Here is a 72089-nt window from a genome sequence, read left to right on the forward strand (position 1 = left end):
GAGTTTAGGTTGAAGTGACATGTTGTTGCAGTACAGGGTTCTCTTTAACTCAGCTGTGTGAGGAATTCATTTATTATTTTGAAAGTCAAGTATATGTCAGTGTTCGTCAATGTCTTGTAAGGCTACATATTTTGGATCCATCGTTATTCCTTCCGCGCAACACTTTTAAATAAATACCACCATTTTGCACCTGAATCCTGCCTGACTCCTGATGCTTCCCTTCCCGCGGACATAGATTGTAGGGTCCACTATCTTATATATAAGATAGTATAGTTCTCCTTGTCACTAAGATCTATTGTTTGCCTTAAGTCTCCATCAGCCCAAAATGAAAATACAGGGGCATATTCATTACACTGATTCTGTTGCAAAACGTTTCTTAAACTGAAGCAAACGGAACGAAACGGGGAGGGACCTAGTGACCTACCTGAATTTGTCGAATAGAAACTCTCGTTTTAGTTGTAAAATGTTCCGTTTTGCAACTGTTTGGACTAATGATTACACCCCTGGCAACATAGCCTACACTCTTCTATATTATTTATTTATTGAGCACACAAAGAAAGTAAAGAAACACAAAGTCAAACTTATTTTCATTACATTTTTTAAGATACATTTGTTGCAAATGAACCAAAAGCACAATATCACGCAATAAAAGTCACACATTTCAAACAAGTTTTTTTTAACAAGTTAACATTTATAATCAAACACACAATCATGTATAATATATGGTAATGTAGGTCAATTTACAGCAAGAAAATTGATGTTATCTTCATAATTGCTAAACAGATAATATTTGTTTAAGTAAAATCTATGCTAACATCATAGTCCACAGAAGAAGGATAAAGATGAAAAAACTAAAAGGAATATCACAGGTCTGAGGTATGAAAACATGTTCAAAGGTATATACAGTGCATTCGGAAAGTATTCAGACCCCTTGACTTTTTGTTACGTTACAGCCTTATTCTAAAATTGATACAAATTATTGGTTCCATCAGACCAGACAATCTTGTTTCTCATGATCTGAGAGTCCTTTAGGTACCTTTTGGCAAACTCCAAGCGGGCTGTCATGTGCCTTTTACTGTGGAGAGCTTCCGTCTGGCCACTCAACCATAAAGCCCTGATTGGTGGAATGCTGCAGAGATGGTTGTCCTTCTGGAAGGTTCTCCCATCTCTACAGAGGAACTCTGGAGCTCTGTCAGCGTGACCATCGGGTTCTTGGTCACCTCCCTGACCAAGGCCCCTTCTCCCCGGATTGCTCAGTTTGGCCGGGCGGTCAGCTCTAGGAAGAGTCTTGGTGGTTCCAAACTTCTTCCATTTAAGAACGATGGAGGCCACTGTGTTTTTGGGGACCTTCAATGCTGCAGCAATTTTTTGGTACCCTTCCCCAGATTTGTGCCTCAACACAATCCTGTCTCAGAGCTCTATGGACAATTGCTTCGACCTAATGGCTTGGTAAATGCACTGTAACCTGTTTGCATCTCAGATAGGCTATACGTGTAGATAGAAATCATAATTCAGAAACATGAACCAAAAACAGTCAATATATATATAATTGTTAAAATAAATAGATATTTAAATAAATAGCTACATTTTATATATATATATATATATATATATATATATATATATATATATATATATATATATATATATATACAGTGGGGAAAAAAAGTATTTAGTCAGCCACCAATTGTGCAAGTTCTCCCACTTAAAAAGATGAGAGAGGCCTGTAATTTTCATCATAGGTACACGTCAACTATGACAGACAAAATGAGAAAAAAAAATCCAGAAAATCACATTGTAGGATTTTTAATGAATTTATTGGCAAATGATGGTGGAAAATAAGTATTTGGTCAATAACAAAAGTTTCTCAATAATTTGTTATATACCCTTTGTTGGCAATGACACAGGTCAAACGTTTTCTGTAAGTCTTCACAAGGTTTTCACACACTGTTGCTTGTATTTTGGCCCATTCCTCCATGCAGATCTCCTCTAGAGCAGTGATGTTTTGGGGCTGTCGCTGGGCAACACAGACTTTCAACTCCCTCCAAAGATTTTCTATGGGGTTGAGATCTGGAGACTGGCTAGGCCACTCCAGGACCTTGAAATGCTTCTTACGAAGCCACTCCTTCGTTGCCCGGGCGGTGTGTTTGGGATCATTGTCATGCTGAAAGACCCAGCCACGTTTCATCTTCAATGCCCTTGCTGATGGAAGGAGGTTTTCACTCAAAATCTCACGATACATGGCCCCATTCATTCTTTCCTTTACACGGATCAGTCGTCCTGGTCCCTTTGCAGAAAAACAGCCCAAAAGCATGATGTTTCCACCCCCATGCTTCACAGTAGATATGGTGTTCTTTGGATGCAACTCAGCATTCTTTGTCCTCCAAACATGACGAGTTGAGTTTTTACCAAAAAGTTATATTTTGGTTTCATCTGACCATATGACATTCTCCCAATCCTCTTCTGGATCATCCAAATGCACTTCAGACGGGCCTGGACATGTACTGGCTTAAGCAGGGGGACACGTCTTGCACTGCAGGATTTGAGTCCCTGGCGGCGTAGTGTGTTACTGATGGTAGGCTTTGTTACTTTGGTCCCAGCTCTCTGCAGGTCATTCACTAGGTCCCCCCGTGTGGTTCTGGGATTTTTGCTCACCGTTCTTGTGATCATTTTGACCCCACGGGGTGAGATCTTGCGTGGAGCCCCAGATTGAGGGAGATTATCAGTGGTCTTGTATGTCTTCCATTTCCTAATAATTGCTCCCACAGTTGATTTCTTCAAACCAAGCTGCTTACCTATTGCAGATTCAGTCTTCCCAGCCTGGTGCAAGTCTACAATTTTGTTTCTGGTGTCCTTTTACAGCTCTTTGGTCTTGGCCATTGTGGAGTTTGGAGTGTGACTGTTTGAGGTTGTGGACAGGTGTCTTTTATACTGATAACAAGTTCAAACAGGTGCCATTAATACAGGTAACGAGTGGAGGACAGAGGAGCCTCTTAAAGAAGAAGTTACAGGTCTGTGAGAGCCAGAAATCTTGCTTGTTTGTAGGTGACCAAATACTTATTTTCCACCATAATTTGCAAATAAATTCATTAAAAATCCTACAATGGGATTTTCTGGATATTTTTTTCTCAATTTGTCTGTCATAGTTGACGTGTACCTATGATGAAAATTACAGGCCTCTCTCATCTTTTTAAGTGGGAGAACTTGCACAATTGGTGGCTGACTAAATACTTTTTTCCCCACTGTATATACATAGGCCTATGATGACTCATTTGTAAAAGAGAAAGAATAATTTTCACATTAAAGCCTACTTAATGGACCAGTTTCACAGACCCAGATTGTGATTTAGTATTCTCAGATGAAGATTATTAACCATAGTCCAGGAAAGTTTAGGCCATGTCTATGAAGTCAAGTTATCATCATAGAATTTATTCAATCCAATGTAGTCCTGGGGTAGATAGACTACATCTGTGTCCATGAAGCTGGCCCTTTATCTCCTTATTTATCACAACATGACATGACATCTTAATCTAACAATGTATAAGGGTCAGTGAGGGAAAAAAGTATTTGATCCCCTGCTGATTTTGTACGTTTGCCCACTGACAAAGAAATTATCAGTCTATAATTTTAATGGTAGGTTTATTTGAACAGTGAGAGACAGAATAACAACAAAAAAATCCAGAAAAACGCATGTCAAAAATGTTATAAATTGATTTGCATTTTAATGAGGGAAATAAGTATTTGACCCCCTCTCAATCAGAAAGACTTCTGGCTCCCAGGTGTCTTTTATACAGGTAACGAGCTGAGATTAGGAGCACACTCTTAAAGGGAGTGCTCCTAATCTCAGTTTGTTACCTGTATAAAAGACACCTGTCCACAGAAACAATCAATCAATCAGATTCCAAACTCTCCACCATGGCCAAGACCAAAGAGCTCTCAGAGGATGTCAGGGACAAGATTGTAGACCTACACAAGGCTGGAATGGGCTACAAGACCATCGCCAAGCAGCTTGGTGAGAAGGTGACAACAGTTTGTGCGATTATTCGCAAATGGAAGAAACACAAAAGAACTGTCAATCTCCCTCGGCCTGGGGCTCCATGCAAGATCTCACCTCGTGGAGTTGCAATGATCATGAGAACGGTGAGGAATCAGCCCAGAACTACACAGGAGGATCTTGTCAATGATCTCAAGGCAGCTGGGATCATAGTCACCAAGAAAACAATTGGTAACACACTACGCCGTGAAGGACTGAAATCCTGCAGCGCCCGCAAGGTCCCCCTGCTCAAGAAAGCACATATACAGGCCCGTCTGAAGTTTGCCAATGAACATCTGAATGATTCAGAGGAGAACTGGCTGAAAGTGTTGTGGTCAGATGAGACCAAAATGGAGCTCTTTGGCATCAACTCAACTCGCCGTGTTTGGAGGAGGAGGAATGCTGCCTATGACCCCAAGAACACCATCCCCACCATCAAACATGGAGGTGGAAACATTATGCTTTGGGGGTGTTTTTCTGCTAAGGGGACAGGACAACTTCACCGCCTCAAAGGGACGATGGACAGGGCCATGTACCGTCAAATCTTGGGTGAGAACCTCCTTCCCTCAGCCAGGACATTGAAAATGGGTCGTGGATGGGTATTCCAGCATGACAATGACCCAAAACACACGGCCAAGGCAACAAAGGAGTGGCTCAAGAAGAAGCACATTAAGGTCCTGGAGTGGCCTAGCCAGTCTCCAGACCTTAATCCCATAGAAAATCTGTGGAGGGAGCTGAAGGTTCGAGTTTCCAAACGTCAGCCTCGAAACCTTAATGACTTGGAGAAGATCTGCAAAGAGGAGTGGGACAAAATCCCTCCTGAGATGTGTGCATACCTGGTGGCCAACTACAAGAAACGTCTGACCTCTATGATTGCCAACAAGGGTTTTGCCAACAAGTACTAAGTCATGTTTTGCAGAGGGGTCAAATACTTATTTCCCTCATTAAAATGCAAATCAATTTATAACATTTTTGACATGCGTTTTTCTGGATTTTGTTGTTGTTATTCTGTCTCTCACTGTTCAAATAAACCTACCATTAAAATTATAGACTGATCATGTCTTTGTCAGTGGGCAAACGTACAAAATCAGCAGGGGATCAAATACTTTTTTCCCTCACTGTACATGTGTCTATGCAGTGGCCCAGCTCACCCACCATGACACAGAAACCAGTGTAATACAGTCCATTTGAGCCAGAAGCAGTGCCATTCGTTGAGGTGTAATTATGGCCGCGGGGTTGGGGGTGCTGTCGACGAGGGGGGTCATTAGTAATAAAGGCCTAGTTCAATCATTTTGTGGAAATTGTATTTCATTTTTGTATAGAAAATAAATAATAATCATTAATATTTTTGGGGGGTGATTTATCAGGGGCCGTTGCAGCACCTTCAACAACCCTACAGTGCTGTTAGTGCTGTTATTTCTGGAGACATTGTTGAGAAAAACAACTGAAAGATTAACAGCAGCATCAAACAAAAACTTAATGCCTATGGTAAAATATGGTGGTGGATCTTTGATGTTATGGGGCTATTTTGCTTGCACTGGTCCTGGGGCTCTTGTTAAGGACAACGGCATCATGAACTTTACAAAGTACCAGGACATTTTAGCCAAAAACCTGGTTGCCTCTGTCAGGAGGCTGACACTTGGCCCCAAGTTTATCTTCCAGCAAGACAATAACACCAAGCACTAATCAAAATCCACAAAGAAATTGTTAATTGACCACAAAATCAACATTTTGCGATGGCCATCTCAGTCTCCTGACTTGAACCCCAATGTGGTTTGAATTGAAGAGGGCAGTCCATAATAGCAGACGAAGGATATCAAGGATCTGGAAAGATTCTGTATGGAGGAATGGTCTAAGAGCCCTCCCAATCTCATAAAACATTTTAGAAAAAGGCTCAGTGTCCTTATCCTTGCAAGGGGAGGGTGCTAGAGTTTTGAAAACATGGGTGCCAAAAATTACTTCTTAAACAAAATCTCTTTCTCTGAACAATTGTATTAGTATTAAATAATATAATTTCCCAATTTTAGACCATACAATATAGCTCAGTATTTGCATTATTTATTTTATACAGTCTTTTTTGCTCATCTTTATCAAGGGTGCCAATAATTATGGACAGGCTATAATAATAGTCAAGGCTATAGAGGAGAATTGGTAGCTGAAGAAATCAATGAAGATCCACAGAGCACAAAGGAAGTAGAGAATTCCCTGCAGGATCCCAGTGATGACCCTCATCTGACTGTGCAGTGGATTGGTGGAGGCATGGGCTAGTGGGAATTTTTACACCATATTTCTTATACCAGTCATCCTTTCAAATCAGTGAAGGGAAGTGAACAAGTGCACACGTTGGGAGGAAGTAGCAGATAATTGGGACATAGTCCACATGAAGTCTGTATTCATAAACCGACTCAGAGTAGGATTGCTTATCTAGGATCAGGTCCCAGCTAACCATATAATCGTATTCATTATAATCTAACTCTCAGATGCTTTATAAATATGGGCCCTGAGCTTGAGTGTGATCATGCAAACACAACTTCCCCCAATGATCGCATTTAAAGAGACAAGACAGGCAGTTGTACAGAATGTTATTTTATTTTTTAAATATGCATGTCTGACTAAAACGCCAGAGGTAAAAGACCATTCATATTAGAAGGAAGACAACAAAGATATAAAAGGGTACTCTATCTAAAAATAGCAGGCTTAATTACAAATATAGTACGTCTCTATGCAAACCATCAATGAGATCTGATACTTAGCATGGTTATTGAACTGAATTCATCCTAGATTCACACACACACACACACACACACACACACACAGTCTTGCACAACTAACCATGTGGGGACACACAATTCAGTCCCATTCAAAATCCTATTTTCCCTAACCCCTAACCCTAACCCTAAACCTATCCCGTACCCTAACCCTAACCTGAAAACCTAACCTTAACCCTAACCCTAGCTGCTAACCCTAACCCTAAACCTAATTCTAACCCTAACACTAAACCCCCTAGAAATAGCATTTGACCTAGTGGGGACCAACAAAATATCCCCAGTTGGTCAAATTTTTGTTTGTTTACTATTATTGTGTCCCAACAAGTATAGGTAAACACATCCACACACGCACACGCAGCCTTTTGTGTTCCAAACTTCAGATGTTTGTCCCTACAGAATAGGGTGGGGTATGAGTCCCTCTGACAATGCAACATGTTGAAAATGTCTTCAAACATTTTTTTACCGTTGAAATACATTCAATAAATTACAAAAACTGTTGTACTGTTCCGATCAACAGACCGCAACTTGACCATCATTCAATATGTCATATGAAACCACTTTCGTGCATCTATTCCTCATCTGACAAATACAGCACATTGATTTCTTGACATGTATTCTTTTCCATCTGACATGCCGTTAAATATCTTTACACAATGTAACAATACTTGACACACACAAAACAAGTTTTTGCAGCTTTCTCTTTTCAACCTGTATTTTCAGTACACACACACACACTTCGCAGAACAGACAGACATGCATCCACACATTATGAATACATGGTATACATGGTAACTTTTATAATTTATGGATTGCTTTTATTATTGCTTTTGACATACGATCAAATCATATGATCAAATGTGCACTGATCAAATCAGTGTGATGTATTTTTGGTGCACTTAATCATTGATGTGGTTGGCTGGAGGCCAGGCAGAGGTAGCCTGCGTGCCAGTGTGTTTGTGCTACCATGCCAACTCCTTATCACTCATTGCCATGTTTGTCTTGACAAGGACAGCAATGGAGTACGCAAGAGCACAAACAGATCTGGGACCAGGCTAAAGCCTTATTTACACCTTGCACTTCTGAGCTATCCGCTAGGTCCACTCGAATGAAATGATGCAAAATTGACTCTTGTCCGTACGGACAAATCTCCACGTCCGCAGGCCACTTTTCCAAGGAGGTACGCGGATGCGGACCTTGTATGGACGTTGAAGTGAAGTGGAAGGTGTGTAAATTAGGCTTATGGCAGCGGCAGACGTGGAGTTGGCTGGCTAGACAGGGCCAGTGGTGGAGTTGGCTGGTTAGACAGGGCCAGTGGTGGAGTTGGCTGGCTAGACAGGGCCAGTGGTGGAGTTGGCTGGCTAGACAGGACCAGAGGCGGGGTTGGCTGGCTAGGCAGGGCCAGAGGCGGGGTTGGCTGGCTAGGCAGGGCCAGAGGCGGGGTTGGCTGGCTAGGCAGGGCCAGAGGCGGAGTTGGCTGGCTAGACAGGGCCAGAGGCGGGGTTGGCTGGCTAGGCAGGGCCAGAGGCGGGGTTGGCTGGCTAGGCAGGGCCAGAGGCGGAGTTGGCTGGCTAGACAGGGCCAGAGGCGGGGTAGCTGGGCGTCAGAAGTAGTCCCGACGTCGTGAGTCGTCGTTGATGAATGAAGGGTTCCATTGGGCGGGGTAGATACAGGAGTGACGGGAGCCTGGCAGGCCAGAGAATGGGTAGAGGCCGTTACGCTCTAGGTCAGAGTTACGCAACGCAGGCTGCAACACAGGGAAATGTGATGGGGTGGTCAGTATCAACGGAGGAGGAGGGGGGGAGTGAGGGAAGAGAGAGAGAGAAGTGTATGCTAATCCTTACCTGATGTGGTGGACCAAAAATAACAAACGTAGTGGCCCTTCTGTCTAATTGGTTTGTCTATTGTCTTCTGGAGAAATGTCATATGTTTATGTATTTTGTTAACATTGTGTTGTGTTTCTTTATGTACCGCTAGATGTCTGTGCTTATAGAGAATGGCTGTTTATACATACAGTACATAGAAGTATACTGTATGTACAGAGTAGTAGTTTGTATATGTACAGGTTGGTAGTTTCTATATGTACAGAGTAGTAGTTTCTATATGTACAGAGTAGTAGTTTCTATATGTACAGAGTAGTAGTTTCTATACGTACAGAGTAGTAGTTTCTATACATACAGAGTAGTAGATGTCTGTCATCTGTAGCAGGTTCTTGGTGCTACCGTTTTCCTGCATCTCGATGGTCTCTCTCCCCCACTCCATAGAAACACGGTTACTCTTTGGGAACTCTGCGTACGGCGACATCTGAAAATCGCCACTTTTGAAAATGATCTTGTTGATGTCATTCTTGTCTTTCCTGTAAAGAGATACACAAAGTATTATACGTTCACTCAATGTGGCAGCTCGCTGACTGACAGTGAAAGAATTTGGTTTTATTTTATTACATGGTTATAAACACTTATAACAGTTATTACAAATTGTGTGAACAATAACGTTTTTCAAATATGGCACAACATGGACAGAGAATAAGGAATTAGGGGTTGTCATCTTACTACTGTGTTATTACATGGTTATAACTACAGCAATAGTGTCATGGAGTCTTACTTGCAGCAGGTGACAATGAGTGCGATGATGAGAACAAGGAGTAGGGTACCCCCTACTGGTGATACCACCACAGCTATCAGCTTGTAGACTAGTAGAAAAACAAAACTTTATGATTCAACTGGAGGTCTACATTGTGATTGTGAGTGCTAAAAGAATAACCATGACAACAGCTAATGAGTTAAGTGATTCAAATGTTGTCTTGATTCTCCACTGTATCTATTTCTCACACTTTTTAAATGATCATTTAAGTCATTCAAGTCTATTACTTACAATTTCCACAGTTGAATCCTCCAAATCCAAATGTGCACCTGAAAGATATAAACAAGCAAATATAAGACCAATAAATCATTCATAACATGTATTAATGGAATGGTCCAATGGATTAGATGATTAGAGTTGTCATTGCTTACCTGACACAGGTTCCATTTACCCGTTTCAGACCATCACCGCATTCTGTAAGATGAGGAATGTAATTTTACAATCATTTCAAAGCAATAACATTTTTGTTTTATAATACATTTTCTTTTGAAAAAGCTGCCTGCTCAAATGACATAAAAATAAATAAAGTGAATTTGACATAAGATACGTTTGACCGAGGCTGAGTCATATTCACTAGGCACCAAACGGAAGAAAATGCACTGAAACCGAGAGGGACTACCTGTTATTTGTTTTGCATTGCAAAGCGTTTTGCTATGGTATGCTCTAACACAGGGGTGTCAAACGTCCGGCCCGCGGGCCGGATCAGGCCCGCAAACGGGTTTAATCCGGCCCGCGAGATGATTTTGTAAAGTATAAAAATGAGCTGCAATTTTTCAATAAAAGAAACTGCTGTTCCAATTGTGTCCACTGGATGGCGCAATAGCAATTGTGTTAAGCAAGCAAACTGTTTATACCGGGGCAGAGCAAATAGGTCAAGCAAGTGCAGCCAGTCCGGATGAGCTACTTTGTTTTGCCCGCGATATTTATTACGGCTTCTACTTTTAACATTATGTGCTTTGGCACCCTCATTGCCCCAATATGTCTCTGTCAAAAAAGAGAAAAGTGGACGCAGAGTGCAGAGTGTTCCAAGAAAAATTGTCATCGTTCTATTTATTCACGGAATTGAATGGGAAAGCTGTATGTTTGGTGTGTTCACAGCATGTTGCAGTGCTGAAAGAATATAACCTTCGTCGCCACTATGTGAGTCTTAATGCCGACAAATATGACAACTTTCAAGGACAGCGGAGAAGAGAGAAGGTGAATGAACTGTTGGTGGGTCTGAAGAAACAGCAGTCTGTGTTTACTCACAGCCGAGACATCAGTGACGCTGCAGTGAAAGCTAGCTACCTCATTGCTAATGAAATCGCAGTGGCTTCAAAACCATTTAGTGAGGGTGAATTTGTAAAAACATGCATGATGAAGGCAGCAGAGATTGTGTGCCCTGAAAAGCACCAGGCTTTTGCAAATATCAGCCTGACAAGAAACACAGTTGCAGACAGGATTTCCGATCTTTCAGTGGATTTGGACAGCCAGTTGAAGCAAAAAGTAAAGTCATTTATTGCGTTTTCGGTTGCAATTGATGAAAGCACGGACATTACAGATGTTGCACAACTGGCCATTTTCATCCGCGGAGTTGATGACACATTGACCGTCACCGAGGAGTTCGTGCCGATGACAGATACAACGACAGCAGCTGATATTTTCACTGCACTCGTCGGCGCGCTGGACAGGGTCGGAGTGGACTGGTCCCGCGCTGTCAGCCTGGCTACAGATGGTGCGCCCTCAATTATCGGGAAAAAAGCAGGCGTTGTGACAAAGTTCAGAGAGAAAGTGCAATCTGCAAATTGAGGATGTGATTTTTGGACTTTTCACTGTATTTTGCACCAGGAGGCTTTGTGTTGCAAGTCATTAAAGATGGATAACGTCATGAAGGTGGTCATCCAAACTGTTAATTTCATCCGATCCAGAAGCCTGAATCACCGTCAGTTTGACAGCCTTCTCAGAGAGAAAGACCACATCTATGGCCTGCCATACCACACTGAGGTAAGATGGTTAAGCCGAGGTGCTGTGCTGAGGCGTTTCTTTGATTTACGAGAAGAAATTGAACAGTTCATGGAAGAAAAGGGCAAACCAGTGTTAGAATTTAATTCCGCAGAATGGATGCAGGACCTTCCATTTATGGTGGATGTTACAGAGCACCTGAATAACTTGAACAAACAGCTGCAAGGGCGCAACAAAGTTGCCACGCAGTATTATGACAGCATACGTTCTTTCAAGTTGAAGCTGTCATTGTGGGAGACGCAACTCGCCGGTGGTGATGCAGCTCACTTCCCCTGTCTGAAAAATGTGTGCGCGACCCAACATGTGGCAGACATGAAGCGGTTCAAAGATAAAATAACGGGACTGTTAAGGGAGTTTGAGCAACGCTTTCAGATTTTTGGTGAACTGGAGAAAGACTTAAAAGTTTTTTGTTCGCCATTCACCGTGAATCCCTCTCATCTGCCCGTCAGCATCCAACTTGAAATAATAGACTTGCAGTGTGACTCGGATTTGAAGGGCAAATTTGCCGCAGCTGGCTTGGACACATTTTATCAGAATCTCTTGCCAGGTTACCCCAACTTGACAGCCCTCGCTGCAAAACTGTTGTGTATGTTTGGAACCACATATCTTTGTGAGCAAGTTCTCTGTAATGAGCATAAATAAAACAAAGCTGCGCTCAAGGCTCACGCACAAGCACTTGAATCACATCCTGAAGTTGGCTGCCACTCAGGATGTGACGCCTGATATTGATGCGCTGGTGAAAGCTAAAAGATGCCAGGTATCAGGAGTCAAATAAACTATGCAACCCCACTTAAAGTGCTGCATGAGACACCCTGATATAGTTCTGTGATCTGTGATATACTTCTGTGAATCACTGAGGCATTGTGTGTTTGTGTGTTGTTTGTCCTCAGAATTTAAAATAACTTGAGGTGTTTTATGATTAATAGTGATGTTGTGCTTTTGGACACACTGTCCTCAGGCTCCAGCTTTATGTTTGTATGTTTTTATGTTGATGTGCTATTGTTTTTAATTGCTTTTATTTTATTTGTATATTTAACCTATTCTTGACTCTGTGGTTCTTGCACTTGTTTGGGGAACAGGATTTCATTATTTGTATCTACATTTCTGCCTGAGAAATGACACCCTGATATAGTTCTGTGATCTGTGAAACAGTTATGTGAATCACTGAGGCATTGTGTTTTTGTGTGTTCTTTTTCTTTAGAATTTTCAAATAAACTTCAGGTGTTTTATGATTAATAGTGATGTTGTGCTTGTACTATTTTGGACACACTGTCCTCAGGCTCCAGCTTTATGTTTTATGTTGATAGTATTAAAACAAAGAAAACAATCTGAAGTTGTTGTTTTTAAGTTATATATACCATGATTTTACCGGTCCGGCCCACTTGGGAATAGATTTTCCTCCATGTGGCCCCTGAGCTAAAATGAGTTTGACACCCCTGCTCTAACATCTGCTTGCTCCACCCTTCCAGGCCTCACCTATGCAAGACGGAGGACTACCCTCCACCTTATCACTGTTCCAGGCCTCACCTAGGCAGGACTGGTCCTCAGGGTTGAGTTTGAAGTACCCTGGTTGACACTGGCAGTAGGCTGTCCCATTGGAGTCGGTACAGAAGGAACGCTCTAGGTGACACTGGGTGTTCTGGGCCAGACACAGACTCTCAACTGAGGGGCATAGTTAGGAGAGGGGTAGGTTAGGATGGTTGTAGCAGGGTCAGGTATGAAATGTAAAACATGCTAATGTCATACATTGACTTCCATCATTTTTTGGGCTACAAAATGCTAAAGTTAGCAGATGGTGGCAATGACGGTGTACACAAACCCAAAGCATGGATTGCGTTCTGCCTTTGTCCCCACAGGCTGCTTACAAGTTAACAAAACAAATATGTAATTTTGAAATTAGGATGAACTACTCCTTTAAGACTGGGGTTAGGGGGGAAGAGGTAAGGATGGGTCATGAAGCTGAGGGTGAAAGAGAGGGGAAGACGGAGGATGGAGGAAGTTGAGCGAGAAAGACGGAGGTAGAGAGTGCTGTTACCGTGAGCTGGTGAGTGACCACCACTCTGCCGTGACCAGCGGTGCTGTTATAGTCATTCAGGGTTAGAGTTAGGGTTAGAGTAAAGAGGAGAGGATTGGTCATGAAGACGAGGGAGGAGGACTGAGGATGATGTATGGAGGAGGATGAGAGGGGCGGCAGGTAGCCTAGTGGTTAAGCGTACTGGGCAATTAACCGAAAGGTCGCTGGTTCAAATCCCTGAGTTGACTATATGAAAAATCTGTCGATGTGCCCTTGAGTAAGGCACTTAACCCTAATTGCTACTGTAAGTCGCTCGGGATAAGAGCGTCTGCTAAATGAAAAAAAGAAAAAAAAATGAGAGTGCAAGACGGAGGGAGGTAGAGAGTGCTGTACCTTGATAAGAGAGCTGGTGAGTGACCACCACTCTGCAGTGTCCAGCAGTGCTGTTACAGTTGTTCAGAGATCTCTGTATGCTGTGGTAGACCTCAGAGCTGGTCACGTCAGTAGAGAGGGAGAACATGTTGACAGCAGAGATACGGGCCCCGTCCTCCCCTCTGGAACACACATCACAGCAAACTGGATTTAAAATCCGAAAAGCGTCAGAGTTATAAAGTTGTTGTTATATTGAACATCCATTACAATAAAGACATTTTAAATATATTCCTTGGTCCTGCTTGATTTTTGATTACACTTTACATACAATGTTGTCATGCATTCAGAAATTGGTAAGTGCAAAGCCAATCATACGGGGGAATAAGAAACTCACTTTTTACTCAAAGTAGAGCGCTGGTAACCACGCAGATTTGATAGTGAGGCGTTGAGCTGTAAAAAAAAAAAAAAAAAAATAGAGGGGAGAAAAGGGTGTGGCCTAAATATTACTATATTCTTAATACATCTATTATATTGATTGAAGAGGTTTGCTGCCTCACTACAACAAATACACAATATACAATGTCAGTGATAGAGTCATACCTCTCTCCACACTAGGGTTGCAAAACTCCCGGAAATCTAGCAAACATACCAACATTCTTGAAAGATTCCAAAATTACTGGTTACAGGGAATATTCCCTCCTTTTGCAACTCTACTTCCCACCGTGTCCCTGTCCTTACCAGCTGGTTGATCTCTCTCTGGATCTCATGCAGTGTGGTGCTCCTGGAGAGCAGTGGGTCATAGTAAGAGTTGTTGACACTGAACGTCCCTAAGAAAGTCTTTGCTGCAGAGATAAACAGACACTGTGGTTAACTAAGGTTCAAGACACTGTCTCTAAAGTTTACAGTCGTTTCTTTCAACTAATTAAATATAGCTAACCCTTTATTGTGAATAAATACATCAATACGATCAGTAGTGTCTTATCATTACCTAATAACATAACCCAGGGTCCCCCAACTGGCGGCCCATGCGTCGAATTTGGCCCGCGGGCGGTTTTATTTGCCCCCCCCCCACAAGTTTTCTGAGCACATTTTTAAAAATAAATATTTTGCATTATTTATAATTTTCATTGTTGGACATAAAATACTGTAAAAACACCAGGAAATCAACTCCAAGTGATTTTAATTTAGGAAATCTGTTCCCAAGTATGATTATGTTTTAGTGAAATATTATTTCTGTTTGGGCTTCTTGCGGTCAATTTGCAGTCAACAAATTATTTGTAATTATGTTCCGCCCCCAACCATCTGCTTACGAAAAAAATAGGCCCGTGGCTGAATCTAGTTGATGATCCCGGACATAACCTAAACCATAACCTGATCTAATATAACAATATAAGGCCCTACATATTGTTTATATTGTCATATGATATGAGACTTCTAAATAAAGTATGTATGTTTAGTTGTATGATTAGCAGTGCAACTGTCTTACTTTAAAATCACCCCAAAAATAAATACCTAAATATTGTTTATATTTTTATCGTCATATGAGACTGTAAATAAAGGCTGTATGTACTGTTTGTTTAGCTGTACCTCGCGTGCAGTCTCGTCCGTTCTCAATGTCAAGGCCCAGGGGACACTCACAGCTGAAGGAGCCCCTGGTGTTAACACACGTAGAGTCACTGGGACATGGGCCCGAGGGGCCGGGGCCACTCTCACACTCATCCACATCTGGACACAGCAGAGACAGAGGACAGAGAGGGCAGTGTGAACATAAAGGACAAGATGACTATAGTGAATACCATCAGCAATATACACATATTTTCACATCTGGACAAACAAAGCAACAAAGATACAGAGACAGAGGACAGCTGACAGAGGACATGGACAGAGGACAACTGACAGAGGACAACTGACAGAGGACAACTGACAGAGGCCAGATGACAGAGATCAGGTCAACACAACTGTTTGATTTGAACTGTACAAAACTTTAATCATTAAACCCTCACTAAAACCTCTCTCTGGTCTTGGGACAAGAGACAAACTTCAGGGCTCTCTAGCTGCTGCAATAGGCATCCATCCCCCTATGGGTTGTAAACAGGCTGTTCACACCTCTGTTACTAGGCCAGGTTGCTAGGGTCGCCTTATCTAACTCGCCTGAACAAGTCAGCTGACTGGGGCCAGCCAATCACAGGCCCTTTCTGCTTTTGTCTCTGAACTCAGTCTCCAGAAAGCAGTGGCAGAGTGAGGACCTCTCTCATAAACCTCTGCCCTGCACATCGCACAGCAGGACCTCTGGACCCTCCCTTCTCTCCACTGGACTTTCCCTGTGTTAGCGCATACATGACAGAATAAGTGGACTTCACTGGGTTTGGGTGTATTGAAACCTTCATGTGTAATATATAATAATATATAATATATAATATTTTGCTTATGTTCAGGTCAGGCAGTACAGCATAGGCTCCTTACCTTTATGGGCCTGTTGTTATTGTTTCACGCAACTTAAGATGGCAGCCCCCATGGCCTTATCCAACATGGCTTCTGTTTACATATTAGCCTTGTTTGCCACATAGCATGCTAACCCACTACCGCTAATGGTGTTGTTTATATTGTACCTATTGGCCCGTACCTACTAGCCTAGCTTAGCATATTGTGTAGCCTAGCCTGTCTGCTATGTTAGCCATACTAGTAAATGCTGCTAGCCTTGCTAACGCTAGTTGCCTTGTATTTACTGTGCACTGTGTTAAGCCTATTGGTATGCTATGCTAATACCTGCTACCTGCTATGCCATGTTCAATGGTGCTATACTGTTATATACCTGTGCTATTACCTCTAGCCTATGCTACATGCTACCTCGCTTCTAGCCATCATCGTTATTACTGTTGTGTAATACATTACCCTTTCTGTTCCATTACAGAAATCCACTATCACTGTCTTGTTTTGTATGCTTTGTACAAAATAATAAAATGCAGCACGACAGGATCTTTATAAACGTAGCTCTTTATTAGCTAGCTATAACTGGCATGTTCATGTGTCTCTGGCCATGATCATCTTGAAGATGACCTCACCACCTGGGTGGTCTTAACCAATCATAGCACAGTATGATAAGACAGTATAATGCATCCAAATACAATTCAGTATGCTGACAAATATGAATATTACATCCCCCTGTTCTACATATTTTAAGTGTTTCTTTTGCATACATGCTCTGTAGTTTGAACTCGAGGTAAGTAACCATTTATACTGCACCAACTGCATCAACATAACAGACTGAAACAATGATTCAGCATACTGTTACTTTTAGAACAAATATTTCTCAGCAACTCAGCTTTTCACTGTAGCAATGACATCTCAAGTCAAATACAATACCAAAGCATTTCAAGTTAACTTTTCAATAACAAGTTTACAGTCCGGAACTCTTTTAGTGCAGCGATCCGCCTACACCCTTTTACATTTCACAGGTCTAGGACAGCTCTAGGCTTGACCTCTCTTCCTGACCTTGTGTGATATGAAGCTGAGCAAGCTTCTGTGTCAGTCAACAGTTCTTGTGGTGTTGCAGGTAAGTATGGTGTATGTTGTGTTGTGTCTGGGTTTAGTCCATCCCGTTCTCTTTCAGGGGAACAGTTCATCTCGAAAGTGTGTTGTTCTTTTGTGTTCAGTAGGTGGCGACAATTGCGGCGGTACACCGCTCCTTCTGTGGTGCGAACGTGATATGAACGTTCAGTGTCAGCTGGTTGGATGACGACTGCTGGCTTCCAGTGGCCATGCTCCTGGATTCTAACTGACTCTCCGTCGTTCAGTGGTGGCAGTAGTCTGGCTGACCTGTCATAGTATCGCTTTTGGTGTTGTTGTCTCTGTGCAAGTTTTGCATGCATTTCCTTGTAGCTGACGACCTCAGGTTGCAGCTGCTGGTTGGTGCTGGAAAGGATTGAGCGAAGTCTGCGGCTCATCAACAGCTGGGCTGGTGATTTGAAGTTGTCAACTGGAGTGTTGCGGTATTCAAGGAGACTGAGGTAGGGGTCTCGCTTGTCTGCTTTTACTTTGTCCATGAGTGACTTAGCAATCTGCACAGATTTTTCAGCAAGGCCAATACTTTGAGGGTAATGTGGGCTTGTGGTGACGTGTGTGAACTCCCATGCTTTTGTGAAGGATTCAAACTCATTTGATTTGTAACATGGGCAATTGTCAGATATTAAAATCTCTACAATGCCATGCCTGGCAAAGGCTGCTTTCAGCTTGTGTATCACAGCTGCAGATGTGGTGCTGTGAAGCTTGTTTAGTTTGAAGTACAGTGGGGAAAAAAAGTATTTAGTCAGCCACCAATTGTGCAAGTTCTCCCACTTAAAAAGATGAGAGAGGCCTGTAATTTTCATCATAGGTACACGTCAACTATGACAGACAAATTGAGAAAAAAAAATCCAGAAAATCCCATTGTAGGATTTTTAATGAATTTATTTGCAAATTATGGTGGAAAATAAGTATTTGGTCACCTACAAACAAGCAAGATTTCTGGCTCTCACAGACCTGTAACTTCTTCTTTAAGAGGCTCCTCTGTCCTCTACTCGTTACCTGTATTAATGGCACCTGTTTGAACTTATTATCAGTATAAAAGACACCTGTCCACAACCTCAAACAGTCACACTCCAAACTTCACAATGGCCAAGACCAAAGAGCTGTCAAAGGACACCAAAAACTAAATTGTAGACCTGCACCAGGTTGGGAAGACTGAATCTGCAATAGGTAAGCAGCTTGGTTTGAAGAAATCAACTGTGGGAGCAATTATTAGGAAATGGAAGACATACAAGACCACTGATAATCTCCCTCGATCTGGGGCTCCACGCAAGATCTCACCCCGTGGGGTCAAAATGATCACAAGAACGGTGAGCAAAAATCCCAGAACCACACGGGGGGACCTAGTGAATGACCTGCAGAGAGCTGGGACCAAAGTAACAAAGCCAACCATCAGTAACACACTACGCCGCCAGGGACTCAAATCCTGCAGTGCGAGACGTGTCCCCCTGCTTAAGCCAGTACATGTCCAGGCCCGTCTGAAGTGCATTTGGATGATCCAGAAGAGGATTGGGAGAATGTCATATGGTCAGATGAAACCAAAATATAACTTTTTGGTAAAAACTCAACTCGTCATGTTTGGAGGACAAAGAATGCTGAGTTGCATCCAAAGAACACCATACCTACTGTGAAGCATGGGGTTGGAAACATCATGCTTTGGGCCTGTTTTTCTGCAAAGGGACCAGGACGACTGATCCGTGTAAAGGAAAGAATGAATGGGGCCATGTATCGTGAGATTTTGAGTGAAACCCTCCTTCCATCAGCAAGGGCATTGAAGATGAAACGTGGCTGGGTCTTTCAGCATGACAATGATCCCAAACACACCGCCCGGGCAACGAAGGAGTGGCTTCGTAAGAAGCATTTCAAGGTCCTGGAGTGGCCTAGCCAGTCTCCAGATCTCAACCCCATAGAAAATCTTTGGAGGGAGTTGAAAGTCTGTGTTGCCCAGCGACAGCCCCAAAACATCACTGCTCTAGAGGAGATCTGCATGGAGGAATGGGCCAAAATACCAGCAACAGTGTGTGAAAACCTTGTGAAGACTTACAGAAAACGTTTGACCTGTGTCATTGCCAACAAAGGGTATATAACAAAGTATTGAGAAACTTTTGTTATTGACCAAATACTTATTTTCCACCATCATATGCCAATAAATTCATTAAAAATCCTACAATGTGATTTTCTGGATTATTTTTTCTCATTTTGTCTGTCATAGTTGACGTGTACCTATGATGAACATTACAGGCCTCTCTCATCTTTTTAAGTGGGAGAACTTGCACAATTGGTGGCTGACTAAATACTTTTTTTCCCCACTGTATCTGCTGTAGTAGTCCACTGTTATAATGTAGTCCTCGTTGTTCCAGGTGAACAGATCAGTTGCCACGACCTGCCAGGGTCGGTCTGGGATACAGTGAGGTAACATTGGCTCTTTGGTGTTTGAGGGGCGTCGTTCAAGACAGGTGGGGCATTTACCAACCATGTCCTCTATTTGTTTGCACATTCTGGGCCAAAACAAAATGTCCTGTGCTCTCTGTTTGCACTTTTCCATGCCCATGTGTCCAGCATGGATCTTTGTCAAAATCTCTTCTCTGAGACTGGTAGGAATGATTCTGTGTCTGCTACAGGGATGTCTTTGCCTGGACGGTGAGTGATTGTGAAGTCGTATTTTTGTAGATGAAGGATCATTCTCTGTAGCCTTGGCGGGGCTGCGGCTAACGGTTTCCTCATGATTGACTCAAGGGGCATGTGGTCTGATTCCACAATGACTTGTCGTCCATAGACATACTCATGGAAACGCTTACATCCGAACAGAATGGCATACAGCTCCTTTTCGATTTGAGCGTAGTTGATTTCACAGTCTGTGAGAGATTTGAAAGCGTAGCCGAATGGTTTTCCTTCTTGCAGTAGCACTGCACCTAGTCCATACTTCGACGCGTCCACCTGGAGTCTGAGCTCTTTGATAGGGTCGTAGTAGGCAAGGATTGGTCCTGGTTCTCTCGTGATCAAGTCTTTCACTTTCGGGAAAGCGATGTCGTGTTGCTTGTCCCAGAGGAACTCACTGGACTGCTTTAGTAGCTGACGCAGGGATGCATTAGCATTGGAGAGGCTGGGTGCGAACTTCGCTAAGGTGTTGACCATGCCAAGCACTGTTTCCAGCTCTGCGTGGTTCTTGGGTGCTCCATTTCCTTTATGGCTGAGATATTCTGCGGATCTGCCTTGATTCCATTCGCTGTGAGAAGATGTCCGAAGTAGCTGACCTTTGTAGCGCAGACTGTGCTCTTCTCAGGGTTGAGCCGGACTCCTCTCTCGCGGGACATTTGCAGCATCGCGCTGAGGTTTCTGTCGTGTTCCTCTTTGGTTCGACCATAGACAAGGATGTCGTCCACAATTGCCACAACTCCGTCGAGGCCTTCGTAACACCTCGTCGATCTTTCGCTGAAACTTGTCTTGGGCTGAGATAATCCCAAAAGGCAGGCAACGAAACCTGTAGCGTCCAAACGGTGTGTTGAACGTTGTGAGCTTAGATGACTCTTCTGTGAGCTTGATAGCCCAGTAGCCTGATCTGGCGTCCATGACACTGAAGTAGCGTGCTCCCGCTAGCTTGTGTGTGATGCCATCTAGCGTCGGTAAGGGGTAATGGGGCCGTTTGATAACCTTGTTCAAGTCTCTTGGGCGGAGACATACTCTGAGCTTGCCTGTGCGTGGTTTCTCCACCACCGCTAATGCGTAGACCCAATCTGTCGGTTCTGTTCCAAGATGGCGTAGCAGTGCGGTTGTGTTCTTTGTTGTGTGTCCGTGTAAATAGCCAGTTTTTTGTATTTTTTTGTATTTTTCGAACATATTTCCCTATCACACTTTTCATCCTTCTACTAAATATACTTTCCTGCAACCCGCCTCACTCAATGTGGAACGGATTCTATTATTTACTCACCTTTATCTAGAATCTCCAGTTGAAACTAGCTAGCCAGCCAACTAGCTACTTGCTATTAGCCACTGTTAGCGGTTTTCACCCAGAACATCGGATTTCCTGCCGGAATAACTGAATCACTGGACCCTAACACCGGATCGCAACTAGCTAGCCGCAACCAAATGGATGTTGCTGTAGGCTAATCACCACTGCCCCCGAAGCAAGCACCAGTTAGCCTTGAGCCAGGCCCATATCCCGGCTATCTACCTCTTTGTCTACCGGACGGGAGTAGCCAGCTAACTAGCTACTTGCTATTAGCCACCATTAGCGGTTTTTCACCATTGTCCGTGGCCTGCACTACCTACCAGCCAGCTCTAGCCTGGACTATTATCGGCCAGTCTGCACTGTCTGCACAGCGCGTTATCGACCCAGAACATATCGGATTTTCTGCCAGAATCACTAAATCACTGGACCTTTAACACCTGATCATCGCAACTAGCTAGCCGAAACCAAATGAATGTTGTTGTTGGCTAATCAGCCTGGAGCTAGCCTCGAGTCAGGCATATCTCCCGGCTATCTACCTCTCTATCAACCGGACAGGACCTCCTAGAGTCGACACAGAGCCCCGCCGATCCATCACGACTGGTCTGCCGATGTAATCGTCTGTGGTTTCAACAGGCTTCCCATTGCGACGACCACGAAGATCCATCTGCTAGCCCCGGCCCGCTAGCACACGCAAACAACAGCCGTGCTTCCTGCTCGCTGTGCTTTAGCACCAATTCGAACTGCTCTCAGACTCACATATTGCTGTTCACTGGACCTTATGATCACTCAGCTGCACAGCTGATGCCTGCTGGACTGTTCCTTTACACGGTACCCTGTCCTGTTTATCTGTTTAGCCTCAGCCCAAACTTTCATCGCCATTACCAGTTGTTGTCTTAGCTCTCTCTAATAACACCTGTGATTGCTTTATGCCTCTCTCCCATGTCAATATGCCTTGCCTATTGCTGTTCCAGTTAGTTCTTATTATACAATTTCAATATAGAACCCCAAGTCATTCTCAAACTGCTTCAAATAGCTCCTTTGTTCCACCCCCCATACACGCCGAGACCGGCTCAATTGGTGCCTCCAGTGATGCTATCTCTTTCATTGTTACCCAACGCTTAGGTTTACCTCCACTGTACTCATATCCTTCCATGTACATAATGCCCTGAATCTATTCTACAACGCCCGGAAATCTGCCCCCTTTATTCTCTGTACCCAACGCACTAGAAGACCAGTTCTTAAAGCCTTTAGCCGTATCCTTATTCTAGTCCTCCTCTGTTCCTCTGGTGATGTAGAGGCTAACCCAGGCCCTGTAGTCCCCAGTATCACTCCTACTCCCCAGGAGTTATCATTTGTTGACTTCTGTAACTGTAAAAGCCTTGGTTTTCTGCACGTTAACATCAGAAGCCTCCTCCCTAAGTTTGAGTTATTCACTGGTTAGCACACTCCGCCAACCCTGATGTTTTAGCAGTGTCTGAATCCTGGCTTAGGAAGGCCATCAAAAATTCAGAAATGTCAATCCCCAACTACAACATTTTCCGTCTAGATAGAACTGCCAAAGGGGGTGGAGTTGCAATCTACTATAGAGATAGCCTGCAGAGCTCTATCATACTATGTAGGTCTGTGCCCAAAAAGTTTGAGCTCCTACTTCTAAAAATCCACCTTTCCAGAAATAAGTCTCTCACTGTTGCCGCTTGCTACAGACCCCCCTCAGCCCCCAGCTGTGCCCTGGACACCATATGTGAATTGATTGCCCCCCATCTATCCTCAGAGTTCGTATTGCTTGGTGACCTAAACTGGGATATGCTTAACACCCCGGCCATCCTACAATCCAAACTAGATGCCCTCAATCTCACACATATTATCAAGGAACCTACCAGGTACAACCCTAAAGCCGTAAACATGGGCACCCTCATAGATATCATCCTGACTAACTTACCCTCTAAATACACCTCCGCTGTCTTCAACCAGGATCTCAGCGATCACTGCCTTATTGCCTGCGTCCGTAACGGGTCCACGGTCAAACAACCACCCCTCATCACTGTCAAACGCTCCCTAAAACACTTCAGCGAGCAGGCCTTCCTAATTGACCTGGCCTAGGTATCCTGGATGGATATCGATCTCATTCCGTCAGTAGAGGATGCCTGGTTGTTCTTTAAAAGTGCTTTCCTTTCAATCTTAAATAAGCATGCCCCATGCAAAAAATTCAGAACTAAGAACAGATATAGCCCATGGTTCTCCTCAGACTTGACTGCCCTTGACCAGCACAAAAACATCCTGTGGCATACTGCATTAGCATTGAATAGCCCCCGCGATATGCAACTTTTCAGGGAAGTTAGGAACCAATATACACAAGCAGTTAGGAAAGCAAAGGCTAGCTTTTTCAAACAGAAATGTGCATCCTGTAGCACTGACTCCAAAAAGACTTGGAGAATAAGAGCACCTCCTCCCAGCTGCCCACAGCACTGAGGCTAGGAAACACTATCACCACCGATAAATCTACAATAATCGAGAATTTCAACAAGCATTTTGCTATGGCTGGCCATGCTTTTCACCTGGCTACCACTACCCCGGCCACCAGCTCTGCAACTTGTCTCTCACAGTTGAAGTGTACCTATGATAAAAATTACAGACCTCTACATGCTTTGTAAGTAGGAAAACCTGCAAAATCGGCAGTGTATCAAATACTTGTTCTCCCCACTGTATATCCATCCTGCCCTGCCTTTTGAACGTTTTTGAAATCCAAGTTAACAAACAGATCACCGACCATTTCGAATCCCACCATACCTTCTCCGCTATGCAATCCGGTTTCCGAGCTGGTCATGGGTGCACCTCAGCCACGCTCAATGTCCTAAACGATATTATAACCACGATCGATAATAGACAGTACTGTGCAGCCGTCTTCATCGACCTGGCCAAGGCTTTCGACTCTGTCAACCACCGCATTCTTATTGGCAGACTAAATAGCCTTGGTTTCTCAAATGACTGCCTCGCCTGGTTCACCAACTACTTCTCAGATAGAGTTCAATGTGTCAAATCGGAGGGCCTGTTGTCTAGACCTATTGCAGTCTCTATGGGGGTGCCACAGGGTTAAATTCTTGGACCAACTCTTTTCTCTGTGTATATCAATGATGTCGCTCTTGCTGCTGGTGACTCTCAGATCCACCTCTACGCAGACAACACCATTTTGTATACATCTGGCCCTTCATTGGACACTGTGTTAACAAACCTCCAAACGAGCTTCAATGCCATACAACACTCCTTCCGTAGCATCCAACTGCTCTTAAATGCTAGTAAAACTAAATGCATGCTCTTCAATTGAACGCTGCTGGCACCCGCCCACCCGACTAGAATCACTACTCTCGACAGGTCTGACCTAGAGTATGTGGACAACTACAAATACCTATGTGTCTGGTTAGACTGTAAACTCTCCTTCCAGACTCACATTAAGCATCTCCAATCCAAAGTTAAATCTAGAATCTGCTTCCTATTTCGCAACAAAGCCTCCTTCACTCATGCTGCCAAACATGCCCTCGTAAAACTGACTATCCTACCGATCCTTGACTTCGGCGATGTTATTTACAAAATAGCCTCCAACACTCTACTCAGCAAATTGGATGTAGTCTATCACAGTGCCATCCGTTTTGTCACCAAAGCCGCATATACTACCCACCACTGTGACCTGTACACTCTTGTTGGCTGGTCCTCACTACATATTCGTCGCCAAACCCACAGGCTCCAGGTCATCTATAAATCACTGCTAGGCAAATCTCCGCCTTATCTTAGCTCATTGGTCACCATAGCAACACCCACCCGTAGTATGCGCTCCAGCAGGTATATCTCACTGGTCATCCCCAAAGCCAACACCTCCTTTGGCCGCCATTCCTTCCAGTTCTCTGCTGCCAATGACTAGAACGAACTGCAAAAATCTCTGAAGCTGGAGACTCTTATCTCCCTCACTAACTTTAAGCATCAGTTGTCAGAGCACCTTACCGATCACTGCACCTGTACACAGCCCTTCTGAAATTAGCCCACTCAACTACCTCATCCCCATATTGTTATTTATTTTGCTCATTTGCACCCCAGTATCTCTATTTGCACATCATCTCTTGCACATCTATCATTCCAGTGTTAATACTAATTGTAATTATTTTGCACTATGGCCTATTTATTGCCTTACCTCCATAACTTGCTACATTTGCATACACTGTATATATATTGTATGTGGTATTTTTGACTTCATGTTTTGTTTTACCCCATATGTAACTCTGTGTTGTTGTTTTTATCGCACTGCTTTGCTTTATCTTGGCCAGGTCGCAGTTGTAAATGAGAACTTGTTCTCAACTGGCTTACCTGGTTAAATAAAGGTGAAATAAAAAAATAAAAAACCTTGGTGACGATGTCAGATTGCTCCATGCTCTCCAACTCTTTCTTCAGACAGGCGCGGAGAGCAAGGGGAATCTTTCTCAGTGGGTAGACCACAGGGGTTGTGTCTGGGTCAAGGTGAATGGTACATTCTCCTGGGAATAGTCATATTCCTGTAAAAACATCAGCAAACTCCTCCATGACATTCTCTATCTCTACTGGTGCTGTCACTGATAAAACTAGCTTGATGAGGTCCATGTCTAAACATGCTTTAAGACCTAGCACTGCAGGTGCTCGAGTGTCAACAATGTAAAAGTCCAACATCATGTCACTTTCCTTGTATTTGCATTTGAAAGTGCATGTGCCTTTTACTGGGAGCTGTTCACCACCATAACCAGTCAGTATGCGCTTTGGTACTTATTCAGAGGAATAATGTTTTCTTGTGCACCAGTGTCTAGTTTGAACTTTAGCTCTGTGCCTTGTGTTCCTATCTCAATGTCAACAAAGGCTTGCTCTGTCTCTGACTTTTCTGTGTCACTGAATCAATAAACAGTTCATCAGCATTTGACTCTTTGATTGACATTTCATCTTCACTCACTGTATGTACTGTTTTGCACATTTTTGCGAAGTGATTCCATTTTACACATTTAGTACACTGTTTGCCTTTAGCTGGGCAATTTCCCTGTTCGCCATGCACTTAGCATCCACAATATCCACATGTTTTGGGGCGTTTGGAGTTTGTGTTGCTCTGTTCTGAAACATGCTCTCTGGGCACCGGAGGTGTGCTTTGATGTCTGCCTGACTGCGTGCACTGATTGTTCACGTGATGCGCTCGTGCTGCCGCCCGAAATGGTTTTCATCTGAACCTGTGCTAGCTCGTGAGATCTTAGCTTTGTCCAGCGTTAGCGCAGACCCAACATTCAAAAGTTTCTCTCTCACTCGCGGTGAGTGTATTCCAAATACAATACGGTCCCTGACCCTCTCATCCTTGTTTGCATAATCACAGTCTTTCACAAGCAGACGCAGCTCAGTGACAAAACTGTTCAAACGATTCGCTAGCTCCCTGTACTTTCTCATGGAATTTGTACCTAGCGAAAATTGTATTGGTCTTTGGCACCACATATGCTTCAAAACGATCGTAGTATGTTTTCAGTACCTTTGATTCAACCTCGGTAAGTGTCCATGTGTTGTTAATGTCTCTCCCTTTTTCACCGATCCAGAGGAGCAGGTAGCTGCACTTTTCCTCTTCTCCTCTTTCCTTCAGAGGACCCGTGAACATTAGCTCCACATGCTGTTTGAACTTACGCCATGCATCGGGTAGATTTGTAGACCCCCAATCCATTCGAGGTGAAGGAACTCCAGCAAAATCCATATTTTAGTCCTTTTACTCTGACACCATGTCTTGTTTTGTATGCTTTGTACAAAATAATAAAATGCAGCACGACAGGATCTTTATAAATGTAGCTCTTTATTAGCTAGCTATAACTATAATAATAATAACTGGCATGTTCATGTGTTCTTCTTCTTCGATGAGGTTTAACGGCGGTTGGCATCCAATTTGTTGCATTACTGCCACCTACTAGACTAGAGTACAACTCCCTTATATTTTGCTTGAAAAATAAAATAAAGAAATACCCTACCATCTAACACTACATACCCAAATACCTCTCTGCAGCTGCCACCACAACCTCAATTTTCTTCGACTTAGGTTCCATCCCTGCAGTACAATTAATAACCATTGCTATAAATGCTAAAAATCCAATCTTACTGAAACATATCACTTGTTGGCCTATCCCTCTGTACTGGTACATACCTACTACTCTCACCACTCCTCCCCCTTGACCCATCTTACTCCACTTTCTTCACTGCCTTAGCATATTACAACTTCTTCACTACTCTTACCCTGGAAACCTCAACCTGCCTCTCTCCCACAGGACATTTATGTTCATGTGTCTCCAGCCATGATCATCTTGAAGATGACCTCACCACCTGGGTGGTCTTAACCAATCATAGCGCAGTATGATACGACGGTAGAATGCATCCAATTACAATTCAGTATGCTGGCACATATGAATATTACATACCCTATTCACTACCACTAGTTTCCTCCTCTATCCCTGTTTGCTGTGTGTGTGTCTGGTGTGAGGCAATGAAGTGTGGATTGTATTCCTGTCTCCTGCTGGTCATTATCAGTCCTCTTACCGGGACTCTGGGATAGTCACACATATTAACATATGGCTGGGAATGGTAGGTTGAGCTCACCCTCATTGCAGGTAGGTCCTGTCCATGCTGACAGACAGTAACAGGTGAATTCCCTCCCTCCATAGGTCCCTCCACACCCACCTCCGTTCAGACAGGGGTTGGGCTCACAGGCACTACCTAAAGAAGAGAGATGGATTCAGACTGATGTACTGCATCTCATATCAATGCAGTTCATAGTTGCTTAGGATTTTCTTAATTGTTCCAAACAACAGTCATTAGGTTTTGGGAATACACACATCTTAATTCCAATTTTCCAGCTAAATTCAGGGCAAAACTAACTTTAGCAGAATCAAAGCTTTGTTGACAAACCTGGTGTCTGGGGTGTAGATCTGATGTCCATTGGAGCTGTGGTCACTTCTACCTCAGTGGTCCCCCTGTCAGTGTGTTTCCCTGTAGTGTGCAGTTCCACCGTGCTCCTGGTGGTGCTGTGGCTGTAGGAAGAGGAGGCTGTAGTAGTGGTGGTGGTGAAGGCCTGGCCGCTGTGGGCCGTGGTGTTCCCTGGTGTGGCAGTGCTGGTCTCCAGGTGCAAGGTGGTTACATCGGTGGAGCTGGTCACTTCGGTGAAGCTCACCCCCGTTGAGGGCTCCTGGGTCTGGGTCTGAAGGGTAGGCGAGCACTGGGGGGTGGAAGCCGAGGTCTGGAGACCCAGAGTAGTCTCAGTGGTAATGGTGGTAGGGATGGTGGTGGGTTGAGTCTGGGCCTCGACGGAGGTGGCGGTGCTAAGCTGAACCATCCTCGTCGTAGCCAGAGGGGGGGTCAGTGTGGTGCTGGTTGCCGTAGTAACTCTGTAGATCTCCTCCTCAGTGACCTGTGACGTCATCGTCACGGTAATGGATGTGCTGGACACCAGGACCTCTGTGGTCACCGCTGGCGATGGCCGCTCCGTCTTGGGGACAAAGGGAGGCTGGCTTGAGAGGAACCGGGACAGGGAGTCGTCCAGGGCGGTGGCATTTTCTCGTAGCGTCGGGGGAGCAGTAGTTAGACCCAGACCTACGATGGTAGTGTCCTCTGTGTGGAGCGATGAGACCCCTTCTGTCTCACCCTGGCCCCCCTGGGTGCTGAGGGGACCTGTGGAGGACTCTGTGGAAGTCCCAGACCCGGTGACCAGGATGGAGGGAGTATCTCTATCTCCTCCCTGAGAGGTGTTGGTGCTGGGATGGCTGGGTCCTTCTGAAAACAGGATGGGGGGCTGTGAAGAATCAGGGACCCCATCTTCTGTCTGGGACGTCCTGCCTCTGGAGGGCTGACTGGAGTCTGTTGTGTCTGTGTCCCGTCTGCTGTGGTTATCAACCACGCTGAGAGGGGGGGTGGAGTAGGGGGTTCCCTCCGAAACCAGAGAGGTGAGGTCCTGCTGTTGGGTCGTCACATTGGGGGGTCCAGTCAGCGGGTTGGTCCCTCTGGAGGAAAAACTACCAGGCCACTCTGTTTAGAAGAAGTAGAAGAAGAGGAAGAGGGAGAAGAAGAAGAAGATAACTTTATTGTCCATTTACTACATGAGAAATGGAAATTCGTATTTTGCATATCCCATTCTCCCCGGTAGACATATACATACTGTACATACATATACACAGAGAGGGAATTTCAGAGGGTTGTTTACCTTGTGAAGAGTTTGTGTTGGAGTGGGGGTGAGAGTCAGACCCAGACGTAGCGTCATGCCCATGGTCAGGTCCGGTGGAGGGTATCCTGTCGGTGACATCCCCAGCCCCGGCGCCGGTGCGGCCGGTCGGGAGGCCCCAGGTAGAGTCCTCAGGGTACATGGAGGTGCTGTTGGAGGTCACAGACAGTAAGGTCCTCTCTCCCGCTCGACTCATAGTGGAGGAGATGTAGGTGCGGTCAGTGTGGACAGGGATGGGGAGAGCCATGGTTCCTAGGTCGGTCCACTGGTCCTGCCTGAGAGTATCTGTTGACTGTCCTTGCCTGAGACCCATTGTGCCTCGGTTTGTGGACTGGTCCTCTCTGAGACCCACGGTGCCTTGGTTTGTGGACTGGTCCTCTCTGAGACCCACGGTGCCTCGGTTTGTGGACTGGTCCTCTCTGAGACCCACAATACCTTGGTTTGTGGACTGGTCCTCTCTGAGACCCACAGTACCTCGGTTTGTGGACTGGTCCTCTCTGAGATCCATGGTTCCTCGGTTTGTGGACTGGTCCTCTCTGAGACCCACGGTACCTCGGTTTGTGGACTGGTCCTCTCTGAGACCCACAGTTCCTCGGTTTGTGGACTGGTCCTCTCTGAGACCCACAGTTCCTCGGTTTGTGGACTGGTCCTCTCTGAGATCTATGGTTCCTCGGTTTGTGGACTGGTCCTCTCTGAGACCCACAGTACCTCGGTTTGTGGACTGGGCCTCTCTGAGACCCACAGTTCCTCGGTTTGTGGACTGGTCCTCTCTGAGATCTATGGTTCCTCGGTTTGTGGACTGGTCCTCTCTGAGACCCACAGTACCTCGGTTTGTGGACTGGGCCTCTCTGAGACCCACAGTTCCTCGGTTTGTGGACTGGTCCTCTCTGAGACCCACAGTACCTCGGTTTGTGGACTGGTCCTCTCTGAGACCCACGGTACCTCGGTTTGTCGACTGGTCCTCTCTGAGACCCACAGTACCTCGGTTTGTCGACTGGTCCTCTCTGAGACCCATGGTGCCTCGGTTTGTCGACTGGTCCTCTCTGAGACCCACTGTGTTTCCATCTGTTGACTGGTCCTGCCTGAGACTGCTGTCAGCATCAGGGCTGTCCTGAGGCAGTCTGGCTTCAGTAACAGACACAGACTTGAACTCTACTGAGCGTTTGGTTTCAGTCAAAGCCCTGAGTTGTGCTGGGAGCCCAGAGTAGGCCTCTGGTAGGTGGTCTGGTGTTAGTCTGGTCTGGTCCTTCCACTGTGTGGTAGCCTCTGTGGACACTACAATGGTAGAGCTCCTCTGCTCCATCGACAAACCAAGGGTTCCTTCTGCTGTCCAGCTGGTTGAGTCCGTGGAGAGATGTGTGTTTTGTTCAGTGGCTTTGAATAATAAATATATAAATACAATTAAAAAAGGATGTCAGGTATGTGTTTTCTGTATTCAAGGAAAGCAATGTGAAACATAGGCCTACATAAAGAGTTGGGGAGAAAGACATCCAAAACAAAAATGTAAATGTCTGCACCACCAGATGGCCCCAGAGAGTTTGTATCTTTCTTCAAATGCAGGATTTAATGCCTGCAGCTGTACTGATTTTGGGTGGAGAACAATTGGCAGCCAGGCCTGTCTACCCTAACAAAAGCCTGGGCCCTAAATATGGAGGTGACTCTGGCCTTTGGGACTTTACCATTTCCTTCCTAAAGCTGATATATCAGAAGCCATAGATGTTATAATACTGTCACACTGCAGATGTTGGCTGGGTACATTTGAAGCAGAGTTTGCTCTCTGGCTCACAGTTTTTGGGGGCTTTTTGAAAACAGTCAGTTAAAGACATGCTCCACTACTTTGGCGACTAGTAAGTATTTTTTAAACCTCCCGCTTTGGGATGGATGTGTCAATGTGTAGTTCATACATGCATAATCTATGAGCAGAGTGTCACGATCGTCTAACATAGAGGACCAATGCGCAGCGTTGAAGGTGAACATATTTTATTACTATAAATGATCACACGATCAAAAACACAAACGAAAACGTGATGTCTACGGTTTAACACGAACCGAAATGAACAAGAAACCACAAACACAACGTGAAAGACAGATAGTTAAATATGGCTCCCAATCAGAGACAACGAGCCAACAGCTGACACTCGTTACCTCTGATTGGGAGTCACTCAAACAAAGAAATACAATAACCTAGACCCACAACAAAACATAGAAACTAACACCCTGGCTCAACATACGAGAGTCCCCCGAGCCAGGGCGTGACAGTACCCCCCCCTAAAGGCGCGGACTCCGACCGCGCCAACGAAACACAACAGGGGAGGGACCGGGTGGGCACTCCGCCTAGGCGGCGGATCCGGCTCCAGTGGAACAGGCACGTGCCGTGCCGGACCGACGACGCACACCACTGGCTTGGTGTGGGGAACAGGCACGGGCCGTGCTGCACTGACGACGCACACCACTGGCTTGGTGTGGGGAGCAGGAGCGGGCCGGACAGGGCTGACGAACCGCCCCACAGACTTGGTGCTGGGAGCAGGAATGGGCCGGACCGGGCTGGCGACGCGCACCACCGACCTGGTGCGGAGAGCAGGAACGGGCAGAGCCGGGCTGACGAGACGCACCACAGACTTGACGCGGGGAGCAGGAATGGCCGGACCGGGCTGGCGACGCGCACCCCCGACCTGGTGCGGGGAGCAGGAACGGGCAGAGCCGGGCTGAAGAGACGCACCACAGACTTGATGCGGGGAGCAGGAATGGGCCGGACTGGGCTGGCGACGCGCACCGCAGGTTCGGTGCGGGGAGCAGGAATAGACCGGACCGTACTGGGGACACACACCACTGGCTCTACACCGGGATCTGGAACGGGCCGGACCGGACTGGCAACACACGCCAGTACCTCTCGCCGTGCCTCCACACCTTCCATCCCCTCTTCTACCAGTGGCCCCCGTAACCCGGCGGCCTTCTCCGGCAACCCACTGGACCGCTCTATCGCGGCCTCCTGCTGGTCCGCCGTCGTGAGCCCCCCCCTAAAAATTTTCGGGGCGTCTCTCCTACCCGTGGACCACATCTCCATATCCCTCGCCAGCTTCTCGCCCTTCTGCCATAATGTCAAGCCCTTGTCTTCCTCCCTCGGCTTGACCCAGTCCAGGAGGCGAAGGAGATCTGTGAGGGATCTCCCTGGCGATGGCTCCTGAACACGCTGCTTGGTCCCATCTTGGTGGTTTCTTCTTTCACGATCGTCTAACATAGAGGACCAATGCGCAGCGTTGAAGGTGAACATATTTTATTACTATAAATGATCACACGATCAAAAACACAAACGAAAACGTGACGTCTACGGTTTAACACGAACCGAAATGAACAAGAAACCACAAACACAACGTGAAAGACAGATAGTTAAATATGGCTCCCAATCAGAGACAACGAGCCAACAGCTGACACTCGTTACCTCTGATTGGGAGTCACTCAAACAAAGAAATACAATAACCTAGAACCCACAACAAAACATAGAAACTAACACCCTGGCTCAACATACGAGAGTCCCCCGAGCCAGGGCGTGACACAGAGTTACTGTATTCCCACAATTAGCCACGAAATCCCTAGTTTGAAAGTGACTGTTTTTGGAAGCTGTGCGGCGTCATCTTCCCTAGATGTACCCCTACGTGGGCAGCCCTTCGCCATTTGAGTGACAGCTAGCAAGACGCACACACAGTAGAGCGAGAGCAATGACGGGGTGCACATATGTGACTCGTTTCAGGAAACTAGACGTATGTCGTGCGTCACTAATTCACAGGAGAGCCATTTGAACGTAATCTTTTTTTTTTAAATCAAAATGCGTTTTTTGGCAGAAATGCCTTCTGGAACATGTGAACTTTCATGTGCCTTAATAACAAACTTGTATGCTATCTGTAAATACAAATACAATTGTTAAATTACGAGCCTAGTTGGTTTAGCCATAGAAAAAGACAGGAACCTTCCCGCGAGCCATGATTGGCTGAGATAATGGTTGGGCTGGACATGCCGAGAGATGAGTTCGGATTGGTCTGATGTAGCACGCTTCTGTCTATAACATGAGCTGGTCAGTATTTGTAGGTAATCCTTTCTAACGCTGCTTTTTTTTAAAAGATATCAAAGTGTTGCTCTCCACTTTCTGGAGGACTGAGTTTTGAAATCAGTGGAAGGCCCGGTGGAATTAGAGTATGATAGCTAAGGAGATGGAGAAAATTCTGGCCTTTGATTGCAAATATGCAGAGGGAGTCAAAAAGAGAACACACAGGAGGCTGTATAAAACACCTGTCTCCGGATTACATCTTCATACTAAGGGCAACCATGGCATCCGTGACAGAGAGGGAGAAGCATCCATCCATGTATACGGGTAAGATAGTCTAGCAAGCTACATTTTCAGATATTACACGTTTCTAATTTAGTCAGAAAGTTGTTTTTATTTCAAGTTAAAGCGTACTGTTAGGTAGCTAGCTAACACTACCTGGCTAGCTAATGTTACGTGTATGATTTGTGTAGTAATATTATTCATATCTCAGAGCCATTTGCATTGCTAGTTATAGCCTAATGTTAGCTAGCTAACATTGAACCTGATTGGTTAGCTACATGCAGATTCATGCAGGGTAGTAACGTTATGAGTTGGGATTATGGTTAATTGTTTAGCTAGCTAGGTACATGTCTAAACAAAAGACTGCACTATGCAAGTAACCATTTCAATAGAATGTTCATGATGTCACTGCGACAAATGTCGATAGACGTAGCTGGTAAATTCGCTCTGGCTATCTACGCACTTTCATCTGAGTGTGCCAGAGTGCAGAATAACAGACAAATTTACGAACACTCAACACCCGTTGAATATGGCCGGTGTCAGTAAACGTCAGCAGAAAAGCGGAATTAAATCGTTGCCAGCAGCACAGTTACAGTCACCAACACTCTGGTTAACAAAAAACAGCCTAACCAGCTCTGCTAGAGCGAGTAAAATGGTCAGAGTGAGGTGTTTTCTCATGTGTCTGGAAGTAGCTAGCAAGCAAGCCAACGTTAGCCAGTTACAGTGGGGAGAACAATATTTGATACACTGCCGATTTTGCAGGTTTTCCTACTTACAAAGCATGTAGAGGTCTGTATTTTTTTTTATCATAGGTACACTTCAACTGTGAGAGACGGAATCTAGAACAAAAATCAAGAAATCACATTGTATGATTTTTAAGTAATTAATTTGCATTTTATTGCATGACATAAGTATTTGATACATCAGAAAAGCAGAACTTAATATTTGGTACAGAAACCTTTGTTTGCAATTACAGAGATACGTTTCCCATACACCTCCATGCTTCACGGTTGGGATGGTGTTCTTGGGGTTGTACTCATCCTTCTTCTTCCTCCAAACATGGCGAGTGGAGTTTAGACCAAAAAGCTCAATTTTTGTCTCATCAGACCTCTGGATCATCCAGATGGTCATTGGCAAACTTCAGACGGGCCTGGACATGCGCTGGCTTGAGCAGGGGGACCTTGCGTGCGCTGCAGGATTTTAATCCATGACGGCGTAGTGTGTTACTAATGGTTTTCTTTGAGACTGTGGTCCCAGCTCTCTTCAGGTCATTGACCAGGTCCTGCCGTGTAGTTCTGGGCTGATCCCTCACCTTCCTCATGATCATTGATGCCCCCCGAGGTGAGATCTTGCATGGAGCCCCAGACTGAGGGTGATTGACCGTCATCTTGAACTTCTTCCATTTTCTAATAATTGCGCCAACAGTTGTTGCCTTCTAACCAAGCTGCTTGCCTATTGTCCTGTAGCCCATCCCAGCCTTGTGCAGGTCTACAATTGTATCCCTGATGTCCTTACACAGCTCTCTGGTCTTGGCCATTGTGGAGAGGTTGGAGTCTGTTTGATTGAGTGTGTGGACAGGTGTCTTTTATACAGGTTAACGAGTTCAAACAGGTGCAGTTAATACAGGTAATAAGTGGAGAACAGGAGGGCTTCTTAAACAAAAACTAACAGGTCTGTGAGAGCCGGAATTCTTACTGGTTGGTAGGTGATCAAATACTTATGTCATGCAATAAAATGCAAATTAATTACTTAAAAATCATACAATGTTTAGATTCCGTCTCTCACAGTTGAAGTGTACCTATGATAAAAATGACAGACCTCTACATGCTTTGTAAGTAGGAAAACCTGCCAAATCGGCAGTGTATCAAATACTTGTTCTCCCCACTGTAGCTTGGACGCTTGACTGCTGTTGTTAGGTCAGAACGCTCGGATCAACCCTACTCCTCGGCCAGAGTGTCCAGTGTGTGCTCTGAACGCTCCGAGAGCGAAACGCTCTGAATTTACAAACTGGACAATCTGACAACGCTCTGAGTTTACGAACGCCCAGGGTGCACTCTGGCACTCCAGATTGAATTTATGAATACACCTGTAGTATAAACCAGCCTTTAGTCTTGAAATCTTTGGTTGTTTAGTACATGGCCTCACGTGAATCCTTAAAGAGATGGGTGGGGCTAAGGCTTAATAGGGTGTGAAATATGCTGAATGGGTGTAGACAAAGAAGAGCTCTCCAGTAGCTTTACCAAAACATTCAAGGGCCATTTTCTCAAAAGTGAGGTTCCAAGTTTATCAACTTTCAAAGCAGAATTACTTTCCCATTGTTCCTCAACTGTAGTGTATGATATACCAATTTCTAGCTCTGAGTCTCTACTTTTATCCAATATAAAAAAACACAATTTCAAATTTTGCTACATAAGACCGAATCAAGCCGGTCGGTCACATATATGAACATTTGTGAGGTAGTACGCAGTTTTCGGGGACCACTTTTGGCTTTTGGGCGCTGCTTTCAGAACTTCTGGCTAAAAAGTATACAAAATTACCGGAGAATATCTTTAATATCTCATTGTAGTCATTTAAATCTGAAAATTAATTGGTAAGTTCATTGCTTTATTTTTTTGCCAATTAAGTTTCTGTTTGTAAAGATACATGACTAGGCCTCCTACTACTAATATATGGCAGTTCTAGGCCTACACATGCAGTTGGCACATGTAGCCTATTTCATGGTATGAGAACAAAACAGGCCGTGGTGTGTTCCTGTCCGTATCACCACTACTACTAGGGCCTACAAACTCCACCTAGGCCTAAAGCTGGGTTTATAGTTGGTCTGGGGCCTGAAATCTTCACCCCTCTACTCTGCGGCAGCCTGCTTGCCTGCCTGTTTGTCTGTCTGTCAGCCTGGCACGTCTCCACTAACTCAACACCGCTGCTGGGGGCTTTGGAACAATAACCTACTGCCACTGCCAAGGAAGAGCTGAGCGCTGTCTGTGCTAGATAACATCCTGAATGTAACACATAGCAACGACACACAAACAGTCAGGCTGTCAGACAGTATGCAGATAGAGGGAAGAATAGTTCAGCAAAGGTACAGTCATTCCACAGAGAGATACCTAGGATGCGTCCCAAATGGCACCCTATTCCATATTTAGTGCACTACTTTTGACCAGAGACGTACAGTGCCTTCAGAAAGTATTCATACCCCTGGACTTATTCCACATTTTGATGCGTTACATACAGCCTGAATTCAAAATTGATTAAATTGATTTTATCACACATCTACACACAATAACTCATAATGACAAAGTGAAAACATGTTTTTAGAAATGTTCGCAAATGTATTGATAATGAAATAGATAAATATCTAATTTGCATAAGTATTCACACCCCTGAGTCAATACACGTTAGAATCCCCTTTGGCAGCAATTACAGCTGTGAGTCTTTCTGGGTAAGTCTCTAAGAGCTTTGCGCACCTGGATTGTATAATATTTACCCATTATTATTTTTAAAATGCTTCAAACTCTGTCAAATTGGTTGTTGATCATTGCTAGACAACCATTTTCATGTCTTGCCATATATTTTGTGTGAGAAGAAATGTCAGTCCATTCGTCACGGTTTACATGTGACGCGATGTAAACTGTCATGCTAAAGCTACAAACAGGTCTTTCTTTTATTGACGGCTTGAAGCAGTTGTGACATGCGTTTCAGGTGACTCTATCCAAGATGGCATAGCAGTGTGGTCGTGTTTTCTGTAGTGTCCTCATGTAAATAGCCAGTTTTTTGTATTTTTTTGTATTTTTCGTATATATATTTCTCAATCTCACTTTCCATCCTTTAACTAAATATACTTTCCTGCAACCCGCCTCACCCAATGTGGAACGGAATCTATTATTTCTTTATACATTTTTATCCAGAACCTCTGGCTGAAACTAGCCAGCTAACTAGCTACTTGCTATTAGCCACCGTTAGCGGTCTGCACCATTGTCCGTGGCCATGGCCGTGGCCTGCACTACCTACCAGCCAGCTCTAGACTGGACAATTATCGGCCAGCCTGCACAGTCTGCACATCGCGCTATCAAGCCAGAGCATATTGGATTATCTGCCGGAATCACTGAATCACTGGACCTTAACACCGGATCATCGCAACTAGCTAGCTGCAACCGAATGGCTGTTGTCGTTGTTGGCTAATCACCACTAATCACCACTGTCCTGAAGCTAACCCCAGTTAGCCTTGAGCTAGCCTCGAGCCAGGCACATCTCCCGGCTATCTACCTCTCTGTCAACCGGACGGGACCTCCTAGTGTTGACATGGAGCCCCGCCGATCCATCACGACTGGTCTGCCAACATAATCGTCTGATGTGGTTTCAACAGGCTTCCCGTTGCGACGACCACGAAGATCCATCTGCTAGCCCCGGCCCGCTAGCACACGCAATCAACAGCCGTGCCTGTAGCGTAGCAGCCACTGAACTGCTCCTGGATTTACTTATTGCTGTTCACTGGACCTTATGATCACTCAGCTACACAGCTGATGCCTGCTGGACTGTTCCTTTATACGGTACCCCTTCCTGTTGATCTGTATAGCCTCAGCTCAAACTTTCGTCGCCATTACCAGCTGTTGTCTTAGCTCTCTCGAATAAAACCTGTGACTGCTTTATGCCTATCTCCTATCGCCTTGCCTATTGCTGTTTCGGTTAGTTCTAACTGTACTTTTTCAATGTAGAGCCCCTAGTCCTGCTCAACCTGTCTCAGATAGATCCTTTGTCCCACCCCCAACACACGCGGAGACCGGCTCAATCGGTGCCTCAGATGATGCTATCTCTTTCATCTTTACCCAACGCTTAGGTTTACCTCCACTGTACTCATATCCTTCCATATCCTTCTCCGTACATAATGCGAAGAATCTATTCTACAACGGCCGGAAATCGTCCCCTTGTTTTCTCTGTACCCAACGCACTAGAAGACCAGTTCTTAAAGCCTTTAGCCGTATCCTTATTCTACTCCTCCTCTGTTCCTCTGGTGATGTAGAGGTTAACCCAGGCCCTGTAGCCCCCAGTATCACTCCTGCTCCCCAGGCGCTATCATTTGTTGACTTCTGTAATCGCAAAAGCCTTGGTTTCTTGCATGTTAACATCAGAAGCCTCCTCCCTAAGTTTGAGTTATTCACTGCGTTAGCACACTCAGCCAACCCTGATGTTTTAGCAGTGTCTGAATCCTGGCTTAGGAAGACCACCAAAGATTCTGAAATGTCCATTCCCAACTACAACATTTTCCGTCTAGATAGAACTGCCAAAGGGGGCGGAGTTGCAATCTACTGTAGAGATAGCCTGCAGAGCTCTATCATACTATCCAGGTCTGTGCCCAAACAGTTTGAGCTCCTACTTCTAAAAATCCACCTTTCCAGAAATAAGTCTCTCACTGTTGCCGCTTGCTACAGACCTCCCTCAGCCCCCAGCTGTGCCCTGAACACCATATGTGAATTGATTGCCCCCCATCTATCCTCAGAGTTCGTATTGCTTGGTGACCTAAACTGGGATATGCTTAACACCCCGGCCGACCTACAATCTAAACTAGATGCCCTCAATCTCACACAAATTATCAAGGAACCTACCAGGTACAACCCTAAATCCGTTAACATGGGCACCCTCATAGATATCATCCTGACTAATTTACCCTCTAAATACATCTCCGCTGTCTTCAACCAGGATCTCAGCGATCACTGCCTCATTGCCTGCGTCCGTAATGGGTCCGAGGTCAAACGACCACCCCTCATCACTGTCAAACGCTCCCTAAAACACTTCAGCGAGCAGGCCTTTCTAATTGACCTGGCCCGGGTATCCTGGATGGATATTGACCTCATTCCGTCAGTAGAGGATGCCTGGTTGTTCTTTAAAAGTGCTTTCCTCTCCATCTTAAATAAGCATGCCCCATTCAAAAATTATCAGAACTAAGAACAGATATAGCCCCTGGTTCACCCCAGACTTGACTGCCTTTGACCAGCATAAAAACATCCTGTGGCGTACGGCATTAGCATCGAACAGCCCCCGCGATATGCAAGTCAGGAACCAATATACACAATCAGTTAGGAAAGCAAAGGCTAACTTTTTCATACAGAAATGTGCATCCTGTAGCACTAACTCCAAAAGGTTTTGGGACACTGTAAAGTCCATGGAGAATAAGAGCACCTCCTCCCAGCTGCCCACTGCACTGAGGCTAGGAAACACTGTCACTACTGATAAATCTACGATAATCGAAAATTTCAACAAGCATTTTGCTACGGCTGGCCATGCTTTCCACCTGGCTACCCCTACCCCGGCCACCAGCTCTGCACCCTCCGCTGCAACTTGCCCATGCCCCCCCCCCTGCTTCTCCTTCACCCAAATTCAAATAGCTGATGTTCTGAAAGAGCTGCAAAATCTGGACCCCTACAAATCAGCTGGGCTGGACAATCTGGACCCTTTCTTTGTAAAATTAGCCGCCGAAATTGTCGCAACCCCTATCACCAGCCTGTTCAACCTCTCTTTCGTATCGTCTGAGATCCCCAGAGATTGGAAAGCTGCCGCGGTCATCTCCCTCTTCAAAGGGGGTGACACTCTAGATCCAAACTGTTACAGACCTATATCCATCCTGCTCTGCCTTTCAAAAGTATTTGAAAGCCAAGTTAACAAACAGATCACCGACCATTTAGAATCCCACCGTACCTTCTCCGCTATGCAATCTGGTTTCTGAGCTGGTCATGGGTGTACCTCAGCCACGCTCAAGGTCCTAAACGATATAATAACCGCGATCGATAAAAGACAGTACTGTGCAGCCGTCTTCGTTGACCTGGCCAAGGCTTTTGACTGTGTCAATCACCGCATTCTTATTGACAGACTAAATAGCCTTGGTTTCTCAAATGACTGCCTCACCTGGTTCATCAACTACTTCTCAGATAGAGTGCAATGTGTCAAATTGGAGGGCCTGTTGTCTGGACCTCTGGCAGTCTCTATGGGGGTGCCACAGGGTTCAATTCTCGGGCCGACTCTATTCTCTCTGTATATCAATGATGTCGCTCTTGCTGCTGGTGACTCTCAGATCCACATCTACGCAGACGACACCATTTTGTATACATCTGGCCCTTCATTGGACACTGTGTTAACAAACCTCCAAACGAGCTTCAATGCCATACAACACTCCTTCCGTGGCCTCCAACTGCTCTTAAACGCTAGTAAAACTAAATGCATGCTCTTCAATCAAACACTGCTTGCACTCGCCTGCCCGACTAGAATCACTACTCTCGGCGGCTCTGACTTAGAATATGTGGACAACTACAAATACCTAGGTGTCTGGTTAGACTGTAAACTCTCCTTCCAGACTCACATTAAGCATCTCCAATCCAAAGTTAAATCTGGAATTGGCTTCCTATTTCGCAACAAAGCCTCCTTCACTCATGCTGCTAAACATGCCCTCTGACTATCCTACCGATCCTTGACTTTGGCGATGTCATTTACAAAATAGCTTCCAACACTCTACTCAGCAAATTGGATGTAGTCTATCACAGTGCCATCTGTTTTGTCACCAAATCCCCATATACTACCCACCATTGTGACCTGTACGCTCTCGTTGGCTGGCCCTCACTACATTTTCGTCGCCAAACCCACTGGCTCCAGGTCATCTATAAATCCCTTCTAGGCAAATCCCCGCCTTATCTTAGCTCATTGGTCACCATAGCAACACCCACCCGTAGTATGCGTTCCAGCAGGTATATCTCACTGCTTATCCCCAAAGCCAACACCTCCTTTGGTCGCCATTCCTTCCAGTTCTCTGCTGCAAATGACTGGAACTAACTGCAAAAATCACTGAAGCTGGAGACACTTATCTCCCTCACTATCTTTAAGCATCAGTTGTCAGAGCAGCTTACACATCTATCACTCCAGTGTTAATACTAAATTATAATTGTAATTATTTTGCACTATGGCCTATTTATTGCCTTACCTCCATAACTTACTACATTTGCACACACTGTATATAGATTTTCTATTGTGTTATTGACTGTACGTTTTGTTTATTCCATATGTAACTCTGTGTTGTTGTTGTTTTTTCCGCACTGCTTTGCTTTATCTTGGCCAGGTCGCAGTTGTAAATGAGAACTTGTTCTCAACTGGATAAAATAAAATAAAATCTTCAAGCAGATTTAAGACAAAACTATAACTCAGCCACTCAGGAACATTCACTGTCTTCTTGGTAAGCAACGCCAGTGTAGATTTGGCCTTGTGTTTTAGGTTATTGTCCTGCTAAAAGGTGCATTCATCTGCCAGTGTCTGGTGGAAATCTAGGATTTATTTTTTATCCTGAAAAACTCCCCAGTCCTTAACGATTACAAGCATACCCATAACATCATGAAGCCACCACTATGCTTGAAAATATGGAGAGTGATACTCAGTAATGTGTTGTATTGGACTTGCCCCAAACATAACACTTTGTATTTAGGACAAAAGGTTAATTGCTTTGACACATTTTTTTTGCAGTATTATTTTAGTGCATTGTGGCACACAGGATGCATGTTTTGGAATATTTGTATTCTGTACAGGCTTCATTCTTTTCACTCTGTCAATTAGGTTAGTATTGTGAAGTAATTACAATGTTGTTGATCCATCCTCAGTTTTCTACTATCACAGCCATTAACCCGGATAAAGCACTAAATAAACTTCAGTTAGTGCTAAATACGGCTGCTAGAATCCTGACTAGAACCAAGAAATTTGATCATATTACTCCAGTGCTAGCTTCCCTACACTGGCTTCCTGTTAAGGCAAGGGCTGATTTCAAGGTTTTACTGTTAACCTATAAAGCGTTACATGGGCTTGCTCCTACCTATCTTTCCGAGTTGGTCCTGCCGTACATACCAATACGTACGCTACGGTCACAAGACGCAGGCCTCCTAATTGTCCCTAGAATTTCTAAGCAAACAGCGGGAGGCAGGGCTTTCTCCTATAGATCTCCATTTTTATGGAACAGTCTGCCTACCCATGTGAGAGACGCAGACTCGGTCTCAACCTTTAAGTCTTTACTGAAGACTTATCTCTTCAGTAGGTCATATGATTGAGTGTAGTCTGGCCCAGGAGTGTGAAGGTGAACGGAAAGGCTGGAGCAACGAACAGCCCTTGCTGTCTCTGCCAGGCCGGTTCCCCTCTCCACTGGGGTTCTCTGCCTCTAACCCTGTTGCAGGGGCTGAGTCACTGGCCTGCTGGTGCTCTTTCATGCCGTCCCTGGGAGGGGTGCGTCACTTGAGTGGGTTGAGTTACTGACGTGATCTTCCTGTCTGGGTTGGCGCCCCCCCCCCCCCTTGGTTTGTGCTGTGGTGGAGACCTCTGTGGGCTATACTCGGCCTTGTCTCAGGATTGTAAGTTGGTGGTTGGGGATATCCCTCTAGTGGTGCGGGGGCTGTGCTTTGGCGGAGTGGGTGGGGTTATATCCTTCCTGTTTGGCCCTGTCCGGGGGTTTCTTCGGATGGGGCCACAGTGTCTCCGGACCGCTCCTGTCTCAGCCTCCAGTATTTATGCTGCAGTAGTTTATGTGTCGGGGGGCTGGGGTTAGTTGGTTATACCTGGAGTACTTCTCCTGTCTTATCCAGTGTCCTGTGTGAATTTAAGTATGCTCTCTCTAATTCTCTCGTTCTCTCTTTCTCTCTGAGAACCTGAGCCCTAGGACCATACGTCAGGACTACCGGGCATGATGACACCCTGCTGCCCCCAGTCCGCCTGGCCTTGCTGCTATTCCAGTTTCAACTGTTCTGCCTGCGGCTACGAAACCCCTACCTGTCCCATACCTGCTGTTTTCAACTCTAAATGATCGGCTATGAAAAGCCAACTGAGAGACCTGAGCCCTAGGACCATACGTCGGGACTACCGGCCGTGGTGACTCCTTGCTATCCCCAGTCCGCCTGGCCTTGCTGCTATTCCAGTTTAAACTGTTCTGCCTGCGGTTATGGAACCCCTACCTGTCCCAGACCTGCTGTTTTAAACTCTAATGATCGGCTATGAAAAGCCAACTGAGATTTATTCCTGATTATTATTTGACCATGCTTGTCACTTATGAACATTTTTGAACATCTTGGCATGGTTCTGTTATAATCTCCACCCGGCACAGCCAGAAGAGGACTGGCCACCCCTCATAGCCTGGTTCCTCTCTAGGTTTCTTCCTAGGTTTTGCCTTTCTAGGGAGTTTTTCCTAGCCACCGTGCTTCTACACCTGCATTACTAGCTGTTTGGGGTTTTAGGCTGGGTTTCTGTACAGCACTTCGAGATATTAGCTGATGTAAGAAGGGCTATATAAAATAAAATTGATTGATTAAACTCTGTAACTGTTTTAAAGTCATCATTGGCCTTATGGTGAAATCCCTGAGCAGTTTCCTTCCTCTCCGGCAACTTAGTTAGGAAGGACGCCTGTATTTTTGTAGTGACTGGGTGTACTGATACACCATCCAAAGTGTAATTAATAACTTCACCATGCTGGAAGGGATATTCGTTGTCTGCTTTTTAAATGTTTACTAATAGGTGCCCTTCTTTCCGAGGCATTGGAAAACCTACCTGGTCTTTGTGGTTGAATCTGCGTTTGAAATTCACTGCTCGACTGAGGGACCTTACAGATAATTGTATGTGTGGGGTACAGAGATGAGGTATTAATTCAAAAATGATGTTAAATACTATTATTGCACAGAGTGAGTGAGTTCATGTAACTTATTATGTGACTTGTAAAGCAAGTTTTTACTCCTGAATTTATTTAGGCTTGCCATAACAAAGGGGTTGAGTACTTATTGACTCAAGACATTTCAGCTTTTCATTTTCAATTAATTTGTAAACATTTTTAAAAACATAATTCCACTTTGACATTATGGGGTATTGTGTGTAGGCCAGTGACAAAATAATCTAAATTTAATCTATTTCAAATTCAGGCTGTAACACAACAAAATGTGGAAAAAGTCAAGGGATGTGAATACTTTCTGAAGGCACTGTATGGGCCCCGGTCAAAAGTAGTGCAATATATAGGGAATAGGGTGTCATATGTGACGCATTCTTAGAGAATTAGGCCATTTGCCTCTACACTAAAGCTCTCTGGATGGATTCCACTGGCCTAGCTGGCTGGCTGGCTGGAACGCAGCACTATTGATGATGGCAGGACCAACAAGATAGCTTATGTGTGTTTATTTTTAAAAAAAATTAACTTCTGTGGCTCCCAGTTCATGATGATGATGTCCCAAATGGCACCCTATTCCCTTTATAGTGCACTAATCCCACATTTCCATGGAGATTTACCGCCACACCAGTGTGTTGTCAGTTTTTTATGTTAATACAAACTCTATTGTAATTGTGTTTCCATAGCTAGGGCTGACAGTAAAGGCGCCCACATGCTTCCCAGCCGAAACAGTTCGGAAGAGTTTGTGCATATATTATGATGGCATTTTGAGACGTTTTTGTTCATTTTGGAGGGGGTTTTCGGCTGTTCGTGCACACACAAACAATTCTGGAGGCAAACCGAAGTTCGGAGCAGAAGTCTACACCCCTTCGTCGGTGATTGGTCAACAGTAGGGATTCTTCAATAAAGTCTTTGTTGTCATTCAACGAGCTACGACTCGTTTTCATGCACATTCTTTCATTGAGAAATACATTTACATTTTACATTTTAGTCATTTAGCAGACGCTCTTATCCAGAGTGACTTACAGTTAGTGAGTGCATACATTATTTTTTATTTTTTCATACTGGCCCCCCGTGGGAATTGAACCCACAACCCTGGCGTTGCAAACGCCATGCTCTACCAACTGAGCTACATCCCTGCCGGCCATTCCCTCCCCTACCCTGGACGACGCTGGGCTTGTGCGCCGCCCCATGGGTCTCCCGGTCACGGCCAGCTACGACAGAGCCTGGATTCGAACCAGGATCTCTAGTGGCACAGCTAGCACTGCGATGTAGTGCCTTAGACCACTGCACCACTCGGGAGCAAACACCTTAGTTAGATGGCTCTGGTCAAAAGTAGTGCACTATATAGGGAATAGGGTGCCATTTGGGACGCAGGCATGTTCTGTTCCTTGACTGGTGGGGAATCCTCAAATGATTAAAGGGATAGTCCACTTAAAATACAACCTGAGATTAGGGCTACTTTGGTAAAGCTATTGGTGGTAATTGGGAAGCTGTTAACATAAACTCCAGAGTGGCGCAGCGGTCTAAGGCACTGCATCTCAGTGCTTGTGGCATCACTAGAGACCCCCTGGTTCGATTCCAGGCTGTATCACAACCGCCCATGATTGGGAGTCCCATAGGGCGGTACACAATTGGCCCACCGTGAATCTTGGTTTGAACTAGCTCTGTTCCAGTTAGTGTGGCTAGCTAATGCTGAGATCAGAACTATACTTGAACCGTCGATCGTGCGGTTTCAGGGCAAGCATGCTGTCTCCAGGCTGCCACAAAGGTCCAGACTCAGACCTCTTGACAGTGACTTATAAAGTGGATGTGAAAGTCGCCCATAGCATGTTGGCTGGAGTACATCTGTGACATCACACCTTCCCTGAGATCTAAAGCCAACTGTCACTCACGGAGTGGCTCTTGCTCTGCTGGCTAAGGCGGTTGGCTTTGAGTTGTGTAGGCCTAGTGCATGTTGTTGTGCAGATGATTGCTGGTTTGCGCCCTGCTCGGCACAGAAGAGAATGCACTCTGTTACACTTCTATACATGACACTATTTACCTTCTGGAGATGCGGAAAATTGACCTCTCTCACAAACCCCAATGCATACTGAGGCACACTTCCAGTTAAGGCCTGAGAGACATTATGGTTATCCCAGCTGATGCCACCGATGTAGTGATTGAGAAGGGACAACGGGAACTGGCCTTGAACCAGCAACCCTGCAGTTAATAGGCAAGCACACTGCCCCCTGTGCCATAAAGGTTCAGACCTCTTGGCAGTGGCCGTAGTACGCTTACAAGGAAGCTATAATAACTAATGAACTCTGGGCAAATAATTCTCGGAAAGAGTTAACACTTTCTCCACATGCACTCACTGGCAATACCTCATACGAATTTATGGAGGTAGACAACATTTCTGGCAGAGTAATGAAACATGAGTCAACAAATACATTGATTGGTTTGAAAGGTCAACCTTGGTTGTTCAATACAAGGTATATTATTCTAATCTACTGTAGGCTATCAGCTGCCTAGGATATTTTAGTGTAATGGCTCAAATGATCACTATGATGAATTATACTATTATCAGAAGACCTTATTATGGCTTAGATTAGGCTACATCAAATGTCCATAAGCCTATAGGTGAATGACAGGGTCCATGGCCAAGTTGATTTCTTTGAGGGGATGGCTGCGCTTAGATTGCAAGAAAATAACGTATAAAAACCATCAAACAGGAGGGGGAAAACATGGTTAGAAGCATGTGTCGGTGTGGAAAAACCACCAGGTTCAGGTGGGGAATTCCAAGTACAACTCTGATAGCCCACAGATAGGGCCTTATATAACCTACTGATTTAGAAAGTTCAATGTTGGTTTCTGACTGTCAGCAAATTACGCAATCATTGTATCCATCTTTTAAATGTATCTATGTTTTTTCTTATTTTGTTCTGGGGGTTTCAGCCTAAATGCCGTTATTTTTAATTAGTCCAAGTGGATCCAGGGAATGTTGATCAAGAATCCTATAAACTTAATAAACCATCCGTTATAGCTTTTACATACAATGATCAAATCATGACTGAGGTTTAAATATTGTTACCGCGCGCGACCCTTGCCACGGGATGGGACAGTGTATAGAACTCTTGCCCATTTTCGAAACACAAGGGTGCACTCTTCCATATGTCTGTACCATACTACACCTTACCTAATTTGTCTTCACTCAACGCCCGTGTCTCACTCTCATCAGAATGCCTGACTCTGTGGTGGAGTTCTGTTCCAGTTGATGGTGATGATATCTCTCTTAAGTCCGTTGAAGTTGCCGGAGAAGTAAACAAGTATTTTGGTAAGGGAGTTATGGCAGTTATTTCTTCAGAGTTAGTAACCCGGGGAGAAAAGTATCCCCCCGATACCAGTGTCCTATCCATATCGTTGCTGCTGGAGGTGTAAGTCCACGCATTGAGGGGTCTCAGAACGACCAAGAGGACCACCAGAGAAAGACGGGCTAGGACCACGTGACTCAAATAACACGTTTCCATTATTAAAACGACCCGAAAACGGCGGCGGGTAGGCGTATATTCCAAACAAGTAGCGGCGAATCGCCCACAGCCACCATCGGAAACTATATTTTTCAGAAATGTATAATTTTAAATACCTTCGGAGACCCTATGTCGGGTAATACGTTTGTAGACCGTAAAGTGGTGCAGTGGTGCTGGAAACAGAAGCCTGTTATCACATCATAGGCGCCTAGCTCCTCCCACCTACATCAGCGATAGTGGTTTCCACCCAATTCCGCCCTAGTAGGCTGAGGTTCCGCGGGATGTGGGCTATTGTTACACTCAACTACACTTCAGAATATCAACAATCTCTGAATCTGCTATTTTGCAGTGATTTCTTCAATGTAAGATACTATAGTAAACTTTACATGCATGTCCACAAGTGTGGAGTGCAGACCTCTCAGATGAAACGTCGACTTGATAGGCCTACAAATGTTACATTGTTGCAAGTTAACAAAGTTGCAAATTGTTACAGTTGCTTGCAATGGGGACATTCCCAACCATCTACATACAAGCAGATGAAGAAAGACATTCTAATGAGGTCAAACAGACTGGAAGAAAACATTCCATGGATTGCCTCACTCAGTCACAGAGACCTGTAAAAATCCAGATGTCAGTAGAGTAGAACTTCAGCTTTCAGTCTGACTGTTTATAATCTGTCTATAAGGCCTAGAAGAAGACACTACTTTAGCCTCGTCCCAGATCTGTTAAATGCTGTTTTGCCAACACCTATGGTCATTGTCACGAGATTGCAAGACAGCACAAACAGATCTTGGACCAGGCTACTATGGTCTGTGATGGGACCAGCCATCCAGAGCTTTGATGAACAGTTGAGTTGTAGGTGTGCCATCCTGTCTGGTTCGATAAAAGAAGACTGATGGTAGCGGTCCCGAGAGGCAAAGTCCAGGTTTATTCCGTCAGCTGCTTAGTTTCCATGCCTTCTAGTAGGCTATGATGCTTTATTATTTGTTATAAGCATGAATTATGAGCATTTGTAATGTAGGCAATTGTGCAAGGTACTAATGACACCAACAGTTTACATAAAGCCTGCAGGTATGATGCGTTATTACTTGTTAAAAGCATGTACTACAAGCCTTTATGGTATGGTTCTTGGTACTCATGATCAGTTCAACATAAATGGCAGGCCTATGACACTTCTACAAACATACTGCACTACAATATGGATGTGTCCTAAATGGCACCTTATTCCCTAGATAGTGCACTACTTTTGACCAGGGCCCTGTCCAAAATGGCACCTTAATTCCCTATATAGTGCAGTACTTTTGACCATAGCCCTATGGGCCCTGGTTAAAAGTCTGCTAAATGGTATATTATTATTATTATTATTATTAAAAGTAGTGCACTATATAGGGAATAGGGTGCCATTTGAGATGTAACCAATGTCAGTAACTCCTACTCTGATGCCAGAACCAGTGGTAAACAGCTCCAGAGGGTACTGCAGTGCATACTGTATCACAAGCAAGCAGCTGACCTGACCTTGTGCAGGGAAAGATACTGTTGTTTCAGGGCTCTCGGTTGTTGTTGCTGCTCAGAGCTCATATTGAACGAGCATTTCCTGAGTTCCTGAATCTTTCCTGAACTTGGTTACAAAGACGTTGATTTCACTGCTTCAGTCTGCTCTATTTCATACATGATTGAATATAGCAATGATCTACATACTTGGTCTGCAAGACATCATTAATAAATATCATACAATTAGAGAGCTGAATACACGAGATTACAACATTTGGAGTGAAGCTTTATACCTTCCCAAGCTACTCAGGTTGGTCCTAACCCATCTGAAAAAGCTGAAACGAGCTGCAGCTCCTGTAGGTAAATTCACAAAACATACTGTAATTTAATGTATACTACTATATTATAAACCATACATTTCAACACAAAACTTGAGTTAAGATGTGTCGCTCTGTGTCACTCCAGAATAAAAATCTACTCTAATATACAGTAGGAGATCTTTGTTTGACCTGTAAAATATGAAAACCATCTCACTACCCATGACACCTGTGGTACAAGTGGTGGGCATGTGTGATCTACAGTATGTCTCTGTCACAGTCTTGAGTTAGGGAAGCAAGCAGGTCATTGTAAATCAAGAAAATACATTTAGATACAATAGGGCAGAAATGTGACACTACATGTTCAACTGGCCTACACCAATCAGTGCAATCCAGTGGTTGCAGAATTTGGTATAGAAGGAATTAGACATCAGTTGGAGATAGAGAGCAAGAGAAACGCTGGGGGGGGGGGGGGGGGCATTGATGCAGTGTGTGAAAATAAAAACATAGTCATAATAATAATAATAATAGTCAGAAAAAAATTAATATTAATAGTTCTCAGGAGTCAAACTTAATCATTGTGTCTGCATTCTACATATGTTACATATTTTATGCAACACAGTAATAACTAAATTAAAACAATACAAAACAATCAAATTTGTCCTACTACACTTTGACCAATATATTGCTGCTGTGCTGAGTCTACAGTGCATTCAGAAAGTATTCAGACCCCTTGACATTTTCCACATTTTGTTAGGTTACAGCCTTATTCTAAAATTGATTACATTGTTTTTTCCCCTCATCAATCTACATACAATACCCCATGAAGACAAAGTAAAAACTGTTTTTTTTTGCTAATTTATTAAAAAATATATACAACTGAAATATCACATTTACATAAGTGTTCAGACCCTTTGCTCAGTACTTTGTTGAAGCACCTTTGGCAGCGATTACAGCCTCAAGTCTTCTTGGGTATGACGCTACAAGCTTGGCACACCTGTATTTGGGGAGTTTCTCCCATTCTTCTCTGCAGATCCTTTCAAGCTCTGTCAGGTTGGATGGGGAACGTTGCTGCACAGCTATTTTCAGGTCTCTCCAGATATGTTTGATCGGGTTCAAGTCTGGGCTCTGGCTTGGCCACTCAAGGACATTCAGAGACTTGTCCCAAAGCCACTCCTGCGTTGTCTTGGCTGTGTGCTTAGGGTCGTTGTCCTGTTGGACGGTGAACCTTCGCCCCAGTCTGAGGTCCTGAGCGCTCTGGATCAGGTTTTCATCAAGGATGTCTCTATAATTTGCTCCGTTCATCTTTACCTCGATCCTGACTAGTCTCCCAGTCCCTGCCACTGAAAAACATCGCCACAGCATGATGCTGCCACCACCATGCTTCACCGTAGGGATGGTGCCAGGTTTCCTTCAAACGTGACGCTTGGCATTCAGGCCAAAGAGTTCAATCTTGGTTTCATCAGACCAGAGAGTCTTGTTTCTCATGATCTGAGAGTCATTAGCTGGCTTTTGGCAAACTCCAAGCGGGCTGTCATATGCCTTTTACTGAGGAGTGTCTTCCGTCTGGCCACTCTACCATAAAGGCCTGATTGGTGGAGTGCTGCAGAAATGGTTGTCCTTCTGGAAGGTTCTTCCATCTCCATAGAGGGACTCTAGAGCACTTTCAGAGTAACCATTGAGTTCTTGGTCACCTCCCTGACCAAGGCCCTTCTCCCCCGATTGCTCAGTTTGGCCGGGCGGCTAGCTCTAGGAAGAGTCTTGGTGGTTCCAAACTTCTTCCATTTAAGAATGATGGAGGCCACTGTGTTCTTGGGGACCTTCAATGCTGCCTACATTTTTTGGTACCCTTCCCCATATCTGTTCCTGGACACAATCCTGTCTCTGAGCTCTACGGACAATTCCCTCGACCTCATGGCTTGGTTTTTGCTCTGACATGCACTGTCAACTGTGGGACCTTGTATGGACAGGTGTGTGCCTTTCCAAATCATGTCCAATCAAGTGAATTTACCACAGGTGGACTCCAATCAAGTTGTAGAAATATCTCAATGATGATCAATGGAAACAGGAAGCACCTGAGCTCAATTTTGAGTCTCATAGCAAAGGGTCTGAATACTTATGTAAATAAGGTATTTCTGTTTTTTGTTTGAATACATTTGCAAAATAAAAATAAAAATCTGTTTTCGCTTTGTCATTATTGGGTATTGTGTGTAGATTGCTGAGGAAATTATTTTATTGAATCCATTTTAGAATAAGGCTGTAACGTAACAAAATGTGGATAAAGTCAAGGGGTCTGAATACTTTCCGAAGGCCTTGTACACTACAACCATCCTGCCTTAACCACCACTGGGACTCTCTGGCACTGTTCCAGGGCAACCTGGGCCGGCCCCGTCTGTCTCCCTTCATCTCCCTTCCTGCATTTGTCCTAAGGCTTTGATTCAGGGCGAGATGTCTAGGGCCTGGTTCCAGCGCGAAAACACACACACACACTACAGGTCAAACAGTACTGAGAGGCGTGGGGGCCGAGGAGAGGAAGGGGGGAGTCGGGGGGGGGGGGTCAGTGTGCTGCGTTTCATAAGGCACGACCAACCTTTAGACCGCTACGCTACACTCGAACTGCATCCCAAATGGCACCCTATTCCTTACATATTGCACAACTTTTGACCAGAGCCTATAGCGTCTCCATAGGGCTCTGGTCAAAAGTAGTGCACTATATAGGAAATAGGGTGCCATTTGGGATGCCCCCTCAGTTCCCTCACTTCTCTCTCTCTCTCTGTGAGGTTAGTTTAGGCCCTTCTCTCACCGTTTCATGTGGAACCCACCAATCGTACTGGTACCACCCCCCCCACTCGATACAGACTATATTGTGTTTGATGGTTCTGATTCATAGCCAAGAGAGAAAAACTTCAGTTTAAGTTATGTGACAGAAAACTGTTAGCAGCAAAATATGTTTTTGCACTTACGTTAGTGGAGTGTACTGTAAGTGGGCTGCTGATATGGGGTTTAAGTGGGCTGTTATTTCTGTTCATGTGAGAATTACTATCAGGAGCTGTATGTATCAACTGTCTCAGAGTAGGAGTGCTGATATAGGATCAGGTCCCCCCTATCTATGTCAAGGCTAAACTGATCCTAAATCAGCACTCCTACACTGAGACGCTTGAAACATAAAGCACCTGATCCATTTATCTTAATATTTTGGGATTCATGGATCATCCATCCATCCTGCCAAGCAGATCCAACCCTTGTCCAAGGAAGGCCAGGGCTGGGATGACCCTCTCCTTGGCGATGACCTGGAGGATCCTGGGTGCCACGTACAGGAGGCCAGCAAGGAGATGTAGAGGCCCAGCAAAAACAGGAAACCCACCAAGGAGACCTGGAAAGTTGGAACAAAACCGGGAAAGAGATTAGTTGACTACTCCCAGCTCAGTTCTGCTCAACCAGCCCCTTATGAAAACAGGTTAGAAACTGAAAAAAACTGGACAATGTAGGCATTTTGGAAATTAGAACAACTTCATATATTAATTTGGTAACACTTTACCTGCAGGCTTTAAATAAAGTGTTACCATGAATTGTATTGTTTTTTATCACAAAAAATTATCTGCTTGCAAAGAACTTGGTGTACAGAATGTGTGTGCTTTATATTTGTGCTGAGCGCTGTAGTATTTCTGCTGTAGATAACGTGTAGCTATACATCAGCAACAGATAGCCCATTCCTCTCACACCACCACCCACTAATCCAACCCCCAACCCCTACCACAGAGAGCTGAGCTGTGTCACCCCCTGTCCAGTGAATCAACCCCAAAGTGCCCACACCCCCTACCACCCCCTTCTGTATCTGGTGTAGGGACAGCTGTTACTGGGGATAGTGTGGGGCTGTGGGTGCGAGGGTATTGACCCTTAGCTGTACAGCAGGGCCGTGCACAGACCTTGGCAGGTGCTCCGTATTAAAAAACAACAACTCTTTAACTGTGGTTGGAGTTTGTTCTGCTGCATGATCTGTGTTGAATGCCCATTTAAAAACAGTTGAATTGAACCCTTCCCTGTCTCTGACAGTGAGAGACGACATACAACTCAAAAGTATCCAGTGTGCCACTACTCATACTACTACTAAGCGCCGGTAGCTTCTGCTTTTGCTTCAGCGGTAGCTTAAGCAGTAGGAGGGCGAGTGCTGTTCGCGTGGGGGCAGAGGAGCGTGGGAGAGGGAATTTTCCAATATATATTTTAAAATAAATTAGCTAGTTTGATGGCCGATTTTTTAGAGAACAGGAGAGAAAAGAGACCAAAGTAAAATAAAAATGTATTAATAAAAAAAATCGTATTTCACAACCATAAATACTTTCAAACAAGCTAGTAAGCACACCAGAATTTCTTCAGAAAATGTACTTTTCTAGTTACAGATTGATTCCCATTATGCCTATCACACAGTTAGGATATAAGGAAGCATACACAGACAATTCTTGTTTAGCCTATGTCTGTGTATATTTTCTATATTTTGAAGAATGTGTAGGAAGTATGACCTACATTAGACATGAATACTTCTAAACTCTTTCAACCATAGGAAAGACAGTAACCTTTTCAAAAGGAAATAGTCACTATGTTTAACATGAGGAAAGCCCCTTATAAAAAGGGGGCAGCCCTTTTGTATGGAGGACAGGAGGATAGACAGAGAGAGTTTACTTTTTCCGCTATTAAGAAGTCGTAGCGCAGTGCCTCTCTGGTGCAGATGACTCCCAGAAGGAACACAAAGACCAGATCCAGGAACCACCTGTAGTGGCCAACAATACCATCAGTGGTTTATCATCACTATAAATAGAGGATTATGTAACAATGTTTTTTTTTTAAGTGTTGGGAGTGGTGTGGGAATCAAGATTTTTTTTAAATTCAACCTCCCAGCAAAAAAAGCCAGAGGAACAAGTCCTGGAACACCTCAATGTGATAAGTGTTGATAGTAACAACAGACATGGCCCTGCCTAGACCAAACGACTTGTTAAAAAAAATTATATGAGCAAAAAATATTCCACTTTATTTGGAACAGCAAGCCAGACAAAATGAAAAAGGGCCTATTTATATAATGAATATGAATTCAGACGGCTGAAATTATTAAATAAAGTTGTACTTAAATCTGAACTGGTTTTCCAGCAGATTAGTAAAACTGGCTCACCCTGTGTAAAAATAAATGGCCTTTTCCCATTTATTCAGATTACAACCTCTCACTTTCGGTTATTTGAAAATGAACTATTTTTTAAACAAGCCATAGAAAGCTGGTTGCAATTTCAATTCAATCAACCTGTCACGCCCTGATCTAGAGAACTCTTGTTGGTTGGGTCAGGGTGTGAGTTTCAGTTGAGATCTATGTTATTAGATTCTATGTTTATGATTTGGTATTTGTATTTCTATGTTTGGCCGGAAGTGATTCCCAATCAGAGGCAGCTGTCGCTCGTTGTCTCTGATTGGGGATCATACTTATCCAGGCTCTGTCGTAGCCGGCCGCGACCGGGAGACCCATGGGGCGGCGCACAATTGGCCCAGCGTCGTCCAGGGTAGGGTAGGGTAGGGTAGGGGAGGGAATGGCCGGCAGGAATGTAGCTCAGTTGGTAGAGCATGGTGATTGCAACGCCAGGGTTGTGGGTTCGATTCCCATGGGGGGCCAGTATAAAAAATGATGTATGCACTCACTAACTGTAAGTCGCTCTGGATAAGCGCGTCTGCTAAATAATGTAAATGTAATACTTAAGTAGCCATGTTGCCTACCTTACTTGTGGGATCTTGTTTGTGTTCCTGTATGGCTTGTTGTGTGTATAGCCCAGAGGACTTCACGTTTTAGTTGTGTTGTTATTTTGTCAAGTGTTTATTCGTCTTAATAAACATGTACACATACCACGCTGCACCTTGGTCTGACCCGTCTCTCAACGATCGTGACACAACCAGAAAAGACAGAACAAATATTATGGTTAAACTCAAATACACTAATTGATATAAAATAACATTATCTTTGGAAAAAATGTAAAAGAACAATATAATTAAAAAAAAATTGTTTGTCTTTTTTTTTTGGGTGGGGGGGGTGGGGGGGGGGGGGGGTAGATCAGCTTTAATATTGCAGATTGCAACTTCCATCAATGTAATTGTCTGCATCACTTATTCTCGCATATATATACACTACCGTTCAAAAGTTTGGGGTCACTCAATTTTTAATTGAAATAATAATTATGTCCTTCAAACTTTGCTTTCGTCAAAGAATCCTCCTTTGCAGCAATTACAGCCTTGCAGACCTTTGGCATTCGAGTTGTCAATTTGTTGAGGTAATCTGAAGAGATTTCACCCCATGCTTCCTGAAGCACCTCCCACAAGTTGGATTGGCTTGATGGGCACTTCAAGCTGCTCCCACAACAGCTCAATAGGGTTGAGATCCGGTGACTGTGCTGGCCACTCCATTATAGACAGAATACCAGCTGACTGCTTCTTCCCTAAATAGTTCTTGCATAGTTTGGAGCTGCGCTTTGGGTCATTGTCCTGTTGTAGGAGGAAATTGGCTCCAATCAAGTGCCGTCCACAGGATATGGCATGGCGTTGCAAAATGATGTGATAGCCTTCCTTCTTCAAGATCCCTTTTACCCTGTACAAATCTCCCACTTTACCACCACCAAAGCACCCCCAGACCATCACATTGCCTCCAGCATGCTTGACAGATGGCATCAAGCACTCCTCCAGAATCTTTTCATTTGGTCTGCGTCTCACAAATGTTCTTCTTTGTGATCCAAACACTTCAAACTTCGATTCATCTGTCCATAACACTTTTTTCCAATCTTCCTCTGTCCAGTGTCTGTGTTCTTTTGCCCATTTTCTTTTTATTGGCCAGTCTGAGATATGGCTTTTTCTTTGTAACTCTGCCTAGAAGGTCAGCATCCCGGAGTCCCCTCTTCAATGTTGACGTTGAGACTGGTGTTTTGCGGGTACTATTTAATGAAGCTGCCAGTTGAGGACCTGTGAGGCATCTGTTTCTCAAACTAGACACTCTAAAGTATTTGTCCTCATGCTCAGTTGTGCACCGGGGCCTCCCACTCCTCTTTCTATTCTGGTTAGAGCCAGTTTGTGCTGTTCTGTGAAGGGAGTAGTACACAGCGTTGTACGAGATCTTCAGTTTCTTGGCAATTTCTCGCATGGAATAGCCTTCATTGGAATAGACTGATGAGTTTCAGAAGAAAGTTATTTGTTTCTGGCCATTTTGAGCTTGTAATCAAACCCACAATTGCTGATGCTCCAGATACTCAACTAGTCTCAAGAAGGCCAGTTTTATTGCTTCTTTAATCAGCACATAACAGTTTTCAGCTGTGCTAACATAATTGCAAAAGGGTTTTCTAATGATCAATTAGCCTTTTAAAATGATAAACTTGGATTAGCAAACTCAACGTGCCATTGGAACACAGGACTGATGGTTGCTGATAATGGGCCTCTGTACACCTATGTAGATATTCCATAAAAAAATCAGCCGTTTCCAGCTACAATAGCCATTTACAACATTAAGAATGTCTACACTGTATTTCTGATCAATTTGATGTTATTTTAATGGACAAAAAAAATTGATTTTCTTTTGAAAACAAGGACATTTCTAAGTGACCCCAAACTTTTGAACGGTAGTGTACATACATACACATACATATACACATACATACATATACAGTGGGGAGAACAAGTATTTGATACACTGCCGATTTTGCAGGTTTTCCTACTTACAAAGCATGTAGAGGTCTGTAATTTTTATCATAGGTACATTTCAACTGTGAGAGACGGAATCTAAAACAAAAATCCAGAAAATCACATTGTATGATTTTTTAGTAATTAATTTGCATTTTATTGCATGACATAAGTATTTGTTCACCTACCAACCAGTACGAATTCCGGCTCTCACAGACTTGTTAGTTTTTCTTTAAGAAGCCCTCCTGTTCTCCACTCATTACCTGTATTAACTGCACCTGTTTGAACTCGTTACCTGTATAAAATACACCTGTCCACACACTCAATCAAACAGACTCCAACCTCTCCGCAATGGCCAAGACCAGAGAGCTGTGTAAGGACATCAGGGATAAAATGGTTGACCTGCACAAGGCTGGGATGGGCTACAGGACAATAGGCAAGCAGCTTGGTGAGAAGGCAACAACTGTTGGCGCAATTATTAGAAAATGGAAGAAGTTCAAGATAACGGTCAATCACCCCCGGTCTGGGGCTCCATGCAAGATCTCACCTCGTGGGGCATCAATGATCATGAGGAAGGTGAGGGATCAGCCCAGAACTACACGGCAGGACCTGGTCAATGACCTGAAGAGAGCTGGGACCACAGTCTCAAAGAAAACCATTAGTAACACACTACGCCGTCATGGATTAAAATCCTGCAGCGCATGCAAGGTCCCCCTGCTCAAGCCAGCGCATGTCCAGGCCCGTCTGAAGTTTGCCAATGACCATCTGGATGATCCAGAGGAGGAATGGGATAAGGTAATGTGGTCTGATGAGACAAAAATATAGCTTTTTGGTCTAAACTTCACTCGCCGTGTTTGGAGGAAGAAGAAGGATGAGTACAACCCCAAGAACACCATCCCAACCGTGAAGCATGGAGGTGGAAACATCATTCTTTGGGGATGCTTTTCTGCAAAGGGGACAGGACGACTGCACCGTATTGAGGGGAGGATGGATGGGGCCATGTATCGCGAGATCTTGGCCAACAACCTCCTTCCCTCAGTAAGAGCATTGAAGATGGGTCATGGCTGGGTCTTCCAGCATGACAACAACCCGAAACACACAGCCAGGGCAACCAAGGAGTGGCTCCGTAAGAGGCATTTCAAGGTCCTGGAGTGGCCTAGCCAGTCTCCAGACCTGAACCCAATAGAAAATCTTTGGAGGGAGCTGAAAGTCCGTATTGCCCAGCGACAGCCCCGAAACCTGAAGGATCTGGAGAAGGTCTGTATGGAGGAATGGGCCAAAATCCCTGCTGCAGTGTGTGCAAACCTGGTCAAGACCTACAGGAAACGTATGATCTCTGTAATTGCAAACAAAGGTTTCTGTACCAAATATTAAGTTCTTCTTTTCTGATGTATCAAATACTTATGTCATGCAATAAAATGCAAATTAATTACTTAAAAATCATACAATGTGATTTTCTGGATTTTTGTTTTAGATTCCGTCTCTCACAGTTGAAGTGTACCTATGATAAAAATTACAGACCTCTACATGCTTTGTAAGTAGGAAAACCTGCAAAATCGGCAGTGTATCAAATACTTGTTCTCCCCACTGTACATACATATACATATATATATATATATATCCTTTATATATTTCCCTTTATTACTTTCCAAACCCACCACCCCTTCCCTAATTGGAGTAAACTAGTGAACAACATCACTCTTCAAGAAAATTAAAAAAGGTAAAGCAGACATCCCCACCTCAAACCGGGCGTGAAACTGCATATAAACTCTTATTCCATAAATTAACTTGAAACGCTACTTCCAGCTTATACATACTGTATACATTTTATGGACACAGTCAATTTTACAATAATTCTATTTTGTTTGTTTTTAGTCCTGAACGTCCTCTACCCTCAACCTCGCCGATCATTTTCATGATCCATCCGGTTTGCTTCTATATGCCATATCTTTCTAACTGTGCTCTTTCACAAAAGCGCTCAACCTTTAACCTATATACTTATTATGGACACAGTATGCTTTACATTAGTTATCTTGTTGTTATTAGTTGTTGTTAGTTGTTATTAGTCCCATCTTTCAGCTCCATTCAACACCTCGCATCGATCTCTTAACACCATCCATATTGGATTTCTATTTGCCATATATTTTTCAACTGTACTGTGATGTTTCACAAAAGTTCTGAACCATTCTATTCTCATTGTTTCTGCAGATTGTGACCAAAAACAAGCTACAAATGGACAGTACAAACACATGATCTACTGATTCTGTCTCTTCGCAGCAAAATCTGCAGAGCTGGGAAGATTGTATCCCCCATATAAATAATATTCTATTGGTAGCAAGAATTTTGTATAATAATTTAAATTGAACAATTTTAAGTTTTGAATCTGGCGTCGTTTTGCGTATCAGTTCATAAACATTATGCCATGGAATCGGTATGTCAAAAATCTCTTCCCAACTATTTTGCACTCTATATGGGACGGCTGTCAATCCTTTGGTCCTTAAATTAAACTGGTATACTTTTTTATTTATCACAATTTTCTTTAACCAATTATGTTCTTTAAAGCAGGGCCGACAGACAAGTTCCTTACTTTTTCCCCCTTCCACTTTCCTCTTAAATTTTTGCGGTAATGTTGCAATTATTTGGTTGTAATTTTGGGTAGAGCAGACATTTCCATATGTTTTTGTTAGCTGCATGTGCGACATAACTCCACCAGAGAGTGGAGTGAAGAGACAGAATCATTAGATCACTTGTTTTGGTACTACCCATATGTAGCTTGTTTTTGGTCGCAGGTTCAGGAATGGCTGAAGAATTGCAACATTTACCTGGAGCCAACTCTGCAAATAGCACTGCTGGGTGACTTGAAAAGCCATAGTCAATCGATAAATAATATAATAATACTCTTAGTAAAAATGTTAATCTTTAATTTACAGTCTGTAGAAACTATGAGATTAGAAAGGTTCAAAACTGGATTGGGGTTGAGGGTAGCTGAAGGGTGGGACTAAAAACAAATAAAAAAAGATAACTAATGTAAAATATACAGTGTCCATAAATTGTAAATAGCATGTAAAAGCTGGAAGTAGAAGTCAACGTATTGTCGTCCATTAGTTTACTCCAATTAGGGGAGGAGGTGTCAGAGGAAGGCCCTAAAAATTGTCAAAGACTCCAGCCACCCTAGTCATAGACTGTTCTCTCTGCTACCGCACGGCAAGCGGTACCGGAGTGCCAAGTCTAGGTCCAAGAGGCTTCTAAACAGCTTCTACCCCCAAGTCATAAGACTCCTGAACATCTAATCAAATGGCTACCCAGACTATTTGCATTGCCCCCCCACCCCTCTTTTACGCTGCTGCTACTCTCTGTTTATTATCTATGCATAGTCACTTTAATAACTCTACCTACATGTACATATTACCTCAATTACCTCGACTAACCGGTGCCCCCGCACATTGACTCGGTACCGGTACCCCCTGTATATAGCCTCGCTATTGTTATTTGTTACTTTTATTTTGTATTATTTTATATAGTATTTTTTTGTGATTGTTTTTGGTAGTCTTTCTTAAAACTGCATTGTTGGTTAAGGGCTTGTAAGTAAGCATTTCACTGTAAGGTCTACACCTGTTGTATTCGGCACAAGTGACAAATAACATTTGATTTGATTTGATTTGAATGGGTTGAGTCACTGACGTGATCTTCCTGTCCGGTTTGTCACTCCCTCGGGCTTATGCAGTGGAGGAGATCTTCTTGGGCTATACTTAGCCTTGTCTCAGGGTAGTAGGTTGGTGGTCTGTTGATATCCCTCTGGTGGTGTGGGGGCTGTGCTTTGGCAAAGTGGGTGGGGTTATATCCTGCCTGGTTGGCCCTGTCCAGTATCTATGCTGCAATAGTCTATGTGCCGGGGGGGCTAGGGTCAGTCTGTTATATCTGGTGTTATTCTCCTGTCTTATCTGGTGTCCTGTGTGAATTTAAGTATGCTCCCTCTAATTCTTTCTCTCTCCCTCTCTCCCTCCCCTCCCGGAGGACCTGAGCCCTAGGACCATGCCTCAGGACTACATGGCCTGATGACTCCTTGCTGTCCCCAGTCCACCTGGTCATGCTGCTGCTCCAGTTTCCACTCTTCTGCCTGCAGCTATGGAACCCTGACATGTTCACCGGACATGCTACCTTGTCCCAGACCTGCTGTTTTCAACTCTCTCTCTACCGCACCTGCTATTTCAACCTCTAAATGCCCGGCTATGAAAAGCCAAGTGACATTTACTCCTGATTTACTGACCTGTTGCAACCTCTACAACCACTGTGATTATTATTTGACCCTGCTGGTCATCTATGAACATTTGAACATCTTGGAGAAAAATCTGGCCTTAATGGCCATGTACTGTTATAATCTCCATCCGGCACAGCCAGAAGGGGACTGGCCACCCCTCAGAGCCTGGTTCCTCTCTAGGTTTCTTCCTAGATTTCTGCCTTTCTAGGAAGTTTTTCCTTGCCACCGTGCTTCTACATCTGCATTGCTTGCTGTTTGTAAAAAGGGCTTTATAAATACAATTTCATTAATTGATTGATTGATTGATTGATTGATTGATTGATTGAGTGGTAGGGTTAGGGGAAAATATATGAAAAAACAGACAGTAGTTGGTAGTAACAACAAATCAAATCAAATTGTATTTGCCACATGCGCTAAATACAACAGGTGTAGACCTTACAGTGAAATGCTTACTTACAAGCCCTTAACCAACAATGCAGTTTTAAGAAAAATAAGTATTAAGTAAAAAATAGATAAGTAAAAAATAAAAAATATTTAAAGAGCAGCAGTAAAATAAAATAACAGTAGGGAGGCTATATACAGGGGGTACCGGTACAGAGTCAATGTGCGGGGGCACAGGTTAGTTGAGGTAATTGAGGTAACAGACAAGTACGAGGTACAGACGGCAGCCAGAGTACCCACAGGGATGTTGTGTTCAGGTCTCTGCAAATCAGAGCTCATGTTGAAGCCAGCCGTCAGACCTACACACCACGGACAGGAGTACTATTAGAATTACATAAATCACAGGTATTCAAACACTGTGGAAGCTCACACCTAACAAGGCAATGGCTATAAAAATGAGCAGTGATAATTTAAATGACCAATGAACAGCAGGACACCTTACAGATGTGCCTTTACAGTATGGCTTATAGTCGGTCCTTTCAACCACTAGAACGTGACATGTGTCAATGAATGCACTGACTGACTGGCTAAGAGTGTCTGCTAAATTACAAAATGTAAAAATTAAGGCTGTCAGAGTGAATCAGTTTACTCGATTTTACTTTTATTTTATTTTAGTGCATATTTAATTTTATCGTGATTAATCGCATTGTCTGAAAGCGTTCAAAATACACTGAAAACATACAAATACAATCTATACAGCTAAAACCAACAATGCAATGTAAAAACAAGTTGACATTTTGGTTAAAGAAAGTGTGCTCTTAATTTACCTAATTTTGCCAACTGTTACTTTAGATAAAATCAATACGTCAATATTTTTGTAATGTTTTTTAAAATGAAAAATAGTAAATTACAGCTTAATTTGATCAAATTCTGAATTTGCTATTCATCGCGATTAATCACACAACATCCTGCGATTAACACAATTTAAAAAATATATTGTTTGACAGCCCTAGTAAAAATGTAAGCAGCTGTAAATACGGCTATACCCTGTTGCAGGGTAACTTTATTTGAGGTTTAGAAAGGCTGCTGAAGTTTGTAATTTCCACTTAGAAATTTCAGACTTGATTTCCCTTATGAAAAATGTATCAACCCTTACAAATACAGTGGGGGAAAAAAGTATTTAGTCAGCCACCAATTGTGCAAGTTCTCCCACTTAAAAAGATGAGAGAGGCCTGTAATTTTCATCATAGGTTCACGTCAACTATGACAGACAAAAGGAGAAAAAAAAATCCAGAAAATCACATTGTAGGATTTTTAATGAATTTATTTGCAAATTATGGTGGAAAATAAGTATTTGGTCAATAACAAAAGTTTCTCAATACTTTGTTATATACCCTTTGTTGGCAATGACACAGGTCAAACGTTTTCTGTAAGTCTTCACAAGGCTTTCACACACTGTTTGTCACGGTTTCTGCCGAGGCTGCTCCTTCTCCTTGTTCGGGCAGGCTTCGGCGGTCGTCGTCCCCGGAGTACTAGCTGCCACCGTTCGTTGTTTCTGTGTTTGTTTGGTTTGGTCTGTTTTGGTACACCTGTTTCTCATTTTGTCTTGATTATGTGTCCTTTAAGTTCTCGTTGTTTCTGTCTTGTGGTTGTGTGTAGTTGTTCCGTGTCAGCAGGTGTTTCCAGTCAGTTTTGCTCTATTTCTGTTCTAGGTAGAGAGTCCGCACTGTTGTGCGTGTTTTGTATTTTTATACGCTGAGTGCGTTATTTTTATTGTGCCTCCGGCTCTGTTTGTAGCCGTTCATTCTGTGGACTTTATTAAAGTATTTTGGACTAGCATCTGCTTCCTGCATCTGATTCCCACACCACACCTACGCCCGCTCTGACACTGTTGCTGGTATTTTGGCCCATTCCTCCATACAGATCTTCTCTAGAGCAGTGATGTTTTGGGGCTGTCGCTGGGCAACACGGACTTTCAACTCCCTCCAAAGATTTTCTATGGAGTTGAGATCTGGAGACTGGCTAGGCCACTCCAGGACCTTGAAATGCTTCTTACGAAGCCACTCCTTCGTTGCCCGGGCGGTGTGTTTGGGATCATTGTCATGTTGAAAGACCCAGCCACGTTTCATCTTCAATGCCCTTGCTGATGGAAGGAGGTTTTCACTCAAAATCTCACGATACATGGCCCCATTCATTCTTTCCTTTACACGGATCAGTCGTCCTGGTCCCTTTGCAGAAAAACAGCTCCAAAGCATGATGTTTCCACCCCCATGCTTTACAGTAGGTATGGTGTTCTTTGGATGCAACTCAGCATTCTTTGTCCTCCAAACACAACGAGTTGAGTTTTTACCAAAAAGTTCTATTTTGGTTTCATCTGACCATATGACATTCTCCCAATCCTCTTCTGGATCATCCAAATGCACTCTAGCAAACTTCAGATGGGCCTGGACATGTACTGGCTTAAGCAGGGGGACACGTCTGGCACTGCAGGATTTGAGTCCCTGGCGGCGTAGTGTGTTACTGATGGTAGGCTTTGTTACTTTGGTCCCAGCTCTCTGCAGGTCATTCACTAGGTCCCCCCGTGTGGTTCTGGGATTTTTGCTCACCGTTCTTGTGATCATTTTGACCCCACGGGGTGAGATCTTGCGTGGAGCCCCAGATCGAGGGAGATTATCAGTGGTCTTGTATGTCTTCCATTTCCTAATAATTGCTCCCACAGTTGATTTCTTCAAACCAAGCTGCTTACCTATTGCAGATTCAGTCTTCCCAGCCTGGTGCAGGTCTACAATTTTGTTTCTGGTGTCCTTTGACAGCTCTTTGGTCTTGGCCATAGTGGAGTTTGGAGTGTGACTGTTTGAGGTTGTGGACAGGTGTCTTTTATACTGATAACAAGTTCAAACAGGTGCCATTAATCCAGGTAACGAGTGGAGGACAGAGGAGCCTCTTAATGAAGAAGTTACAGGTCTATGAGAGCCAGAAATCTTGCTTGTTTGTAGGTGACCAAATACTTATTTTCCACCATAATTTGCAAATAAATTCATAAAAAATCCTACAATGTGATTTACTGGAGAAAAAAAATCTCTATTTGTCTGTCATAGTTGACGTGTACCTATGATGAAAATTACAGGCCTCTCTCATCTTTTTAAGTGGGAGAACTTGCACAATTGGTGGCTGACTAAATACTTTTTTTCCCCACTGTATGTCCATTAATCATAATCCACATAATAATTCACATTTCCTGTTTTAGCAAACTGGCTCAAATTAAGATTCTACATCTGTAGTAATAGTAATTAATCTGTACCAGCTGGGAAGAACACTCCAAACACAGTGAAGTATCCTTCTCCTGTCTTATAGTCTGGTAGAGTGTTCTTACGTAGCAGTTCCTTTAAATACCCAATGAAGCCATGCTCTGAAACAACAAAACATCCACAAAGGCCAGGGCTGGACTAGGGACCGGACTAAGCCTAACACTGACCCGCAGGGATCAAGCCAGAGTTGTCTGCTCTTAGCCTGACAGCCCAAGCCCCTTAGATGCATTATTAAGGCTCATACATGCTTATAACAAGTTTTAAAGCATAATTTCTGCAGGCTCTAGTTATTTTTTCTATGTTAAGTAAGACTGGAGTCCGGAACTGCCAGAACACCCAACCCCCCCGTGACCAAGCTAGAGGTGTCTGCTCTGATCCTGACAGACAACCCCAGACCCTTACAACCCTAACCATAACCCAGCCCCGTAAGTAACTATCCAGAAGGAGAGGAACCATATCCGCCCCGCCTAGATGCTAGCAATCAGGGGGCCAGAACCTAGTTCACAGTAACACTTGCCAAGTTCAATAGCACTAGCAGGCTAGCTGTAACAGCACTGTGGTTCTGACAGAGAGAGAAAGACAGAAAGAGACGGAAAGGGGGGGGAGAGAGAGGGGTTATAAAGGGGGTGAGAGAGAGCGAGACAGACATACACACACAGACAGAGAGCGAGAGAGAGTGAGAGAGCTGAGCTGGGTGTGCTCACTCACAAACACAAGCAGCCTCACACTGGTGCCGGATGAACATTTGCACGAAAAGTAAATGGGAGATGAAAAATGATTTGTTCACACCATGTTATGAAATGTAACATGGGGCATCATGTTGAGTATGGATGGTTTAGATTTCAGAGCACATAACTGGTCATGATATGCAGGCAGGCCTGCAAGAAGTACAGCTATATCAACAACTGTGGAGTAAATAGTCAGCCTACACAAACAATACCCTACAAGCAATTCAAAAACACAGGAAAATATAAAGTCCTGACCATGAATAAAAGCTTGTATGAATCAAGCTCCTCAGCTGCAAGAAACTATTCCTGTAGTCTTTGTACATAGTTCATGTGGTTCTTCCTGAGGTTGAGGTACTGTAAAGTATGTGCCCCAAATAGCATCCTATTCCCTATATAGTGCACTACCTTTGACCAGGGCCCATAGGGTCCAATGTAGTGCACTATATAGGGAATAGGATGCCATTTAGGACGCAGCCATGTTCTGGTGCAGTTAAAAGGTTTAATCTAGAGGGTCAAATCTGAAGGACCCGCCTATGTACGATCATGAACCATTTCCCTCTTGGTTATCTTGCGATGGGAAAGAATGTGTTCTCTCAGAATAATGACATGTTTATCCAAAAGGAAGTCGCCACCCTTTTCAGAAGCCCTGCTGGTTCCAAGTCCAAGAGAAAGAAACACAGACAGAGAGAGGGAGAGGGAGAGAGAGAGAAACAAAGAGAGAGAAAGAGAGAGCTAAAGAGTGAGAGAAACAGAGAAACAGAGAAGGCAAGAGAAAAAGGGAAAGAAACAGAGAGAGAGCGGCACCTCATGTACTCTCATTTTAGCTCTGCAGCAACACCACAGAATGAACCAAACACCAACCTCGCTTTTGGCAACTATAATAACAAGGACAAAGTTCAAAACGTAGCTCTTTTGGGTCGTCACTAGTTACCACAGCCACAAAGTCATAAACCCTGCCTATTTCTACCTAACCTTAACCACTCTGCTAACCTTATGCTTAACCTTAAATTAAGACCAAAAAGCACATTTTTGTTTTCATGAATTTTTAAGATATAGCCAATTTTGACTTGTGGTTGTGGTAACTAGAGGAAACCACTCTCTTGTGCTCCAGCAACAATAGCCACAAAATGATTGTACATTCCATGACCCACTGAGACCTCCCTCTATCCAAACAATGATAATGTCACTGAAGTACAATAGAACAGAGACAGGCCCAGGCAGGTTGTGTTCCAAAGGCCACCCTATTCCCTATAGCCCCATAAGGCTCTGGTCAAAGGTAGTGCACTATATAGGGAATAGGGTGCCATTTGGGACACAACCCCAGTGTCCATGAGCTCCACCCTAATGGTGTTAAAACTGACCAAGTTCACCTGACAGAGCTCTTCTCACTCCTCTCATTCACCCACACTGACCAAAGGTAAATAGACCTTGTGCGTGAGGGAATACGTGCTGACTCGAGACCATAGAGATCCTATAATTCACTTTTAAATGTATTTCTGTGTTTATGACCCTTGATGACTCTCCGAGCACTGAGCAGTCACCACAGCCAGGACAGTGTTCATTGGGAGGAGCCCCTGATTTTCTGATTGGAGGACCCTTCATAGGAAGGGATGATGTGGTGCTTGATCTCTCTTTTTGTCATTGTTCAAAAATGTGGGTGAGCCTTTTTAACGCCCTACAACCTAAACTATGAAACACATTATGGAACTTCATGTCTGTTCGATCTGGAAGAGGGTTTAAATGAAGATCGGGAGAGACGAGAGAGAGAGAAAAGAGGAAGAGAGAGAGCGAGAGCGAGAGCGAGAGTGAGAAATGGAGAAAGAGAGACAAGGAGAGAGATTGTGTTTTGTGATGAAGTGACAACACTACTGTCTCTGACATAATAAATATGAACCAATAGACTAGCTTCGGTTACAGGAATTAGACCATAAATGAACACATGCATGTATGATGCAATGCTCTACAATGTGAGGACAGAGGATATTCCTTATATTAGTTATGAAGAAGAAGAATACTTTATTGTCCAGTTCACACAAATGTCCATTGTAAAACAAATCTTTATCCCACTGCTCTATAACACAGTTTTTTGTTAGTCTCAGTAGTGGGCTCCTGTTTTTTATTTTACCTGAGAGTCAGGCTACACTACTGCAGTCAGGAAGGACTTGTCAGTCTACATCATTAAACAGCTACATGAACGGGGAAAGGAAGTTAAGATCACTTCACAAATCAAAACTTACTCACCAGTTTAAAGGGTTAGGCGTATCCCCATTTGACTCCATAATGAGTTTTCCACACAGAACACAGATCAGTGTGGCAGGATAACGATGCAGGAATGTTAAAGAGAGATTTAGAAGAGGTTTCAAAACATATTCATATTTCACTACAAAGTTATGCTACTACTGTATAGAGCTTCTGAATTCACCCACGAGGAACTGTTAGTTAATCATTCCTTTATATACTTTCAGACCTCTATACCGACTCAGGTTGTCTGACATCAAGTACAGTCACAGTCAGTAAAGCAGTATAGAAGCAGGTCCATATGGTATAGAAAACTGCAACCATATAGCTGTTAGTAGTGTAATAAGCAATAACTAAACCTTTACTACAACATTTCTGTACAATAGACAACAATTTCATCTACATCATCCATGACCAGAAACACATCAATCTTGCCAGAAAAGACAGCATTAACCGTTGAGAACACCCTGACCCTATGCCAACTAGGCCAGCTGGCATTCTCCTCAAATCGCCAGTCTGATTAAAAGTGTTATCAAACTATAAACACATCTGCATGGCACCTCCTTTTTCCAGCAACTGGCAGGTAACCAGCCAAACCAGGCCATGCAGCGCCCAGCCAAGGGTGTATCCAAAATGCCACCCTATCCAGCGTCTGAAATGGCACCCTATTCCCTATATAGTGCACTACTTTTGACCAGAGCTCAATTGGTCCTGGTTAAAAGTAGTGCACTATATAGAGAAGAGGGTGCCATTTCAGACGCAGTCCTAGTCTCCTACACTGGAGGACCCGGTGGCGCCGTGCCAAAGCATGAGGTCACCTCAAAACACAGCAGCAACTTAATTGGAAAACCTTGGCAATCCACTGCCTCAGTTTCACTAGGCCACAACCACGAGATGTGTGTGTCCCAAATGGCTCCCTATTCCCTTAGGGGCCCTGGTCAAAAGTAGTGCACTATGCAGGGAATAGGGAGTCATTTGGGATGCAGCCCTGGACTCTGGGTTCTGACTGAGAAGGAGGAGAGGATCATTAGGGATGAGAGGTTTGAACTGGAGAGGAGAGGATAGACATGGTGGGCAAAAGGCTGGGGTAAGGTTTCAGCTTCCTGAACTAAACCAACCACCACCACCATTTAGCTAGTGGTCCTTGTGGTTTGTTTAAAAAAAAAAAGGTCAACTGTGTTTTGCATCCCAAATGGCACCCTATTCCCTAATCAGTGCACTACTTTTGAAAAAAAGTAGTGCAATACATAGGGTGTAGGGTGCCATTTGAGATGCAGCCTGTGCTCTACCCCTGGCCTGGACAGGAAGTGGGTAATCAGTGAGAACAGGAAGAGCAGGGATCAACTTCCTGTTGAAGGCTGGGGAAATAATACATTCTGTCTAAAAGCACACCCACCATTTCCTCATCATTAAAAACATTCTGGGTAAACATTACACAAGATTTAGTGCTGCCCAAGTCAATTAACCTTGCCTCAGCGCTGATTCCACTGTATGCATTATCTTTGTTCATAAGCTACTACACAGGCACACACACACACACACAGTCTTGTTTTAATAACCTTGTGGGGACACACATTTGATTCCCATTCAAAATCCTATTTTTCATAACCCTTAACCTAACCCTAACCTTTAACCCTAACACTAATTTTTGTTCATTTACTATTCTTGTGGAGATTTCTGGTCCCCACAAGTATAGTTAAACATGTTCACACACACACAAACAGTCTGGAAACTTCAAACTGTGATGGGAACCCTATTTATTTGACCAAGGGGAAGAACTAGGTATGCTTGTAAGCTACAGCTACTGCATAAGAGTATGATGTAAGAGGTGCAGTACATTTGCAACAAAGCTAGAGGGCTGAGAGACAGCTTTATGAACTCTGAAGTCTACAGTAAATACAGTGCAGAGAAAGCCTGGAGGATAACCACAGACTATATTATGCCACAATGACACCTACTGGAGAAAACAGTTAATTGATCCTGTAATCTAAGCTACACAAGAACAACTCCACCACTGTGCTACCCTTGGCACTCAACTCCATTCTGTCAGAACTACAGTCTCTTCTGTCAGTTCAATATACACAACAGTTACATGTGATTTTGTCAAGCAGAACACATTCTCAGGCCTACTGTAGGCTATGTCACGTACACACCAGTAGTATCAGCTGGAGACGGACGATCCATTTGACCCTGGCGAGGTTAATACCCAGAAGGCAGAGCAGGACAGCCACAGCCACAGACATAAATTAATTATTTGAAATTAATTCTGTTCAGATCAACTGAAATGAAAAGGTCTTACAGCAGCTATACTGTACATTATCAACAAGTGGACAACACTGCATTCAGCAGTTATATAGCATGACTTTAGAAGAATCACAGAACTGTTATGTCGACATGGCATACGGTAACAGGGCCCGAATTCATAGGGCCTCAGAGTAAGAGTGCTGATCTAGGACCAGCCACATTGCCTGACGACTCACCCTGAATTTATTTCCGCTGCTCTATCGATCGCTACATACATTCTGTCTGGAACTGCCATCCTAGAAGTCGTTTGTGTCTTCAAAATGAGGGGCGTTGTACAAAACAAATTCATCAGCGATTGGGTCATCTAACAAATCTAATCAATCAGAGTATCAAAGTTGACAACGTCGTCGTGTAGGCTGGCTCTAGCCCAACCCATCGGTTTCGGGGACCAATCAGAATGGTCAGAATGTGTTCGCATTTTACAAATCATCGGGGGAGGCAGGCAAATCAGTTGGCCAGAGCGATGTTGATGGGTAACCAGGCAACCAGCCCCCCCCCGTCCATAGTCTTATTCATCATGATCTAAAAGGAAAAACGGATCCTAGATCAGCACTATTAATCCGAGACGCATAATATATATATAGGCCCAGATACATGGTGAGAGTTAAAACAAGAAAAAGAAAGGTGGAAGAAACATGATTAAGGTCAAGCAGAAAATGAAAACAGAAAAAATATATAATACACAGCGGCCCCGTGTAGCTCAGTTGGTAGAGCATGGCGTTTGCAACGCCAGGGTTGTGGGTTCAATTCCCACGGGGGGCCAGTATGAAAATGTATGCACTCACTAACTGTAAGTCGCTCTGGATAAGAGCGTCTGCTAAATGACTCAAATGTAAATAATATAAGAGTGACTGTGCAACTAAATCCTTTTCATTACACCTTTGTGGCTTACATTTCTTAATTTACATTCTAATAAACCTCATGAGTGCTTTTTCCCCCCACAACCCAATTACATTTGGGAAAGTGCTTCCTATAAATATTTTTATATTTTCATGATTCCCAAAATGTATCATTTTAATCTAACAGAAAATTATATATATTTTTTAATCACAAATGCTTTGAGCAACAGCAACCTTTGTAGTGTAACCTATTTTGGCAGAACAGAGGATATGTATATAAAAGTGCCTTCCAAAATGATCGCAGAAATAAATTAAATCAACCAAACGTTTGACTCCTTGTAGCATCAGGGGAAGAGTTTAATTGAGACCTTGTCTCAAGGGGGAATTCAGAGAAGTTTGTTCCGTGACTTCGCAGACTGACTTGTCCATTGGCAATAGTAAATTGGGAGGTGATTCCAGA

The 72089-nt window shown here is 44.0% G+C and overlaps 1 protein-coding gene across 2 annotated transcripts; it reads right to left on the reverse strand.

The window, feature by feature from the left end:
- Positions 1–6601: 6601 nt before the first annotated feature.
- Positions 6602–48235, reverse strand: LOC311129999 (uncharacterized protein). 2 transcript variants are annotated; one of them, XM_084162585.1, is made up of 14 exons: positions 47743–48235; positions 29566–30957; positions 28278–29390; positions 27969–28085; positions 15416–15553; positions 14567–14670; positions 14223–14278; positions 13850–14010; positions 12970–13104; positions 9813–9855; positions 9673–9710; positions 9403–9490; positions 8977–9154; positions 6602–8545 (listed from the first exon to the last, which is right to left on the reverse strand). In XM_084162585.1, exons 1-14 carry the CDS (start codon positions 48071–48073, stop codon positions 8402–8404), a joined length of 4038 nt encoding a protein of 1345 aa, XP_084018711.1. In that variant the 5' UTR covers positions 48074–48235; the 3' UTR covers positions 6602–8401. The 2 variants fall into 2 exon arrangements, with proteins under 2 accessions (XP_084018711.1, XP_084018712.1); XM_084162586.1 differs by having other exon boundaries at positions 8428–8545; positions 8954–9154.
- Between the last annotated feature and the right edge of the window lie 23854 nt (positions 48236–72089).

The sequence above is a fragment of the Coregonus lavaretus genome (assembly GCF_964263955.1).
Source record: "Coregonus lavaretus genome assembly, chromosome: 5".
Classification (NCBI taxonomy): Eukaryota; Metazoa; Chordata; class Actinopteri; order Salmoniformes; family Salmonidae; genus Coregonus; species Coregonus lavaretus.

Coding starts and splice junctions, on each gene's coding strand:
- LOC311129999 (XM_084162585.1), bottom strand. CDS start 48,073: ATGGAAACGTGTTATTTGAGTCACGTGGTCCTAGCCCGTCTTTCTCTG. Junction 14,671..15,415: donor CGGACGAGACTGCACGCGAG/GTACAGCTAAAC, acceptor TTATCTCTGCAG/CAAAGACTTTCTTAGGGACG. Junction 14,011..14,222: donor CGCTCTACTTTGAGTAAAAA/GTGAGTTTCTTA, acceptor TGTGTGTTCCAG/AGGGGAGGACGGGGCCCGTA.